The 72,089-nt window shown below is 34.8% G+C and overlaps 1 non-coding gene across 1 annotated transcript; it reads left to right on the top strand.

Moving 5' to 3' along the window:
- The first annotated feature begins 30,531 nt into the window (after nt 1–30,531).
- LOC128294509 (small nucleolar RNA R71) lies at nt 30,532–30,637 on the top strand. The gene has a single exon (XR_008284818.1). It is a non-coding gene; the product is annotated as a small nucleolar RNA R71 (small nucleolar RNA).
- Nucleotides 30,638–72,089: the final 41,452 nt, after the last annotated feature.

Below are 72,089 nucleotides of genomic sequence, written 5' to 3'. Positions count from 1 at the left end.
TCGTTACCAAGAATCGATGATCTGTTCGACCAATTAAAAGGAGCCTTGGTATTTTCTAAGATCGAGCTTCGGTTAGGATATCATCAATTAAGAGTTAAAGAAGTGGATATTTATAAGAAGGAGTTCAGGACTCAATACGGTCATTACGAGTTTCTGGTAATGCCTTTTGGTTTGACTAATGCACCGGCAGCATTCATGGATTTGATGAATCGGGTGTTCCAGCCATACTTGGATCGGTTCGTAGTTGTTTTTATTAACGACATCTTGGTGTATTCGGAAACGGAAGAGAAGCATGATGAGCATCTTCGTGTAGTGCTGCAAGTGTTAAGGGAAAAGCAACTTTATGCAAAATTTAGTAAGTGCGAGTTTTGGCTGAAAGAAGTTACCTTTTTGGGGCATGTTGTGTCTGCTGAGAGGATTAAGGTGGACCCTCGAAAGATTGAGTCAATTTTGGAATGGAAGCCACCGAAGTCGGTAACAGAGATTCGAAGTTTTCTGGGGTTGGCAGGTTATTATCGGAGATTCGTAGAAGGATTTTCTGTGTTGGCAGCGGTAATCTTTGCACTTAAGATATGGAGGCATTACCTGTATGGGGAGAAATGTATCATCTATATGGATCACAACAGTCTTAAGTACTTACTGACTCAAAAGGAGCTGAATCTTAGGCAACGAAAGTGGATAAAGTTGTTAAAGGACTATGACTGTTCGATTGAGTACCATCCAGGTAAGGCAAATGTCGTGGCTGATGCGCTAAGTCAAAGGGCTGTGGTGGAGTTGAAGGCGATGTTTGCTTGTCTAAGTTTGTATGACGATGGAAGTTTATTGGCTGAGTTACAAGTGAGACCGACTTAGGTAGAACAGATTAAGAAGCAACAGTTGGAAGACGAGTCGTTGCTTCCTCGATTTCAGCAAGTTGAGAAGGGGGAGAATCCAGACTTTGGGTTAAATAGTGAGGGAGTTCTTTATTTTCGAGGGAGAATTTGTATGCCGAAGAACTCCAATTTGAGATTGATGATTTTGAAAGAGGCACATAATGGACCTTGTGCTATGCATCCAGGAGGGAGTAAGTTGTATCGAGACTTGCGAGAGCTATATTGGTGACCTGGGCTTAAGCGAGAAGTGACCGAATTTCTAGGGAGATGTTTGACATGTCAACAAGTGAAGGCCGAGCATCAACTACCTTCGGGATTGTTACAGCCGGTAAAAATACCACTTTGGAAGTGGGAAAGGGTAACTATGGACTTTGTGAGTGGGTTACCGTTGACACCTTCTAAGAAGGATTCGGTTTGGGTGATTGTGGATAGGCTCACGAAATCTGCTCATTTCATACCTGTTCGAACCGATTACTCACATCGGTTGGCCAAGTTGTATGTGGCGTAGATAGTGCAGTTGCATGGTGTGCCAAGATCGATAATTTCGCATCGAGACCCAAAGTTTACATCTCGCCAAGCGAAGTTGCATGAGGCATTGGGAACGCGATTGATTTCAAGACGACTTTTCACCCTCGATCGGATGGGCGATCGAGAGAGGGTTATTTAGATTTTAGAGGATATGTTGAGGGGTTGTGCTATTGAGTTTAGGGGCAGCTGGGAGGACTATTTGCCATTGGCGGTGTTCGCGTATAACAAGAGTTACCAAGCAAGTATCCAGATAGCTCCTTATGAGGCACTGTATGGGTGAAGGTGCCGTTCACCTACTTGTTGGGCAGAAGTGGGGGAAAGGCAAATACTTGGGCCAGAATTGGTAGCAGATACTGAAGACAAGATTAAGGTGATCTGGAATCGGTTAAAGGAGCCAGCGGATCAACAAAAGTCTTATGCCGATCTGAAACGTAAGGATATTGAATATGCTGTAGGGACATGGTCTTTTTGAAAGTTTTGCCTTGGAAGAAGATATTGAGATTTGGTAAGAAGGGTAAGTTGAGCCCACGGTTTATTGGGCCTTACTGAGTTATTAAGAAGATAGGGCCGGTGGCTTATCAGTTAGAGTTACCTCCAGAGCTGGATCGTATTCACGATGTTTTCCATGTTTCCATGCTAAGGCGATATCATTCTGACCCAACTCATATCGTGCCAGTTGCAGAAATCGAAGTACGGTCGGATTTGACTTTTGAAGAGGAACCTGTACAAATACTTGATCGTGATGTCAAGGTGTTGAGAAGGAGGTCAGTCCCATTAGTGAAGGTACTTTGGAGGAACCATGGAAAGGAAGAATCTACTTGGGAGACCGAAAAGGCAATGCGTCAACAATACCCTCAACTGTTTGGATCAGGTAAATTTCAAGGCTAAAATTTCTTTAAGGAGGGTAGAGTTGTAACATCCTGATTTTCGGGTTTTTCGCGATTCTTGATATTTTAAGTATGTTTCTAAAATTTGGTATGTGATTATGGAATTCATAATTTGAGTATGTAATGGGCTTATGGAAGGCCCATGTGTTGGCCAAAACCCGGTAGAATTTTCAAAATTTGGACTTAAGAGTTAGGGGTTCTGGCTAGGTGACCTTATGTAAAGTTGTGGGAGAAATGTATCACAAAAAGAGCTGTAGTAAAGTGGCAAGGGTGACGCCACTAAGCTCCTAAAAAGGTGGCGAGTGGAGCATAGGGAAAGACATGGGGGTCGATTCCCTGTGTTGGCAAATAAGGTTATTTATTTTTATGAGTAGGAAGGGTAAGTGATGGAACCCAGGTGGATTCTGTTGGAGGAGTTTGAATTAGTCAAGTGCATGGATTAAGGAGTGATAAGGGGAGAGATTTTAGGGATGATGGAGAGATAAGGGGGAGCGTATCTAGGAGAGATTTTAGGAGATTTGAAATGGGGGAAGTGATGGCCGGCCAAGGGGAAAGGTTAGTGTAAATTTGGCTATTGGGTTTTAGGGTGGCATTTTCCTCTTTTGTTTTCTTTCTTTCTTCCCACTTATGCTGATTTTTCTTAAGCAATTCCTCTCTTTTCTCTTCCATTATTTCATCCATAAACTCTTTACCCCTATTCTTCCTCTCTTTCATTTATAGTAAAAGTCGAACTCATCCTTCTTTTCATTGCTAACCGAATAGCAACAAGCCAAATCCCGAAGGAGGCAAAGGAAGTTGATTTCTCCATAAAGGTATACACTTGTTCTTTTTTTCTTTTAGCCAATTCATGTTATGTCAGAAGCCTTTCAACTCTTTTGTCAACACCTTTTTGGTCCATAACCACTTCTTCTTCAGTGATCCAACAGCCGAAAGCATAGCATCCTTGGGTGACTTGGTGGCCGATTCTTAGGATCCTTGTGGTGCGATTTTTGCTAGTGTTTGAAGCTGAGACTGCGTTGAATCAGAGTTGACACAGGATTGGAACCGTTTGGGTAGGTGAACTTTGGTAAGTGCTCATAGCTTTAATCAATTCGGTATTATGGAGGTTAAGAAAAGCCGAAACCCCTCTAGTTTAGGGAGGTGGCCGAATATAGGTATAGGCTTTATGGGCCTATGGGCCATACCGTTTACAGTAAAAGGCTTCAACCTAGTTATATGATTTATGAAAAGGCTACGGCCCAGTATATACATATTGAGATTGGACTTGGGCTAAGGCCCAAAGAGTGATATTGTTTTGGGCTCAAAGGGGCTTGTTGCACATCTGAGTTTCCAAACTCACCCCTTTCCTTAACCTTGCAGTGAGCCTTGATGTGGGGACTTGGAGCCGAGGGATTCATAGTGGCTACGGTGATCGCTTTTAGGCTTTTAAATAAGCATTGGTTTTCTTTAAATTTCCTTTAATTATTATTTATTCTTGGGTTGTAATAAGGCCATTTTAACTTTTCTTTTACTTCTTTTCGGGATTATTTTATTTTTGATAATTTTAAAACTGGTTTATAATTATACAAATGGGCTAGACTTAGGACGTGTTTTCCAAACGATACTTGATTTCAAAATATCACAACACCACGATTATTCGATTTATCAAAGACGTCCACTTAAACAAATTTAAACTCGATAGAACAAAGTGTGGCAATGGTCGTGGGCATGTCTAGGATTGGATCCAATCGAAGAGCTTGGTACTTAAGTAGCCTTCATGGCTCACCTCCTCTATCTCGGATACCTACCTGGTGCCCAGCTTCCATTCACTTTGTTAACTCAACAATATATATGGTTTTTAAAACACTAACACGGAACATGGGTTTTCAACTCCAATGTGGCACGTCGATTTGGCCATAACGTCTGGGCCGGGTTTGGGGTGTTACGCACACTCCCATGTTCAAGGCCGTGTGCTAGGTCGTGCCAAACCTATAGGGTATACTGACTTATGCCACACGCCCGTGTGTGAGGCTGTGTACAGCATACTGACTTGATTTTAATTTCAACACTAGGGGACACGCGGCCGTGTACATGACCGTGTATCACACACAGCTGAGACATACGCCCGTGTCTCTGCCCGTGTGGACAAAAATAGGCTATTTACCAAACCATTTTGCCACCCAAACTTATGCTCACCTACATCAAACTTAAAGCCAACAAATCTTAGCATTATTAGGCATTCTTCTAAACTCATCCAAATATAAATCATACCATTTTATTACCAATCAAAACAAAGTACACATAATTTACATTATGCCAAACAATTTCATACCAACACTCAAAATCTCAAATCATCAATATGGATACATTCAAACATGCATTATTTCACCTAATATCACAAACATGTCCTTACTCAAACATGGACTATTTCATACTTCAAATACTAATTCAAAGACTACCCATCACAACTAGCATTTATAGGACAATTGTCAGGCTCAAAATAAAGGCAATTTGTACACTTATATACATCATCAAAATCACCAATATAAGCCAACTCACATGGCTATATATATACAATCCAAACCATAAACATTTACAAGCCAATTCAAATGGCCAAAATCATTACCAAAAACATAACCAAAATGACCAAAGTCCCTATACATGCCATATACTTAAAAATAAGCTCAAATGTATCAAATTGATAGATGGATAGTGTGATGATGCCTCCGATGATAGTCGAGTCTGAGTTAGCTTTAAAGTCACTATAAAACATGAAAAGTTAAACAAAGTAAGCTATATAGCTTAGTAAGCTCGTATGAAAATAATAAGCAAGCTTCACCACTCAATTACCAATCAAATTAAATGACATAACATAAAACAATGCATTAATCCCAAGCTTACATGAACTTAACCACATACTTGATCATCAACTCATAACTTCTATTGATTCAATGCTCGTATAGTTTTCAGTACATACATGTACAGTTACTTATCTATTCTCACCAATTCACATCTTCAATATACCCGTTGAACCATTTGGAATAGAAATTGGATACTCAGGAGTCTCATACACTAAATGCCAATATCATGGCCCAAAGCCAACTCAAACTAACTCGTACCCGAAGTGCTAATATCATGGCCTGAAACCAATCAAAGTAACTCGCACCCGAAGTGCCGGTATCATGGCTCAAAGCGAAATCAATGTATATCGTACCCGAAGTGCTAATATCATGGCCCAAAGCCAAATCTGTAAAGCTCACACCTGAAGTGTCGATATCATGACCCGAAGCCAAATCAATGTATCCCCTAATGACATGTCACTAGTATCCTAATCTATTCCTAAGGTTCAATTGAAATTTTCAATGTCGAATCATTGTCGAACGTATCCGTAGAGTCGAATTCACAATTCATACAATATCAAATCATTTTAAAACATAATTATATCAATGCTTAATACATACGAACTTACTTCGGATGCTAAAATGGTGAAACAAGTCAACTATTCTGTAACCTTGTTCTTTCCATGATCTAAGTCTGTATTTAATGGTATCAGAGCTATGATTTAGTCTGTTCTTGGATTGAACGTAGCATGTGTGAGTCTAGAAATACATGCCATTATATAGCCTGCGATATTGTGATAACTCCTAACTCAAATTGAACTATGTTTTCTTATAAAAAAAATGTCATCCTGATGAAGTAGAAAGTAATGTGCAAGCCTCTGTTCACAGGGAAACTTCTAGTAGTAGTAAGATCGTATCTAAAGGTCAGGGAGGAGAGGCTAAAGAAGCCTTCTTCCAGATGATGTCTGAATGGTTTACTGAGTTTGTGAGAACAAACCCTATGGCTCAACGTCTTTCACCCTTACCTGCACTCCAACCGGTCCCCGTAGTTCCTTCGAGTTTGGAACTAGTGTGAGTGAGTAAGCCTCCAGTTGATAAAATCTAAAAGTATGGGGCTGAAGAGTTTCATAGTACAGCTAAAGATGATCCAGATAGAGATGAGTTCTGGTAAGAAAACACAATTAGGGTTTTCGATAATTTATCTTGTACACTGATTGAATGCTTGAAATGTTCTGTTTCTTTGTTGAAAGACACGGCTTATAAGTGGTGGAATACCTTGATTGCGGTAGTATCTAGGGATCGAGTAAACTGGGAATTCTTCCAGACTGAGTTTAGAAAAAAATATGTGAATCAGAGATTCTTAGATAAGAAACGCAAAGAGTTTCTTGAATTGAAGCAAAAGTTTCTTGAATTTGTGTGACTCAGTAAGTATGACCGGGAATGTGTACCACCAGAGGTTGCTATGTGCACTCGGTTTGAAGATGGCCTAAATGAGGATATCAAGCTGTTAGTCAAGATTCTTGAGTTAAAAGAATTTGTGGTTTTAGTTGATAGAGCACACAAGGTTGAGGAACTTAGAAAAATCAAGAGAAAAGCTAATTTTGAGGCTCGTAATTCGGGAAAAAGACCTATGGAAAAATCATTCTCTTCTCTATCGAAGAAATCAAAAGAATTTCATAGCCGTTCATCATATTCGGTGGGTTATTCTGGAAGATATAGAGGAAAAATACATTGGAGCTCGAAACCTTAGGCTACATCTGTAGCGAGCATAGACAGTGTCAGAAATAACAAGCTTGAAAGTCAACAATGTAATAGACGATACTTTGGTGAATGTAAACTAAAAGACGAGTCGTGTTTTAAATGTGGTTCTTATGATCATTATCTTAGAGGCTACCTTAAAAGGTCCAATAAAGAAAAGGCTTAGAATACTCGTTCGAGTAACACGACTGCGAGAGGGAGACCACCCCAGAACACTAAAAATGCGGGTAACCGTCGAGTGGGACAAAAGATTCTGCTATAAGATCTGAATCACGGGCACCAACTAGGGCTTATGCAATTTGTGCTCAAAAGGAAGCTTCAGTGCCTGATGTGATCTCCAGTACATTTTCTAACTTTGATACTAATGTTAAAGCTTTGACTGACCTGGGGTTAATGCATTTATATGTATGCACAACTTTAGTGTCTGATAAGAAAATACATTTTGAGCCTATTGAGTTTGTGGTTAAAGTAACGAACCCTTTAGGTCAGTATGTGTTATTCGATAAAGTCTGTAAAAACTGTCCTTTGATGATTCGAGGTTGCAACTTTCCTGCTGATTTGATGTTATTACCCTTTGATGAGTTTGATGTGATTTTGGGTATGGACTGGTTAACTATGCATGATGCTGTTGTGAATTGTAGACAAAATCATATCATGTTAAAATGTCAGACCAGTGAAAGGATTTGAATTGAATCAGATAGACTGGATGGTACATCTAATGTTATTTTAGTTATGATTGTAACAATCGATTTTGGGCCTAGTCGGAACAGTGGTTTTGAGACCACAAATCCGACATAAGAAAAATTCATTTTTATTATATTTTTATGGTCTAAAATTTCACAGAATGATTTCATGAAAATTTTGTTCGAAAATTTCGACGTTTGGGCACTCAATTTAGTCAAAAGGACTAAATTGTAAAAAGTGCAAAACTTGAGTTCTAGAAGCGAGAGGTGTCTAATTGCTATGAAATTTTAAATTAGAGGTCCTAAAATGGTAATTAGACCATTGGTTAATTTTTTGGACAAAAATGGAAATGAAATAGGTGAAATAGAATATTTTTAAGTTAGGGGCATTTTGGTCATTTAGTAATTAAAATGAATTAAAAACAAAATAAAAGCCAAAATTTCTTGTCCATCTTCTTCCTTGGCCAAATTTTACATGAAGAAACCATGGCGAGGGTTTTCCAAGCTTCCAAGCTCGATTGTAAGTCCGTTCTTGCCCAGTTTTTAATGATTTTTACGTTTTTGAAATCCTCGTAACAAGCTCTACATATTTCTACCATTTATTTGAGTTATGATGAAGGTTTGGGGTTTGAAACATGTTATAAATTTGTTCATTTTGATGTGTAATGGTAGATTATGCATGTTTATGGTTGGAGAAACAACTTTTGCTAAGTGATTTTCAGTGAAAATGCTTAAAAGGACTAAATTGTAAAAGTTATAAAATATGTAGTAAAAGTGTGTTCTAGTGGAAATTGTGGGCCATTATAGTTATGAAAATGGTTTGTCTAGGCTTAAAGTACAAAGAAATTGAATAAATTTCATTTTACGAGCCTAGGGGCAAAAGTGTAAATATGATAAAGTTTAGGGGAAAAACATAATTTTACCAAAATATGATTTTTGGGTCACAATGAATAATGTGACTAATAAATAAGCTAAATGTGATATTTTAGATCAAGAAAAATGAGGTTTGGACCTAGAACAGGGAAAAACGGTGTATTTGACGGTTAGATCTTTTTCACCATTTTTGGTATCGAGGTAAGTTCGTATGTTTAATAAGAATTTAATTGTACATGTATAAATGTTTAATTGATATAATTGCGATAAATTCCTTATTATTAAAATGAAATGCGAATGTTATGGAGTATGATATTACGGAAATGACCATGAGATTTTGTGACAGTCCTAATTTGGCCCTAGTCAAAAAGTGGTTTCGGGACCACAAAACCGAGTCACAAAAATAATTAGATGTTATATTATGTGTTTATTATATGTGAAAGTGCATGTGTGAAAATTTCATGCTTTGATCTTGTCAATTGTATGTGAAATTATTAAATAGGACTTATGTGAAAATTTTTGAAAATGCTATAGGCTAATTTGTAGTGGCAAAATAACTTATAGTATGAAATAGGTGGATTTGCATGTCAAAATTGCCACCTTAAGGTGTAGTGGCCGGCCATCATGATGGGAATAAATGGAATATGCATTTTAAATTAGCACTATGAGATTTAATGGCTTTATTATCATAAAATAAAGAGAAATAAAATAACAAAATGATGAAAAGGACAAAACTTGTCCATCTTTGTTCTTCATAACCAAACTTAAGAAAAAAAATAGGGGAAGGGAAGCTCTTGAATGTTCGGTCACTTGGGGAAGAAAAATCCAAGGTAAGCTCATGGTAGTTTGCTTCTATCTTGATGTTTATGAGTTCCTTTCTTGATTCTACCTTAACCTATGAAGTATATTTTGGTTTTTGGTTGTGTTGTGAGCATTCGTTCATGAATTGAAATGAAGGAAATGGTTGTTGTTTCATGTTCTTTTAATGAATAATGGTAGATAGGTGAAGTTGAGCCAAACAAATGAGCATATATGTGCATTAGATGCTAAGTGAGAAAATCGGCTAACATGTTGTGTGTACTATGGCTGAATGTGAACTTGGATAATATTGAGTAATGTTTGTGCTTTAAAATGATGAAATGGAGTGGATGCTTTGGATGAGTTATACATTGTTATAAGTTGAATTTAAGGTTTGTTACATTGTCTTTGTCATTGTCGAATGTGTGGATAGTTGAAGAAAAATTTGTTAAAATGCTTAGTAAATTGATATTAGGTTAATGTTGTGTATATAAATTATGTAAAATATAAACTTTGAATGAGTATTCAAGGCTGTATATGAATTCGGCCTTGGGAGAAATGTTAGTATAAAATGCTTGAATGTTAAATAGGTTATTGCTTTAATGACCAAATGTGCCAAAGTATAATGCATGAACTAGTTGACCAATATGTGTTAAGGGAACATGAATAAATATCCTTTTGATGAGCTATACATTTGACTATAGTATGAAATGCAAAGAAATTTTGATGTTGAATGTTTTAAATGATTTAGATAGTTATAAATTAAGTTGAAGCTTGGTAAAATTGAATAATTATGGTTTAATTGTTTAATGGCAATTGGCTATTATGGTGAAATGCAATGTTAATATTTAGTTGCTAGTATTTATATGTGTGTTAGCCGAATTTGAACTTGAATAATGATTTGAACACGATGTATTGTATTGAGATTTTGCTTAAGTGAAATTATAGATATGTGATGAAATTGATTGGTGATATACATGTTTAAATAATATGAATGCAAAGAGTTGAGAAAGAGTAAATTGGTAATAAATCTGCTTGGGACAGCAGCAGTAATGTGATTTTTGGAAAATCACCATAAATTGTGGGAGTTGAGTTAGAAGCTGAATAAATTATGTGATTAAATCTTAATGAGTCTAGTTTCTTATAAAAGAAACTGTTAAAGCAAGAGAATTGCCGATAATGAGATATTTGAAGTGATGTGAGACAGAGTCAAAATGACTTCTAGATCCCCTGTTCTATTTTTATAAAATCATTATAAATTGTACAAAAATGTTCATAAGATAAAATTTATATGCTTAGACTCATTAATGAGTGTAGTTTCAGATGAAATAAACGAGAACATATTTTGAATTCTGTACAATGAGAAATTTGATTCGTAGTGAAAAGTGGTCAGATTAGTCAAATAGTGAAACAGGGGAAACTTTAAGAAAAATCTGGTATTGATTGGCCAAACCAAAAATTCTGAAAATTTTCTGGATAAAATATATATGAGTCTATTTTCAGGGAAAATTTACGGAAATTGATTTGGAGTTTCGTATCTCTAGTTATAAATAATTTAGTGACTGTTGCTTAGGAAGACAGCTTATAGTGAATTTGTGATTATGTGGTAAACATTGATAAAAATTTGTTAATGAGTTGCTTATTGATTCCTTATAAGCTTACTATGATCTGTATGTGTGAAATTCGAATATATATATTATATTTTGAAAGTAATGCTTGAATAGTCGAATAATGACTAGTTTAAAATTGTTGAATTTAAGCTCAAGAGCATAGAGGGGCAAATTCGGATAAGGGAAAAGAGAAAGTAGTTGAATTGACTAGCCGATCCGAGACTATTCGAAAATATTCAAGGTAAGTTTTAAGTAATCCAACGTAAATAAAAATAGATTATAATCTGATATATTATGTGAATTAGGCATTCCTTGTAAGGTAGGGATTTAGCTGAATGTTAAAGATGAAATGATGGTGTGTTGTATCATGCTTATATGGCCTAACGGCAAGTATAACATGTTGGTAAATATGCAATGTGCTTTTATAATCGAATGATAAGTTTGAAATGAATGTGAGTGAAATGTTATGCATAATCTATCAAATGCTAAGTATGAAAATGAGATGAAAGAAAAGTGTTTGAGATGGACAATTATATATGCTCGAATGATGCTAGTGCCTAATTGATATGATTATGTTGTAAGGAACTTATTGATTTGATTATCGTACGACACTATTCGGGCCTTTGAGCCTACCAGGCTATAATGCCGATGAGATACTATTCGGGCCTTTAAGCCTAGCAGGCTATAATGCCGGTGAGATACTATTCAGGCCTTTGAGCCTAGCAGGCTACAATGCCTGTGAGATACTATTCGGGTTTTCAAGCCTAGTAGGCTATAATGCCGGTGAAATGATATCGGGCCTCGAGCCTAGCAGGCGAAATGCCGGTGAATGAATTCAGGTTTTTAAAACCTAGCAGGCTAAATGCCGGTGATTTGATGAAAGTCTAAGACTAAGTTACCTCGTGTTAGTTTGTCAAATGAATACATTCAATATGTTAAGTGGGCCAGGTACGCATTATGTATTCATATGTGAGTTTGATTTGAATTGAATCATAAGTGTATAATGTGATACATATGTGAATAAATGTTATAACTATACCTACGATCATGATACATTCAATCAAGGTGTGAAAGTATGTGAAAGTATTTGATTTATTTATGTTATATGAATTCAGATTAAGTGTTATAAGAATGCTGAATGTGCATTATGTGCTTGTGTATGTTCAGCCAAATGGAAATATACCTAGAAAATGGCCTGTTGAGAAATTGAATAATCGAAGTATAATTGCGTTTATTTGTTTGCATTGCTTAAAACTTACTAAGCTTATGAAAGCTTACTCCTTTTGTTACGTTTCTCTGTTTTATAGATTGTTGACTCCAGTCACCTACTCGGAAAGGGATCGTAAGCAACTCGTCACACTATCTATCATTTTGGTACCACTATGTGTTGGAGCTAGTATGGCATGTATAGAATAGACTAAGTGAATGATATTTTGAAATGTTGTTTTATATAAGCCATGTGAATATGGCAATTTTTGAATGTCGGTATAAGTCTGAATTTTGATCTTTGATTATGTTTGGCTATGCATATAATTGCTAATGAACTTATATAAATGTGAAGGTACGAATGTAGTGTTTTGGATTGGTAACTTTTCATAACCAACTCCGGTGACGGATATGGGTTATAGGGGTGTTACAGATTTTATGATACACTATGCAATGATATGATCTAAAATATGTTTATGATACTTGATGACATTGTGATGAGCTATAATTTCATTTTTAAATGTGATTATCTTTATTATTATCATTATGAAGAATTATGTGATTAATTATTATCATGAGTTATATGATTGGTCCTCTGGACAAGTTCAACGAAGACGTGTAATTAAGGAAATCCTGTTTGAACCTTTGGAATAGTTTAGGATACAAGTGACATGTCACTACGAATTATGTGATCTGAGCTCATGAGTTGTGGTCTGAGTTTATGATATAGTGACACATGTTATGGCGGTCCGGGTGCTGGTCTTGTATGTTTTACCAGTGGCTGGGTAGTCCAGCATGTGTTGCGGATACCTGACAGCTTGTGTGAGCAGCCCGTGTAGCTACATCCTGATCAAAAGCTTGTGTGAGCAGACCCGTGACTAGCTCAAAAATGAGCAACATGTGATATGTGATATGAGGTAGTGTTGGCTACATATGGGGCACTTAGATGCAAGATTTCGATGTATCCGATAGTATTCCAACTGTTCAACGGGTAAATTGTCGAGTAACTTGATGGAAAACCTGAGGGGTAAGTCAGTGAGAAGAATAAGTATATGGTTATGTTATGAGATAGTACAGGTACGTACTCAAAACTCATGAGCATTAAGCTTGGTATGTGGTAAAATGCAAATGAATGGGTTATGTTTATGAGAATGATTTTCTATTATGATCTTGTGATTATAGGTTTATATTATGACGTAAAAATATATGGTGAATTCGATTGAGAATCATGCGTAAGGCTTTTAGGCCAAATTGAATTGAGAAATGATGTGCTTATTCTTTTAATGTTGTGATTCAATGAATAATGAAAAGAGAGAAAGATTGGCATAAAAGCCTAATAAAAATGGATATGAAAGTATAGATAATTAAGAGTTTTGGACCATTGAAGGATGTTAAGCTATATGTGTAACAGCCCGTTTTTAGGATTAACTGGAACAGTGGTTTCGGGGTCACCAAATCCGACGAGTAGGTTTGTAAATATTATATTTAATATTTACGGGTTAATTGTGATTTTTAAAAATATTTTTGATATTGTGATATTTGTTTTATAAGTGATTTATTAAGTTCAAGTGGTATGACCCTAAGGTCAAGTGGGTTTAGGAAATGAGGTATCGGGACCTCATTTCTATAAATCGAGTCGTAAATATTTTTATAAATATTTACAAAGTGGCAAAAAGATGGTATTAAAGTTTCGTTGAAAAATTTTATCGTTTCGATAGTTAATTAAGCAAAAAGGACTAAATCGCGTAAAATGCAAAAAGTTACATTCTAATTGTTTAAGTGTTTATTTTCCATGTTTTACTAAAGTAGAAGTCCCTATTTATCAATTAAACCATTACTTTATGATAGTGGAGATTGGTGGTTTGGCATATATGAAATTATGTATTATTATAAAGGACAAAAAGGTAAATGGAATATTAAAATGTATTAAATAAAAATAAATAAAGTAATGTTTCAATTTGGACCCTAATTGGAACGGTGGTTTCGGGACCACGAATCCGAGTTAGAATAATATTTAAATATTATTTTCTATGTTTAAAATGTGTGAAGTTGCTTTTGTGAAAGCTTCGTTTAAAAATTTTAGTGTTTGGAGGTCGATTGATGAAAAAATGGTTTAATCGCATAAAATGGAAAATTTAAGGGTTAATGTATAAGGGCCAAATTATGATTGTTTTTATATTATGGAATATTAAGGTTGCAATTTGGCCATAAATAGGAATTGGTGGCCGACCAATATGCATGGATTAATGACTTGAATTGTTTGTTATATTTTATGGCATTATGGTATACTTTAATATATGTTAATATATTATATTTAATAAAAGATGAAAGTGTTCATCTTTCTTTTATTTTATTTGGCCGAAACTAAGAGAAAGAAAAGAAAGTTTCAGCTTTGATATTTTCGGTCCTTGCATGTTCAATTAGGTAAGTGATTTGAGTTTGGTTTTGTTAATTTTACACTTTTGAGATAGTTGCTTTGAATACTATAAAGCCCATGCTTGAAATTTTGAAATTGATGATATATTCATGAAGTGTCATTGTTAATAGTTTGATAAAATTTACGTTTGATGTGAAAATAAAATAAATGTGTTAGATTAACATTTTGGTATTGGGATTTTGGTAATTTTGAGCATTTAGGGTTAAATTGAAAAAAATACTAAATTGAAGGACTAGATTGTGAAATTAGTGAAATAGGAGGATTTATATAAGCTTAGTGAACATTCGCCCTAGCATTGTATATGCAAATTCTTCATATTTTGTGTTTTGAGAAAATTGGATTAAATTGTAAAAGTGCATAATATTAGGGTAAATTGGTAAATTGCTCAATTATGTGTATTTGGACCTAAATGAAGGAAATTCTATTTGAATGAGATTAATTTCGAAATTTTTAGATCAAGAACCAAAAGAGATCGGACGTGTATCGGGGAAAAAAAAAATCGTTGAGTAGTCGAATTCAACTGTCCGTCGAAATCCGAGGTAAGTCGTTAAGCAAATATTTATTGTTGGTTTAAATAAATATAATTTATATATTTGTGTGAGCCGAGTTGAAATATATAAAATCTTGGTGTTGTCGAATGCAAATAGAAATAATAAATATGAAAATTTCACTAAGCATGCGAGTTTGGTTAATGAGCACTAAGTGTGCGAGTTTGATTATCGAGCACTAAGTATGCGAAAGAAAATATTAAGCACTAAGTGTGCGATTTCATGGCTTTTCTAGTTAAACAATAGCACTAAGTGTGCGAATACAACGGGTGAAGGAAAATGATCAGACGATCTAATTATCAAATGCTATGTTCGTAATAATGCAGGTACGTAATCAAACCTTTGTGGTTGATATTATTGAACTTGAAATTATATGGTGGGTAGTTATAAATATAATATGTATGATAGATTTGGAAAAATGAGAGATGGATGAGTTGAAAAGTATAAAATAAAATAAATAATAATAATAATAATAAAATGATATGATATATATATAATAATGTTTGATTATTTATTTTATATATGAGTGAACATTCGACTAGGTATTAAATGGTAAGATGGGAAGTGTTAAGTAATTATTATTATTATTTTTAGAGTTTATGTATATTCGAACATGTTAGGGATTAAAGTTGACTGATTGATATATATTGGTAGTCAAGTTTGGTTGAATATGTGATTTTAGTAGCGAGGACTTGGTTACTCAAATTGAGTTTTTAATGTCTTTTAAATTGTTTAAATTGCTTATAACTTACTAAGCTAAAATAGCTTACTTTGAGAATGTGTTTATTTGTCTTAATTTTATAGATTTTGGACATTGTTACGTGCTCGGGATCATCAGTGAAGCTCATCACACTATCGTCTATATTTTGGTACTCTTGAAAGCTTAAGTTTAAACTTATGGCATGTATAAGCTATTCTATCTTTTGAATCCAATATGAATGAGAAGCTATTTAAGCCATGCGAAAATGGCTTAGTTATTATATGTTATGCTTGGTTTAAAATCTTCTTAGTTAGATGTTTTGATATGTTTGGTTTGATGGTTTAGTTGCGATTTTAATCCATTTGATAAATATAGATTATAATTTGCATAATTGATATATATATATATATATATGTTCGGCTATAGGGTGTTAATTAATAGAACATATATACTTTTAAATTTATGCATATGTCATTGTTGATATATGAATCGATTGAGTTATATCAAGTTATTATGATATTTGGATATATTAATATGCTATTATAGGATGTGAATTATTCTTAAGATATAATTGGTGTTTTAATTATGCGATTATACTCTACAAATGATAGATGATATGGAAATTAATACATTAGTGGTTGGTATGTGTTCCTAAAATTAGTTATATTAAAATGGTCAAATGCTTATGGCTTTGTAATTAGCAAATAGACATGTTTGGTTTTTAAATGAACTGCCAAGTATGTTTTATTTTATTTTTCTTTATAATATCAAATTTTAATGCTGTACATGATTTGAATAGTAAGCTCGTGAAATGTTTTATTTGGTTAAGTAGTACTTGTAAATAATTATGAAGTCAAAGGTTTAATATTTGATTTGAATTCGCTTTGAACTTGGGGATTATAATTGTGCATACAGTGTGATTAATAATTTATTATATCTTATTTTACGAATAAGATCTATAGAATTATGTGAATGTACGAATACTATGTTTTTCTTCGGTAATACCTCGTAACCCCGCCGGCGACGGACGTGAGTTAGGGGTGTTACAATATGAATTGGGAAATATGAATATACATAATTAATACACACCTTTATTATGAATGCTGAAATGATTTGTCAAATGTTGAAGTGTTTTATTATGAAAGTTTATGTTTTCTTGACTTATGTCAAGACAGGATAATTTTATGTTTATAGATTAAAAGATGGGTATTGCATTTGATTAATGTGTAACCACGAGAACATAGTGATGAAATTGGTAAATGCATGTAAATGATTTGCTTATTATTTTCATACGGACTTACTAAGCTATATAGCTTACCCCCTTTTCTTTCCCACCTCTCATAGGTTTATTCAGCTAGCTCGGTTGGAGATCGTCGGAGATTCTATCACACTATCAAGCTATCATGTGTAATTGAACGCAAACCTTTGAGTCTATGGCATGTATAGGGACTTAGTCATTTTGTGTATGTGTCATTATGATATGGCCAAATATATTGGCTTGTAATGAATAAGGATTTCATTTGGTATGTAGCCATATAAATTGGCTTATATTGGCTAATGGGTTGCAAGCATATTAATTACTCATATGCCTATGCCAATGTCATTGTGTGATGTGGTTTATATTGGTATGTTAATGAAAGTTAGTACAAGGGAATCATGAAAGAGTAAAATTAGCATTAAAACAGCTTTGGACAGTAGCAGTAGTACAACTTTGAAAATCACCAAAAATTGTGGAAATCAAATTTGAGATTGAATAAAATATTAAATTAAATCTTATTGAGTCTAGTATTACATAAAAGAAACGATGTGAGCAAAATAATTTCTTTTTATAAGATATTTGAATTTTTGTGAGACAAGGTCAGAATGATTTTGGGTTCCCCTGTTCTGACTTTGGAAAATCATTAAAAATTTTATAAAAATACTTGGGGGTTTAAATTTATATTTTTAATTTCTTAATGAGTCTAATTTCAAGAGAAAACAAATGGGAACATCATCCGAATCCCGTTCTAAGAGATAATTAATTTTTAGTGAAGAAAGGCCGAAACTGTCAAACAGCAGAACAAGGACGAATTTGAAGAATTAACTGTACTTATTGGCTAAACCATAAATTCTGAAAATTTTATAGTAGGAAGATATTTGAATATAGTTTCGGAAAAATCAAGCAGATTTTAATTTAGAGTTCTGTAGCTCAAGATATAAATAATTTAGGGACTATGACTCAAGTGGACAGTTTTGTACAGTAAATAATTGTTTTGATCTGTTTAAGCCTTGATTATGGTTGTGTTGGTAGCTTAATTGTGCCATGTTAAGTTCCATTGAAAGTGTGTATGTGAGTGTGCAAATGAGGGTGGAAAATGGCTTGGTAAATAGTCATTTCCTTGGTCACATGGGCAGAGACACGACAGTGTGTCTCAGCCGTGTGAAGGACACGGCCCTAAGACACAGGCGTGTGACTTGGCTGTGTGACCCCAAATTGTGCATGACGTCATAAACAAAGAGTTACACAGGCTGAGGACACGAGCGTGTCCCAAGCCACACGGGCTTGTGTATAACCACACTGTCGTGTGACTCTCCAAAGTATGAAAATTTTCTAAGTGTAGTAAAAGTTCCAAATGTTCTCGGTTTAGTCTTGAACCGCTCCCAACATATGTTTTGGGCCTCGTGGGCCCGTATAAGGAATGATATGAATGTGATTAGATGAATTTGATTTGGATGAAATTTTATTGCCCGATTTTGTATGATTGGTTATGTTTAAGTCCGGTAATGCCTCAAACCTTGTTCCGGTGTCGAATACGGGTAAGGGGTGTTACAATGATAACACATAAAGATGTTAGAAAAGGTTGTGATGCGTATCTTACTTATATATTTGATTCCAAGGTTTCAGAATTGAAGTTAGAATCGATTTCAATTTTGTATGAGTTCACAGATATATTTCCAGAAGAATTACTAGGGTTATCACCGATAAGAGAGGTTGAGTTTACTATTGCATTGATGTCAAGAACATCTCTAATATCAATAGCTCTGTATAGAATGACACCTATAGAATTAAAAGAGTTGAAACCACATTTACAAGAGTGGACAGACTAGGCTTTGCTCAGCCCACCTTTTCTCCTTAGGGTGATCCTCTGTTGTTTGTCAAGAAAAAGGACGAGTCAATGCAATTATGTATAGATGATTACCGACAGCTCAACAAAGTAACAATCAAGAAAAAGTATCCATTGCCATGTATCGATGATTTGTTTGATCAGTTGAAAGGTGCGTTAGCATTTTCAAAGACTGATCTCCGTTCTAGTTATTATCAGTTACGAGTTAAAGACTCTGATGTGCCAAAAAATTGTGTTCAGAACCAGGTACGGACATTATGAGTTTCTTGTTATGCAATTTGGTTTGACTAATGCACCTACTATGTTTATAGACTTGATGAATAGAATATTCAGACCGTACTTAAACGTATTTGTTGTTGTGTTCATTGATGACATTCTGATCTATTCACAAGATGTGAACAAGCATGCCCGACATTTGAGAATTATTTTGCAGACGTTACACGAAAAATAATTGTTTGCTAAGTTTAGCAAATGTGAGTTTTAGCTTCGAGAAGTTGGATTTTTGGGACATGTGGTATCAGTAGACAGTATTAAAGTTGATTTGAGTAAAATTTCAGCTGTGGTGGACTAGAAACCTCTGAGAAATGTTTCAGAAGTGAGAAGTTTTCTTGGTTGAGATGGATAGTATAGAAGATTTGTCAAGGGATTTCCAATGATTGCTATGCCATTAACAAAACTGCTTCAAAAAGATGTCAAGTTCGAATGGTCTAAGAAGTGTCAGCAAAGTTTTAATCTATAACAGCCCAGTTTTAGCTAAATCAGAACAGTGGTTTTGGAACCACAAGTTCAAGGTCAAAAAATTATTTTAATATTATTTTTGGCGTTTATAGCATGTGAATATGTATGTGTGAAAATTTCGTGAAATAATTTTAGCATTTGAATACTTAATTTGAGAAAATGACTAAATCTCGTAAAATGCAAAAGTTGCATTTTATAAGTTAAAAGTGTCTAATTGCTATGGCTTATTAAATGTGAGGTCCTTATGTAATTAGACCATGATTAGTGGAATTTGACATAAATGACCAACCATTAAATGTTTTGTTAATGTTCTAATTAAGGTTAAAATGGTTATTTATCATCTTTCTCTTGGCCAAATATCAAAGAATGAAGGATCCATTTTCATGTTTTTAGGGTTCGGTCATTGTTAAGCTTGATTAAGGTACGGTTTTGATTCGTTTTTAATGATTTTTATGTTTTTATGATCGTTGCTCCGTGTTCTAACTAGCCCATGCTTCAATTTTTGAAAGTGTTGATAATTTTGAAAGTTCAAATTGATGAATTCATGTGTTTTTGGATGTTTGATGATGAAATATGAAAGCTTGGTGTTTGATATACTTGTTTTGTAAAGTGATTTTGAGCGAAAATGCTTAAATAGGATTAAATTGTGAAAAGTGTAAAATGTGGGGTTAAAAGTGTGAATAAATGGAATTAAAGGGTTGCTAAGGACCTAAGGAAGATTCGACCATGCTTGGGTTTGATGAAATTTTGTATATTTTGTGTTGTTTTGAAATAAGGACTAAATTGTGAAAATATGAAATTTAAGGGCTAAAGTGTAAAATGTCCAGTTATGTGTTTTTGGGTGAAATTGATTAAATATGTGATTAAATAAGTTAAATTTGAATTTATTTGGATCAAGAAAGAAAGAAAATGGATTTAGATCGGGGAAAATCAAAAGTTGACGAATAGTCGATCCGGTTCCTCTATTCCGACCACGAGGTAAGTTCGTATGTAAATAAATGTCTCTAAATTGAATTATATGTGTTTACTTGTCATTGAAATATATAAATGTTGAACAAACCATTACAAGCAAGAAGCTATAGAGTTACGACATCCAAAAGTCTCATACGAACCTTAAGAATAGTATAGGATACGATGTCATGACATTAGGTTATCGAGATGTGATTACATGTAATACCATGTTTGGGACATTGGCATTGTATTGAGATTACATATAAGACCATATTTGGGACATTGGCATCATTAATCGATTACATGTAAGACCCTGTCTAGGACAGTGGCATCGATATGTGATAACATGTAAGACCATATCTGGGATATGGCATTGTACGAGCTATATGTGATTGCTGAGTATCCTTAAAGATTTTGAATGGTTCAACAGACAAAGTCAAGTTGAGAAAGAATATTTGAATGAGCTAAGTGATTCAAGTATGTACGAGTTTCATATGAGTATTGAGAAGTGAAGTAAATGATGAATTTGATTATGATATTGAATGTGTTCAATGAGAAAGGTTTGTGAACTTGTGTGTGATTAGTTATGTTTAGCATATTTGAATTGATATGAAAAGGTTCATATGATAGCTTTATTTGTATATGGCTTACTAAGTTTTTAAAGCTTACTTTGTGTGTTCTTTCCATGTTTTATAGATTATCGAAGCTAGTTTAGACTCAGGGATCATCGGGAAACGTCATCACACTATTGATCATCTCGTTGGTACTTTTGGAGCTTTGTATATATGGTATACAACATGTATAGGCTAGTGTCATTTTGGTATGTTTTGAGTCATGATATTAGCCATGAGATTTGGCTTGTAATGGTGATGTATATGACCATTTGAGTTGTCTTGATTTATATGTTGACAAGTGATATATGTGATGTTTATAAGTTATCATGTGTTTGGGCATGTTTATCATGGTTGTTGGTATGGCTAAGTTGTTGCTCTTTTGGTTAGTTATTAGTTGATATATTAATATTTGAGAAATGGTATATTTTGGTATAATTTATAGATGATGATTTGGTATGTTTGAGAAGCTTGATTTGGTTGATAGAAAGGTGAGTAAATTCATTTAGAAGTTATGTAAGTTTTTGATGATTTTGGTACAATGATTTTGTATGTTTTGAATATGAAATTGAGTAGTTGAAATGGTTGTGGATAGTTGGCATGATTTATGTTTGAATCAGCATGTTTTGGCTGCCTAAATATGTGTTGTGATGGTACCAATTTGGTTACTTTGTGTCTATAAGAAAAGGGTGGCAAATTGGCTTTGCAAATGGCCTATTTTTGTCCACACGGGTAGAGACACGGGCGCGTGTCTTAGCCGTGTGTGATACACGGTCATATTATACGGCCTAGACATACGGCCTAGATACACGGGCGTGTCTGGTGGCTGTGTACAGTACACAGCCTTGACACATGGGCATGTGTGGTCATTTCGAAGGGTACACGGGTTAGATACACGGGGGTGTCTTCGGCCGTGTGGTGCAACTCAGTATATTTGTCCTATTTTTACACGGCTTATGACACGGGCGTGTCTAGTAACCGTGTGAGACACACGGCTTGCTCACACGAGCGTGTGATCTATGAATGCAAAATTTTTCTTAGTGTTCAAAAATTTTCATATGTTATCGGTTTAGTCCCGAACCACTCTTAAGCATGTTTTAAGGTCTCGTAGAACCTTATAAGGGACAATGTGAATGTTTTCTAATGGTTTATGATAATGAATGCATAAATGTATGTGAATGAGGTATATTATCTGGTAATGTCCGTAACCCTAATCTAGTGACAGATACGGATTAGGGGTCTCACATAATCGGTTGAAAGTTTTGTTAACCAAGGCATCTGTCTTAGTTCAGCTAGAGTTCAGTAAGGAGTTCGTGATTTATAGTGATGCTTCATTAAATGGTTTAAGCTATGTTTTGATGCAAGAAGGCAAAGTGATAGCGTATGCTTCTCGATAGTTTAAATCACATGAAAAGAATTATCCAACTCACGATTTAGAGCTTGTAGCTATTGTATTTAGTTTAAATATTTGGTGACACCATTTGTACAGAGAAAAATGTCATATCTTCATAGTTCACAAAACCTTGGAGTATTTGATGTCATAAAAAGATTTGAAATTGAGACAGGATAGATGGCTTGAGTTATTAAAAAATTATGATTTGATCATCGATTATCATTCGGGAAAGGCTAATGTTGTTGCTGATGCTTTGAGTAGAAAATCTTTGTTTGCTTTTCGAGCATTGAACACATGGTTGATGTTGATTGATGGCGGTTCATTTTTAGCTAAATTAAAAGCTAGACCGACGTTTTTGCAATAGATTTCTAAAGCTCAGAAAAGTGATGCTGAATTGATCGATAAACGAAAATAAATTGAGTCGACATCTGGTTTAGATTTTCATGTTGGTTTAGACGACAGTTTATACTTCAAAATAGAATTTGTGTTCCGAGAAATTCTTATCTCATTTAGAAGATTTTTCCAAACTAGAACATAAGCATGATATAAATCATACAAGCACATGTATATCGTCCCTTATTCGAGCCTTCAAGGCCTTAGAAACACCTTAGAAACGATTTGGGACTAAATCAGAAACATTTGGAACATTTAAGAAAAGGTTGAAAAAAATTGAACTGCAGGGGTCACACAATTGAGACACATGCCCGTGTCTCAGGCCATGTAACAATCGAAACAGAGACACACGGTTGTGTCCCAGCCCTTTCCCGTGCCCGTGTAACACTCTGAGTTGGGTCATGTGGCCAAGCCATATGCCCGTGTGCCAAGCCATGTGGGAGGTCGTGTAACTACCCGAATTGTAACCTTTGAAACCTATAAGGGACATGTGACATCCCTAATTTGACCCTAGTCGAGATGTGGTTTTGGGACCACAAAATCGAGTTATAAAATTTATTAAATATTAAAATTCATATCTACTATGTGTGATAGTGCATGTGTGAAATTTTGATGCTTAAATTCTGTTAGTTGAATGTGAATTTTAGTCAAAGGGCTTATGTGAGAAACAAAAAAAAAAAAGTGATGAATTAATTTGAAGACTAATTAGTGCATGATTCTCAAAATGGGGACTTGCATGTCAAATACCCCATTTTGAGAAGTAGTGGCCGGCCATAATGATTAGGGTGCATAGAAAATGAATTTAAGTAAGTATATTAATATTATATGGCCTTAATTTATAAAGAAAAGATAAATAAAATATTTTGGGGTGAAAAAAAAAACAAAGTTTGGTTCATTCTTCTTCTTCATTGCCGTGGTAAAGAAAGAATAAGGGAGTGAAGCTCAAATAATCGGCCATATGCATAGATCTAATTCTAAAGGTATGTAATGTGATTTTTGTCAAATTCATTATGAAATTTGGTTGTTAATGACATTTGGTAGATAACCCATGATTTTAATTCTAGATTAGGTGATCATAAGGCATTCGACCATTTAAGAGAAATGTGGAAATTTTGTTTTAAAGCTCGTAATTCATGTTTAATTGCTGAATGGAGTTTTGAATTGGTAGAATTGAGTTTTAATTTTAAGAAATAAGTGATGTTTGTAAGGATTTTCAAAGTTCATGTAAAGCTTACCTTTGGTCATATTAAGGAATGGTAAATTGGTTGTAATATTATATATATTTTGATAGTATATTAGATGGTTTGAGATTTGAGCTAGTTACATGTGCTATTATGAAGATTTATGGATGTTTTAGAATCGGCCTAAGTGTTTTAGTCATAAATATATATATATTGCCGAATGTATGCTTAAGGAATTGGTTAAGTACATTGTTGTTAAATGCTTGTTGTTTTTGTATAATTGTTGCCTAGCTACTAAATGAACTTAGGGTATTATGGATAAGTTTAAGAGTGGCATAATTGAAATGAAGTTTGCTTGTGCCGAATGTGATTTGAGTGCATGAATTAGGAGTTAATTTCATTCGGTAACTCATACTAAATTGGGAGATAGTATTAAACATTAGTATTATTTGTTAAATAATTGAAGTGAGTTTTGAATGGTTGTTTTGCTTATAATGGCCGAATGTGAACTTAAGTTTTGAATTACAATTGAAGCTTGTTAGTTAGTTGGTGATGTCCTTTGATAGCCCTTTTGATATTCGGCCATTGTTAAGGAATTTTGAATTGGTTATAAATTTCTATGTTTTAATTAGCAAATTGAATTATTGAAGGTTGAGCTAATTATATATGTATACGTTTTATATGTACATTAATTTCTTAGTCTATGTTATTCGGCTATAATTGTCATGGTAGAATTTTTTAATTTGTAAATTTGTTAATCATTAGCTCAAGAGCATCAAGGACAAAAGTCAGAAAAAGGAACATAAAACTAAGTGAATAGCAGAGAATTATAGTCGTCGACAACTCTTAAGGTAAGTTTCTAGCATATAAGTTTAGTTATAATGAAGAATGATATGGAATACGGGTAAAGATGGGACTATGAATTGGTGTAATTACCTATAGTAAAATGATAAGGAATAAGTTACTTCTATGAGCCTTAGCCGATTGGTTATTAGAAAAGTGATATTTAAATTATGATTTGTATGTGATAATAAGAAGTACTTTTATATGATGATATGTTTTAAACTCAAATGGTAAGTTCTTAAGTGTTTGGACTTGGAAATTTAAGAGCAAATTGTAATAATCTGCTTAGGACAGCAGCAGTAGCGTGATTTTTGAAAATCACCATAAATTGTTGGAGTGGAATTAGAGACTGAATAAAAAATGTAATCAAAGCTCAATGAGTCTAGTTTCTTACAAAATAAACAGTGCAAGCAAAGGAATTTCCTATAGAGAGATATTTAAAGTTGTGTGTGACAGTGTCGGAATGAATCTGAAATCCCCTGTTCTGTATTTAGAAAATCATTATAAATAGTACAAAAATTTTTATAAGATAAAATTTATATTCTTAAACTCCTTAATGAGTCTAGTTTCAAATGAAATAAACAAGAACATATTTTGCAATCTGTACAATGAGAAATTTGATTCGTAGTGAAGAGTGTTCAGTATAGTCAAACAGTGAAATAGGGGAAACTTTAAGAAAATTCTGGTTTTGATTGACCGAACCAAAAATCTTGAAAATTTTATGGATAGAAGATATATGAGTCTATTTTCGGGGAAAATTTACGGTACTTCATTTGGAGTTTCGTAGCTCTAGTTACAAATAATTTAATGATTGTTGCTCAAGAAAACAGCTTGTAGTGAATCTGTGATTTTGTTGTAAACATTAATGAAACTAATTGAGTTGCTTATAAGCTATTGCTGAATTGATGTACAAGATAAATATATAGGTGGTGAGGCCAAAATGGCTAAAATTTAAATGTGTGCAAGTTATCCGAATGGCTATTTTATAAACGTAAGCAATGTATATGTAATATGTGTTGATAGTTTTATAAATTGAAGGTGTAGTGACTTATATGTTGTTTAGCCGAATGGTTGTCATGAGAAGAATGTAAGTCATGTGTGTATTTTCTTATTTAGTTGGAAGTTTATTGAAAGGGATATATATATATATATAAATATGTATTAAAATCGAATGATATTATGACATGAAGTTAAGGTACATGTTATATGCTTATATTTGAATTAGGTTAATGAATTACAATGGTGATAGTTTGTGTGAAATGTGGTAACATTTGATTAAATATACATGGAATTTGGAAAGTATCCGGGTTAAGACTCGCTGACTACGTGATGTGGCCTAATGGCTCTTGTGAAATGAGGCTAGCTATATTGAGATACGAATAAGTTCGAATGAAGTGATACCTTATTAATGTGTTTCCGTGTTGGAAAGATCGAAGGTATGTGAATTGATGTGTATACAACTTTGTGAATTAACTATGATGATATATCCGGACTTAAAGTCCCGCAGGCTTGGTACTGGTAACTGGATTCGAATTTTTTTTTTAAACCTAGCAGACTATGGCTAAGTGCCTTGAATTATTTCAAACCGAAGACCATTTGTATATCTTTAAGATAAGGATTTAATTAGTTTCATAAAAATTTACTAATTTGAGTTGTATTCGGCAGGATGTGCAAATACAAGGTATGGATTGCGTTTGGTCATTTATGTATATATGATAAGGAATATGTTTGGTCCTTTATATACGTTTACGAAACTTTAATACTTGTCATGATTTGATTATTTGAAATATTAATGTGAATATGAACTAAAGAACTAAGCTCCTAAATACATATATACATTTATGTATGTGCACGAAATGAGTGCATATGATTAAGTGGTTAGATGTATTGAAAGATTGAATTGGTAATTGGTAACTATGGAAACGGTAAGTGTACAAAGGTTAAGTATATGGTAAGTGATACTTACTTGCTATGTGAACTCGATTTCATTTGTATTACAAATGTACTTGGGGAATCACTTATAAGATGGTTATAAGTTATATTCAATGAGTATTGACTCTATCAAATTTTTTATGTAAGATGAAAACATGAATATGTGCTTCCAAATATGGAAATCGAATGTGATTATAGTGTTATGTTTTAGTTCGACTGATTAAACTAAAAGTAGCATTGATGTTTTTAAATGCGAAGGGGTATATACTCTTAAATTGGGATGAAATAGATGAATTACATGTGCATACATAGGGTTTAATCTATTTGACCGAATGGTGATATATCTTGACATTTCAAAACGTGATTTGTGTAAGGCCTAATCTTAAGCGACTTAGTAATAAATCAACAATTATGGATGTTCAGCACATTAAGTTGGCCAGGTATGTATTATATACTTGTGTAGGCTTATTAAGCCCACCGAGACTTCACTTGGATTTTGTGTAAGTTATAAATGTATTTAATCCAGCAAAGTTAATTGTTTTACTTAAGGCTTACTAAGCCTTGAAAGCTTACTCTGTTGTTACGTTTCTCTGTTTTATATATTATCAAATTTGGCCTTTGCTCGGGGATCGTCAACAACTCGTCACACTATCACTATCCACTGTTTGGTACTGCTATGTTTTGGATTATTTTATGGCATGTATAGAATAGACTAGTAGCGGAATAATATTCGGTTAATGTATATAAGCCATGCGAAAATGGCATCTTTTGAATGTGTACTTATAGAAGTTTAATTTTATCCCTGGCTGTATTTAGCATTTATCTAAATGAATGATCTTTATTTCAAAAAAAAGTTTAAAATTTTACTGTTCTGACATGAGTTACAAGTCTGGTAATACCCCTTTCCTATTCCGACAACGGTTACGGGATAGGGGTGTTACAGGACATGCGACTGTGTTGCATGGCCGTGTGTTACACACGACTGAGACACACTCGTGTATTAGGCCGTGTGGACATGAAATTGGCCAAATTCAAGCCATTTCCATCACCAACCCAAATATGTACCTACAAGCATTTTGTACCCAAATTCAAGACATCAGAAACATACCAATTCATGCATGAAACAACCAATTCAATAGTCCATAAATTCATCCAACCAATATGCCAACAAGGCACCTCAAATGCATTCAACCATATCTTACCTAAACATGGAAACATTACCACATTTCATACATACACATCCAGATCAATACCATTTCAATGCTTACCCTATTTTGACCATATCAAAACTATTCCAACACATACCATATTGGCCATTTAATTATACATTAAAACTTAGCCATATTAACGTCTACCATCAAGGCATCAAAAGTACCATAAGTACATCAACCATAATAACATATACATGCCAAACATGTCAACTAGATCATTAAACACAAATCCACCTATACATGCCATTATAACCTTGGCCAAAACATCAAAAACTACCAATATATTCGCTGGATAGTGTGATAGATCTCCGACGAGCTTCCAAACCGTTCGACCTTCCCTTATTTATAAAACATGGGAAAGAAAACTACGTAAGCATAAAATGCTTAGTAAGTTTGTAAAACATGAACATAACTTACCATTTCAATACATAACTTTAAATTTAAACATGATACAATCCAACCATAAACTTTGCATAAGCCTAAGCATCATCAACAACACATGTTAGTGCATCAACTCATAATTCACTTGAATTAACATAAGATAGGTAATTATACATGAACAACATCACTTGAAAACATCAATTTCATGTACATAAACATGCTTTCATTAAACATTTCCTTTACACTCTTTTTCATAGATTCATGACATAAGTCATTTAAATACTTACTGTTCTTTTCCTTTTCATGTCCGTTGAACCATTTAGAATAACATCGTATACGCAGGAAAGCTCACACAAAGTGTGTTAAACATATAACCTTTCATTTTCCTTTACATCGTTGCTCATACGAGCTGTGAAATAGGTCTGCTCACACAAGTTGATGGTCAGAATGTAAGCTATGCTATGCTTCTCACACAAGCCATTCAGTATCTGTAACAAATGTTAGACCTCAGCTATCAGTAGAACATTTAGGACCAGCACCCGAAACGTGGTAACCCTAATGACATGTCATTTGTATCCTAAAAATTCCTAAGGTTCAAATGGGGCTCAATAATCATCATAACATCATTGGATTTCCACCATTTTTTTACATGATAAATAGCACGATGAAATATGGATCAAAATAACATTAAAATGTTATTTAAACAAATGAACTTACCTCGATGACAAAAACGTCGAAGTAAGACCAATTAATCTGAGTCTTTAGCTTTTTTCTCGATTTAGATCCGTACGAGGTTTATCTTGATCTAAGCAAACTCAATCCATTTAATACTCATAATATTATATTCAATCCAAAATTCATACTTTCGCAAAATTACACTTTTACCCCTAATATTTTAACTTCTTTACAATTTAGGCCTTAAGCTCGCAATTTGAAATTTAAGCAATGTCATCCACATTTCATGCTAGTTGAATGCACTAAGGACCTTTATCAATCCATACAAATAAACATTTCACAAATTTACCATGTATTTTTCTATTTTTATAAATAAGTCCCTAAATGACATTTTCATAAAAAATCCCTTTACAAAACTTGTTTATTTAACAACAAGAACTCATAATCTTTCATTAAAATTCAAGAATCATGCAAACTCATTCATGGAAAAACCCTAAACCTTTAACATTTTTTCAAATTAGTCCCTGGGCTAGCTAGATTATGCTACAACGATCCCGAAAACATAAAAATCATTAAAATGAGCTCAAAATTCACTTACATGATAGCACTAAAAGTAGCTGAATGAAGGAACCCTAATATGGCTTGCTAACCTTTAATTTTCAGTGAAGGCAACATTTGGGGAAGATGAATGAATTTTGTTTTAATTATTTTAACCTTTATTTACCTATTTACATTTTTAACCTTTAAAAATATTCATAATTTCAATAAAACCAATCCATGAATATTCGCTAACTATATAAATGTCTATTTACCATCTAAGTCCTCTTATATTAAAGTTTCATAGCTATTTGATACCTTTAGCTACTAGAACTCTACTTTTTCACCTTTTACGATTTAGTCCTTTTCACTTAATTAAGCATGCAAATGTTAAAATTTATTAACGAATTTTTTATGACTCTGATAACATACCATAGACAATAAATAATAATAAAATAATAATTTACTCATTAGATTTGTGGTCCCTAAACCACTATCACTATTTCACTAAAAACAGGTTGTTATAGTTCATATCCTTGGTGGGATTGTTAATATAGTGGAAAAGTGTTTGTCTCCTCCATATATAGATGATACACTATTTTTGGATTCGATTCGATTGATTTTTTCCATTAGCTATTAATATTTGTCATCCTCATAGACAACTTTGACCGTAGATGGTCTCTAGCCATATGTGTGTCTTTCAGTTTGCTACTAGCACGAGTTCATTGCCATATTTTTTATTAGTTCGTACGCATCATCATATGTTCTTTTCATTAAGGCACCTCCTGCTGCTTCATCTAATCCTGGCCTTGAATGCGCATACAACCCATTATAGAAAATTTGCAGTCATAACCACTAAGGTAATTCGTGGTGTGGACATTTCTAAATCAACATCTTAAAACACTCCCATGCTTTATGAAAGCTTTTCCCCTCAAATTGTTTAAACATAGAAATTTTCCTTCTGAGCTGGTCCGTCTAGCTAATGGGGAAGAACTTTTTGTTGGAATTTCCCTGCGAGTTCGTCCCATGTTATGATTGATCTTGGTGCTGGCAAATCGAACCAAGAAAAGCTGTTATCAATTAATGGAAAGGGGAACAACTGAAGACGTTAACTTGGAGGAACCATTTTAGATGTTAACTTGGATCTTCTGTCATTGTTCCTTGAAACTGCAAATTATTCTAGATAGTCTAGATCGTAGTTAGCTTGATCTCAAAATTATTGGCCCTGATGACTGGCCTCGTTATACTCCCTTAAACAATATCAAGATTCGGTAGCGCATATTCCCTCAGAGTCCTTTCGTTATGTGCCATGAGATTATTTTCGGGTAGTTGTGGTGGTGGTGGATCTTCTAAATTGTTATTGTTAGCCTTGTTGAATAATGGATTCTCATGTAAGGGTAAATTACCTCCACCAAGTAACGAATTACGCATTGGTTGTTGCTATTGTTGCTATTGTTGCTATTGTTCTCGATGATTCCTTTGGATTATTCTTTCTAGATCTGTGACTGGCTCAATAGGTGTTCCCCTACTACTAGTCATACACTAAACCCAAAGAGAAAAGATTAATAGAAAAAAATAAAATAAAATGATATTTATAACCTAAAAATTTCCTAATTATTCTATTAATATGTAAAAATTAAAATTAATATAGTGACGCTACTTCCCCAACAATGGTGCCAACAACTTGACCACCTCCGGATATACCAACGTCTAGAGTAGAAATCCTGTACAAAATATATGAAAGGTGGTATACACAAGTTGATGCGAGCGCGCCCAATGGTTCAGCTAGTTCGAGTAAAGATCATCTGACACTACCACAAGGCCCTATCACCCGAGCTCGAGCTAAGGCTTTCAAAGATTCTATTTCAGCTCTTGTAGCTCGAATTTGGGATGAAACTCACCCACCATGATGAGGAAGCTTATATTAACTCTTCTAGTTCACCTTGCAACTTGCTACTAGTTCAGATTCAGCTCATGTCCAGCTCCCCAGCTCGAGTCTAGCTTACGAGTCCTAGCCTAGCTTGAATTTAGCTCACGAGCTTACCCCCAGCTCATCACTAGCTCATGCACCTATATCTCGTTTCAGCTCAATTGAGCTCCTTTTTATTTTTCCAGCTTTGCATTTTTAATTAATTAAATAAATTGCACGTTACTTTTAGCTCAACAAATATTAAAGTATTTAATTTGTCCAAAAATCAGAACATGAAATTAATGTGTTATGCTACAACAATTTAAAGTGTCTAAATTAGGACGAATTTATTTCTTGTTATTTAGTGCAGCCGAATTTAATGTGTCTTAGTTCCAACATGTTTTTAATTTGTCCTAGCTTATTACATGATTTAAATGTGTCTTTGAGCTACTGGAATTAATGTGTCTAAGTTGAATTAATGAGCTGAATTAATTTAGGTGCAGGTACATTGCAGGGATGTCATTAAAGCTAGATAGCTACTGTTTTCTCTTCTCCAAGAGGCATGATGGTTCGGTTATTGCAACAGCCACCTCAACCTGCTGTTTGTTCTTTTCAAAGTGTCCGGTCAGCTCTCCAAAGCAATTTGAATGTTTTCACATTTGCTGAACATTCCTTTCACACCTATAGGCTGTTCGGCTTAGTGTGTTCATACAAGGGAGGCTGCTCACATTCGGTTTCACACTTAAAGGTCTATTGAGGTGCTTCAAGTTGCCTTTAATTAGCTCAACACTTTTCAGCTAACCAAGGCTGTCCAATTAATGAAGTACACCCCCTTGGCCGAATTCAAGCTTGCCCATTCAGCTCATTTCAGCTCCTCCATAATTATTCAGCTACTAGAAGCTTCAAGAGGCTATCCATTGACGTTTTCCATGGCTGAGAAGTTTCAAGGAATTTTCCTAAATATATTCTGGAATTTTCTAACTTAATTAGGCTGAAAACAAAGGCTGTTCAGTTAGCTTAAGTTGGCTATTTAGCTAGCCTTCTAAATGCTATAAATAGCTAGTTCATTTCTTTGTTTAAAAACTTTTGACTCTTTGTTAATGTTATGCTGCCAAAATTGTGAGGCAACTTTTTCTCCATTTCATTCAAAGATTCGATTGGCTTTCCTAGCGATCTAGCTGCATCAACCGTTTCCTTTGTTGAACCCGAACTTATTACTACCCGTAGTGTGGCGTTCGAACAATATCGAGGTTCCTATCTTGTTAGATAGTGGGTCGAGGTTTCCTTCACCAAACCTAAATTGAATTCAAAGGGCCTATAAATAACGGGTCGATACCATATCGGTATTGGTTCTTGTTTGCACTTTTTATTCAATCCATATTTCTTTTAAACCCATTTCTTCTTTACCAAATCGAACCTAAACCGACCAATTCGTTCATATCCCTTCGTTCATACCATTTCATTCCTACCATTTCGTTCGTACCCCTCTTTCTTCTTTGGCCATTCCTTCAACTCAACTAAACTAATGTAACTTCTTGTCGACGATCGGGCAATCACTAATACGACTTGACTCACCCGAGGCGGATCGTATCACAAGTATACAGGTCAAGTTGTAATATAGTTACAATGGACTAGGTGAGTACTTTGAGGATCGTACCTAAGGGAGGCAAGCACTAAATTAATTCTAACCTAAACATAAAAAGATCTAATTAGTACTTTAAATTGATCATATTACAATGAATAAAAAGAAAGGTTTTAGTAATCTAAACAAACAATAACAATGAAGGAAATAATAGAAATAAATAAATCATGAGAAATCAAATAGTAAAATATATATCAAACCTGGGCATGGGTGATTAGCTCGCTTCAGTAATCATAACCAACTGTTGCTTCTAGCATTCTTGTTCAATCAACTAGTCAATGCCCTAGCAGGATATTCCGATCTTTCACTAAAATACTGAGTGGATAAGAACTACTTATCTCTCAACCTCACAGTCTAGACTGGTTCAGGGATAAAGTGTTCACAGATAGACCATACCATTTTTGGGTTAATTCTCACCTTGATGACTTCCTAGGGTTGTCAGGCCTAGGGTTTTAAAATCTTCCTTTCCTGAACAACTGATCTATTAAGAAAACCCTGCAAAATAGTTAATTAATCAAACCTCCACTCACTAATCCCCCACAAGAGGATTAGTTCCTCATGGATCTAATAAACAATATAAACTTGATAGAAAGAGTAAACATGAATAATAATTCAAGAGCATAAAGTTTAGAAGAAGCTTGATTTGTATTAGAATTTATCACAGAATCCTCACAGGGTTTGATTATGTTTCACATGTAACGCCCCAATTTTCAGGAATTCTGTGAATGTTGGCATAGGTTTAATTATGTTAGTGGGCCTCTAGAAAGCCCAAACTTAAGATAGAACCCAACAATTTTAGTTAATTTTTGTTCCATAAGAAAAAGGGGGTGAAATTATGAAATAGGACCTATGTGAAAATGTTTGAAAATGCTATAGGCTAAATTGAAGTGGCCAAATAAATAGGAGTGCAAAATAGGAGGATTTACATGACAAACCTCCCATTTTACATGAAGTGGCCAGCCATCATGTTGTTGTAGACAAAATGTACACTTGATATCCATAATTTATGGTACAAATTGATACAAATTGATAAGGTTAGGTAAATGTTCAATGATAATAGGTTAGGTAAATGTTCCATGATAATGGGTTAGGTAAATGTTTCATGATAATGGGTTAGGTAAATGTTTCATGATAAGAATTTCATGTCTTTTGTATTAAAGAATTAAATGGATGAAATATGAAGTTTTATTAAAAGAAAAAGGGGTGAAAAGAACAAAGTTTTGTCCATCTTTGTTCATCATAGCTGAAAGTTAGAGAAGAGAAAGGAGAGGAGAAAGCTCTTGAGTATTTGGTCATTAGGAGGAGGAAAATTGAAGGTAAGTTCTTGGTACCTTGCTTCTATTTTGAGGTTCATGAGTTCTTCTTGATTCTACCTTAACTCTTGAAGTATATTTTGATTTTTAGTTGTGTTGTGAGCATTTAGTCATAACTAAAATGAAGGAAATGGTTGTTGTTTCATGTTCTTTTGATGAAAAATGGAAGATAGGTGAAGTTAAGCCAAACAAATGAGCATGCATGTGCCTTAGATGTTAAAGGGAAAAATCAGCTAACATGTTGTGCTTTAAAATGATGAAATGGAGATTATACTTAAGTAAAATCATAGATATGTGATGATTGATTGGTGATATACATGTTTAAATAACATGCATGCAAGGTATGTGTGAAAGAGTGATTTGGTAATAAATCTGCTTGGGACAGCAGCAGTAACGTGACTTTGGAAAATCACCATAAATTGTGGGAGATGAGTTAGAAGCTGCATAAATTATGTAATTAAAGCTTAATGAGTCTAGTTTCAAATGGAATAAACGAGAATATATTTTGAATTCTGTACAATGAGACATTTGATTCGTAATAAAGAGTGGTTAGATTAGTCAAACAGTGAAACATGGGAAACTTTAAGAAAAATCTGGTATTGATTGGCCAAACCAAAAATTCTGAAAATTTTATGGATAGAAGATATATGAGTCTATTTTCAGGGAAAATTAACGGCACTTGATTTGGAGTTTCGTAGCTCCAGTTATAAATAATTTAGTGACTGTTGCTCAGGAAGACAGCTTGCAGTGAAATTATGATTATGTGGTAAACATTGACAAAAATTTGTTAATGAGTTGCTTATTGTTTTCTTATAAGCTTACTATGATCTGTAGGTGTGGTTGGCCGAATATTGTAAGGGGTTAATACGTAGTTTGTATTTGAATAGTTAGATTAACGTGTTAGTAATCCAATTGTAGGCGGTTCGTGTGTGGATCTCGTCAGCATATCGTCGCAAATAGGTGTGTAATTGACACCCTCTCATAGACTAGATTGGCAAAAGCGAAAAGCCGAAATGCCGAAAAGTCGGTATTTTGGGAATTTTGATGTCGAATGCTCGTAAAATAGTTGGGTTTGTATATTTGGTAATCTAAAGTAATAAACTGCAGACGCTGCGATTTCATACATTTTGATAATTTGGGCTTAATGGGCCAAAGATCGGGTTCATGGGCCAACGGGCCCAATTCGGTAAGTATGCGCGGTAAGTGTTTTGATAGTACGTAAATAGTTAGGATATGCATGAAAACCCCGAAAGTAGCTAAATTACTATAATACCCCTATGTATGGAAAATTATCATTATACCCCTAGGTGCAAAATTACGTTATACCCGTAGGGTTAATTTTGACCGAAAAGCATAGCGATCGATTACGTATGATGTATGCCATGATTATATATCTGCTGCATGGGGACATGGGTTATATTATGGAGGAAGCGTTCGGTGGCTATGCCACAAATATCGATCTGGTGGCTCGCCACATATATTCGATACGGTGGCTCGCCACGATTATCTGTATCTGGTGACTCTGTCACATTATTCATTCGCGACCATGCTGCAAATTACGTGGTGTGTAGCGGTTGGGTGGGTTGAGTTGTCTCCCCACACGTGTAAGGTTGGTATGGGGTGTATACGGTTGGATATGTTTGGGTTTCGCATAAACATGTAATATCTGCTCGCTACGTTACATTATGGGCCTATGGGCTTTATTTTGAATTCATTCGGGCTAAGGCCAACTTATTCTATTTCGTGGTTTAGCCGATATAGGCTATGGTTGGGTTAATTTACACATCGAGTTTCCCCAAACTCACCCCTTTTATTTTCATCCACGCAGAAATCCCCAACCATAGTGGGCTTGGAGTCGTGAGGGAATTCGGAGTGGCCACCCATTCGAAAGTTTGATTTTCTTCCGTGAACTGGACATCCTTTTAATTACGTTTGAGGTTTTGGGCTTTTAAATGTAATAAGGTCGCTTATTTATTTTGATGGTTTTAATATGTATTACTAAGATAGGTAATACTTATTTTAACTGTTGAAATTGGATAGCTTTAGGGCGAGTTTTCAAAAACAACAGTTGATTTCAAAATAACACGACAACAAGCAAAGCTTCCGCAATGAAAGTATTTTCCAAAATTAATCACTTTTCCCAAAAAATGACTTAATCGAATCGGTTTCCTAGAAATATCCATGACGTTAAGGTGTGGCAATGGCGGTATGCATGTCTAGGATTGGATCCGAAGGGAGCTTGGTACTTAAGCAGTCCGATGGTGTAACACCCCAAACCCGTGACCGTCACCGGATTTGACCACAAGGTGTTACTGGGCTTACTTCCCTTATTTCTCTCTTGGAAATAATTAATTTACATTCGGCGAGTTGGCTAATCTGCGTCATTGTTACCTTAAAAATCATATCTCGAGTTCCAGAACACGAAAATCAGTTCCGTAAATTTTCCTGAAACTAGACTCATAATTCCATCTACACATTTTTCTAGAATTTTGGTTGAGCAAATTAGTACAGTTTATTAGTTAAAGTCTCCCTGTTTCAGGGTTCGACTACACTGACCTTTGCGCACTACGACTTGGATATCTTCCTGTACAGGGCTCCAAAACTTATGCCGTTTGTTTCTAAAGAAACTAGACTCACAAAGAAATCTGTACATATAGAGTATGACTTCTAATTCTCTCTGGTTAATTTATAGTGAATTTTCAAAGTCGGAGCAGGGGATCCAGAAACCGTTCTGGCCCTATTTCACGAAAACCTGATTATCTCTTAAAATCCGACTCATATGACCGTTTCGTTTCTTCCATATGAAAGTAGATTCATCAGGGTTAAATTTCATAATTTATTCACTATTTAATTCTACTTCTACTATTTTTAGTGATTTTTCAATCTCACATCACTGCTGCTGTCAGCATCTGTTACTAAGGCAAACAATGCCTATTTCATAATTCCTCCATGACCCAACTAATCATCCATCATTCATATCACAAATTATGACCACCTTATCAAAATTGAGATTTTTAAGACTCATGAATAAGTGTTTTGGAACCAAATCCATCCAACCATATGGGCCATTTTCGCATGGCTAAAGTTTACAACCCAAATTTCAACAAAACAAAATAGCCTATACATGCCAAATGTTCTCCTAGATCGACTAAGAAGACAATACCAAAGATTGCTTGCGGTGTGATGACTTCGTTGACAGTTCCGAGCACACAAAAGAGACGAGTCCACGAGACCTAAAATGGGTGACAAGAAAACACCGAGTGAGTTTATAACTCATGAAGTCATAAGCACTTTACAATTATCCATTAGCTAAATTCATCACAAAGTGAAACAATGAAACAAGGCTAATTGTTCCATCCATATCGAACTATACCATAGTTCCTTAGACCTTCGGTTCAATCTCGTACCAAGTCATACATTCACATTTCATATTCTATTCAATAAGATATTTGAGTCATTTTTATACACCAACTCATTTTCACCACAATCATACAATTGTAATCATCACATAGATTTAGAGCTTACCAAGCTCAACCCGAAACATGACCATAGTGCCTATTCGCCATGAGCTCAAGGTACTTACCCGATCCGCTGTCCGGATTAACTCGATAATGTCGCACACTCGAGTGCCAATTGTAACGCAAGAGCATATAGTGAATCCGCACACTTAGTGCTATATATTTTCAGCTCGCACACTTAGTGCTATATAATTTTAGCTCACACACTTAGTGCTATATATTTTCAGCTCGCACACTTAGTGCTATATATTTTCAGTTCGCACACTTAGTGCTGTACAATTTTAAACCCGCACACTTAGTGCCAATCTTGTCACCGTGTCCATTTATACCCGCACACTTAGTGCCGAGACCAATACCTTATGCATGTTGCTGCCTTTATACATTCAACAATGGCATCATTCCATACACATACATTTTCATTTACACATCAACTCATTTAAACACAATTGCGATATATTATGGTCATTTACATCAACACCAAATATATGCTTAATGACTTACCTTGTGTTGGGCAAATAATCCCAAGTCGGCTACTCGATGACCTTCGATTTCCCTTGTTGGACGCCTCTCCTTTAGGATCTTGAGCTTAAACAATTAAATCAACCCATTCAACCACTTTGTAAAATATTTGTATCACACATTAAAATTTCATTTCATAGGATACACATGACAAATTCTTATCCTTCTACCCCATGCTTTTGAACTATTTGGTTCACAACCTTAGGCTATCACCCTATTGCCAACTATCCTAATCAAGGATAGTATCACAAGTGTGTACACCCATATGGCGAATGTGCAAGATTAAATTCAACACCACCTATGTGCTTAATTAGGTGGCGAATATACATAAGCACATTTAGCATTTGATACATTCGCCTTAGCATAGATTTCATTAAAAGTCCCTATTAGCCACTTCACCATCAATTATCTCATCTACTTAATATTTCATACTTATCATGCTAGCGAATATTACTTATTTAAGTTCAACACCCTTATATACCACACTAGCACCAAATATGATATCTAATTCTTCTCTTTCTCTTTTCATCAAGACAACCTATATGAACATTTAACTAATTCAAACTTCACCCTCTTAATGCCCATTATAGCCGAATGTACCAAGCATTTATCATTTTGCAACATGAATTCTATAGCATGGCGAATACTCATGCACATACACACACAACAACAAGAACTCAATGACCTAAAAATCTCTTTTATTAAACATTTGAACTCACTCCTCTTCATGCTTCATTACAACAACATCAAAACACCAACCAAGAAAGACAACATCCATGGCGAATTTCATCTCCATCAAATAGCAAAAGAAATCTAAACCATGGGCTAGGTAGAACTTAAACTAACAACTAAAGCATGCATGCATCTCATGGAATATCATCAAACATACCTTAGTCTAGCAACCACCATAGCCGATTTTTCTCAAGCTCTTCCCCCTTCTTCCCTTGCTTCTATTCGCCAAGACTACCAAAGGATGAACAACTATTTTCTTTTCTTTCTTTCTTTGTTTTGTCACGCAAAGGGGCATCTACACATTATTATTTTTTTGTTATCATCATTTTCTTTTCCATTTCTTTAATACTAACTTTCTTATTTTATTGTTTCCTACATGCATCACTAGTCTAACATGTTGGAGACATGTTTCCACCCATAGCATGGCCGGCCATCATGCTCCAATTTGGCTAATTTGACATGCAAGGACAAACACTTTTCCACATGTATTAATAGGCCATTTAAAATTAGCCTATCATATTTCACCACGTCTCGCATTGATCCCTATTTTATAATTTCTCATACAATTGGTAAAATTAGAGAATGAAACTTCCACATGTGCATGTACACCCACAATAAGCATAGAATATAGCAATTAATTATTTTTATGACTCGGTTTTGTGGTCCCGAAACCACTTTCCGACTAGGGTCAATTTGGGGCTGTCACAGATGGACTCACCACATCTTTTCCGGTTTCCTACCTGGCGCACAGCTTCCATTCACTTTAACCCTTAATGAATTAATCTTTTGAACATCAAGTACGATTTTCTGGACTTAGAATGGAAAATTTTTTTTTAACGTTTTTGATGTGGCATGCCGGATCCGGCCATAACTTCTGGGCCGAGTTTGGGGTGCTACATCACAAATTTGATTTCTCCTATAAAAACAAATAACAAGAACTGAAATAAAACCTAAGCATAAGAAAAGAAAAAAACTAAAGACTAAATCTAGGAAGAAAATTATACAATATAAAAGTTGTCCATAACATGTGCTAAATGAGCTTATTTATAGACTTTAGAGTGGCCGTCGTCCTTAACCCTAGGTCAGTTGCCGTCCTCATGCTTAACATTTGATGTGCGGACCAAAATTCCCCTAGCTTGTATTTATTTCTTGTACAGAGGTGACGTCACGACACACCAAGTCCCATGTGGCGACATCAAGGGTAGTATGCTTATCCTTAGGGTAACGTCAGGGGTGTGTCGTGACACAAAAGGCAGTCTTGGAATTCTTCTATTTTGCTCCCTATGTTGCGACATCCAATATTCCATGTTGCGACACAACAACCAGTATTGAGTTAGCACATCTTCTAGTGGTCTCATACATGCTTATAAAGAATATTAGCTTAACTTTAGGCCTCATTTGGCCTCTAAGGTTAATAAAAGACTCAACTTACACACTTTATTGAATTGAACTAAACTTATGAAAACATAATTAAAACTTAACTAAAATACTTATGTTCAAGCTCCTAAAGTACAAAAACTAGTTTAATTTACTACATCGAATTATGGGAGATAAGAACACTCAATTCATCAAGTCCATGAATGCAATAGGTGGATTAGTTAAACCAAAGGGCATGCAAAAAAATTCATAATGCCCATACCTTGTTCTAAAGCTTGTCTTCAAAACATCTGACTCATTCACCTGAAGTTGATAATACCTTGAGTCTATTTTCAAGAACATTATGGCCTTCATAGTTGGTCGAACATGTCATCAATCTATGGTAGTGGGTACTTGTTTTTTATGGTCAATTTGTCCAAGTGTCTATATGTAACAACCTATTTTTTAGTGGTGTCAGAAATAATAGTTTCGGGGCCACAAATCTGATGAATGGGTTTCCAAATATTATTATTTAATAATTACAAACCAAATATGGTATTATAATAAATTTTTATTTGATAATTTATATTATTTGAACAAAAAATTAGGTTCAAGTGGTAAATCCTAAAGTCAAGTGGTTTTAGAAAAGGCGATATGGGGACTTCGTTTCTATAAACGAAGCCCATAAATTTATTATTAAATATTTACGAGTGTTATTAAGGTCATATTACAGTTTGGTTAAGAAATTTTATCATTTAAACAGTTAACTAAATCATAAAGGTTGTAAAAGTGAGTTTTATTAATTAAAAAGGTGTAATTGGTAAATTATTAAAGTTATAAGAGTTTATGTTGCAATTAGACCATAATAATGAATTGTGATCGGGTAGTGGATGTAGGAATTGAAAAGAAAAAATAACTTATAATTTAATATATGTTTATTAATTAAATAAAAGTTAAAGTAATAAAAAAAATAACCAAAAACATCCATCACCTTCCTTCTTTTATTTCTTTAGTCGAACACCATTATAGGAAGGAGGGAACTTTTTTTTTCCTATTTTTCTTTGCATGTAAGTATTTCTTGATTTGTTTCTCAAGAATTTTGTGTATTTGTGATGGTTATTTTGATATCTAGCTAAATTGAGGATTAATTTGTGAAATCGTCAAACATTTATAAATTTACCATTGATGATTTTGAATGTATTTGATGCTAATTGGTTTTGTTAGAAGCTTGATTGTTAGATATGCTTATTTTGTTAAGTGAATTTTAATGATTTTAATGTTTAGGGATTAATTTGTTAAAATAGTAAAATTTTATGTAAATATTGGGAATTGATAATGGATAATGGCTGATTATAAATCACATGAAATTGGGCTAGCTGGTATTTTGATTAAATGTGGATAATTCATGAATTTCAGGATTTAGGACTAAATTGCAAAAAGGCTAAAACATTGGGGGTAATTTAGTAAATTCATAAAGATAAGGGTTATAGGCTTGAATTAATTATTTTAAATGTTGGAATGATATTGATTGAATAAAAAGATTTACCTAGATCAAGAAAGAACTCGAACAAACACAAATCGGGGAAAAGCCAAAGTAGCGGAATAATAGTCGATTCATGTTAAAAGTCATTTTTGAGTTTAGGTAAGTTCGTAGTCCTTAAACTCTAACATTATTTATTTATTTAGTTTGATTACTAGTTAATTTGATAGTCAATTATATGTATTCAAATGATTAGTATTTTAAATGTAATGTTATGGAAATATATATATGAAAATGGTTATACAGTGGATTATAGAAATTTAATATAGAAGATTAATGTAAAGGATTTAAATTATGAATTGAATAATTGTGGAAGGATGTAATTACGTATTTATTTGTCAGTTTATCTGACTAGCGCTGGACACAACTCATTGTTGGTTTATTTGACTAGTGCAGGGCACACATTTGATATCATCTATTTATCTAACTAGTGTTGGGCAAACTCATTGTCGGTTTATCCGACTAGTGCAGGGCACACATTTGATATTGTCAATTTATCTAACTAGTGTTGGGCAAACTCATTGTCAGTTTATCCGACTAGTGGTGGGCACACATTTGATATCGTCAGTTTATCTGACTAGCACTTGGTGAAAATATTGTCGGTTTATTCGACTAGTGGTGGGCACACATTTGATATCATTGGTTTATCCAACTAGCGCTGGGCACAAAACATTGTCGGTTTATCTGACTAGTGCAGAGCACACCTATTATCGGTTTATCCGACTAGCGCTGGGCAAAAAACTTTGTTATGGTTTATCCATCAAGCACCGGGTGCCAATAACAGACTGATCCATGTTAATGTTGTATAAATGATCCATTGAAAAAGGTTGAAAATGATATAAATGAAAAGGTTAAAAAGGATATAAACAAAAATGTTAGTATCTCATCCTTCAATTGTTCGCTATTCAGGTAAGATGTATCGGGTGAGATATGTATCACAATTAGGAATATGATATGAATGTTTGACTAGTATAGTTTGGTGATGAATATAAATGCATTGTTGTAATTATATGTTTCATGAGTCTATAAATATGTTAATTAGTTATGTTTGTGGTGGGTTTAGAGAGTAAAATGTGTATATGAGTATTTTCTAAGTATTCGATGTTATTTCATTAGGTACATTGGGTAATCAAGGATTAATGGAATGAATATGAATATATGTATGGAAGGTTACATAGTTATAATTTGTAAATTGAAAACTAATGTTGTGAAGAATTGGTATAGGATTTGATGATGGTCTGTAACATCCCAAAATTTGGGCCTAGTCAGAATAGTGGTTTCGGGACCACAAATCTGACGTAAAAATATTTATTTTATGCTTATTATGAGGCCTATGGTATGAAAATAAGCATATGTTAAAGTTTCATGAAGAAATTCTAGGTATAGGGTGTCCAATTGAAAATTAGGGACCAAATTGAATAAATTACAAAACTTGGGTTCTAGAAGCAGTTTGTATGAAATTACTTTGGATTGTTAATTAGCGGTCCTTAAAGAGTAATTTACCCAATTTCTAAGTTTTTGGACAAAAATGGGCATGTATGGAAAAGTTTGGAAGTTTAGTAAGAAAGGGCATTTTGGTCATTTGGTAATAAAAGAAATAAAAAGGGAAAATGAAAGCAAAAATCAGCCATTCTCATTCTTCATGCTACCAAAATTTGCATGTTCTCCATAGTTAGGGTTTTCAACATTTTCAAGCTCAATAGTAAGTGTTCCCTAGCTCTGTTTTTAATGTTCTTCATATTTTTGAAATCCTCGTAACATGCTCTATCCATTTCTACCCCTATTTCAAGCTAAGGTTCATGTTAGAAAGTTGACCCATGCATGAGATGGTTGTTCTTTGATGATTTATGGAGGGTTATGAAAGTTAGATGTTAGATAAACATATTTTGCGAAGTGATTTTTCATGAAAACACCAAAAAAGACCTAATTGAAAAAGGCATAAAATGTGGCAGAAATGTGAAATAGAAGAAAATATAGGCTGGAATAAGCATGAAAAATATTCGGCTAGGCTTGGGTATTCAAGAAATTTCATGCATTTCATTATACGAGCCTGGGGACTAATTTGTAAAACTGTGAAAGGTTAGGGGCAAAATGGTCAATTTGCCCTAAGATGAGTTTTAGGCCAGAAATGAATAAGCTGAGGTATTAATAATTTATTTTTACTGATATAGACCCCAAGGAACCAATTCCAGAGGTTGACCCTGGAAAACTAAAGGTTTCAGAATAACTGAAATATGAACCCGAAGCAATTACCAAGTAAGTTCGTGTAACTCGAAGGTAAACTATTTAAATTACATTAAAAATGTATATTCCTATATGCATTATAGTATTGATAATTTTTGTGAAACAGTGCATAATAAATATTGCGTTGATAAATGTCCCGGCTGAATAAAAGGATATCCGATGGATTCTCTAAATGAATTGACGGTAAAAAGGATCTAGCACAGACGGGTGTTCCTTTAGTGATCGAGCCTCTCAAAGAATAAGTGTACCGAAATGGATTTAACCCGGACGGGTAATCCAATTAGGATATGAATTTAGCCTGGACTGGTAATTCATATCCGAGCTCATTGAGCACATGCCGATATAAGGCATTTAGACTGGACTGGTAATGCTGACATTGCTCTATGAGTCTACATTACGGGGGATTCAGCCAGGACTGGTAATCCCACTGTAAGAGTGAGGTTCACAGGAGTGCATACTTAAAATAGTCACTTCCACAATTTGAATACTTCAACAAATGTAAATTCAAAGAACACATGTAAATTCAACAAATACTTCTCTTTTCAATACTCATATGAATCTCGTACATACCTGTATCACTTAATTTAATCACATATTATTTCTCGTCTTGACAATGCCCGTTGAACCTTTTGGAATAGTTAAGGATACTCAAAAAATCACATATAGCTCATATAATGCCATATCCGAGATATGGTCTTACACATTATCACATATCGATGCCAATAGCCCAGCTATGGTCTTACACAAAATCAAATAACAATGCCAATGTCCCAGACATGGTTTACACGTAATCACATAACGATAATCCTAATGTCATGACATTTGTATCTGATACTATTCCTAAGGTTTGTACGAGACTTTCAGATATTGTAACCCTATCCATTCTTGCTCATATTTGATCATTTTATATTCAATGACAAATAAAGATATATAATTCAATTTAAAGACATTTATTTGCATATAAACTTACCTTGTATTCGGGATAAACAGACCGGATCTACTATTCAATAACCTTTGATTTTCCCCAATCTAAATCCAATTTCTTTCTTTCTTGTTCTATATACATTCAAAATTAACTCATTTATTCATCAATTCATTCAATTCAGTCCACAAACACATATTTAGGCATTTTTACACTTTAGCCCCTAAAGTTCCACATTTTTACAATTTAGTCCCTAATTCAAAAATAGACAAATTCATAAAATTTCATTAAACCCAAGCCTAGTCGAATTCTCTATAGACCCTTAACAGACCATTGTTTTCATTTATTTCACATTTCAACCCTTTAATTTATACATTTCATAATATAATCCCTATTTGACATTTTTGTCAAAAATCACTTTACAAAACATTAAAATCTATCATCAAGCTTTCATATTTCATCTTCAAACACCTAATAACACATAAAATTATTAATGGAAACTCTTAAAATCTTTAACAATTTCAAAATCTAAGGTACAGGCTAGCTAGAATACAAAGCAACAATCTCAAAAACGTAGAAATCTTTAAAAAAGAGCAAAAATCGTACCTTGATTGAACAAATTAACTTAGCCGAATACTCAAACCTCCATGGCTATTTTTCTCATGTATGTTTTGTAATGGAAGAAGAAACTAAGATGATAAAATGTTTAGTTTTATTTATTATAACTTAATTTACTAATTTACCTTTTTAACCTTAGTAATAAACATATAAAATCATATAATGGATGCCCATTAATGTCCATTAACATTTAAAATGGTTTAATTACCATTTAAGGCCATCATATTTAAAAGCCAAGGTCAATTGACACATTTAACTAATTGCATGCAATTTTTTCATTTTACGCATTTAGTCCTTTTTCTCAAATTGACTAATTAAACGATAAAATTAATTCATGAAATTTTCACACATATTAAATATCATGCTGTAAACACTAAAAATAATATTAAAATAATTTTCTAACCTTAGATTTTTTGTTCTAAAATAATTATTCTAATTTAGCTAAAACCGGGCTGTTACATTTAGTATTCCAAGTGGTTCAACGAGTAATTTAATGAGTATGTCAAAGATAAATTGTGTGTAAATCCAATTCAAGATGACTTAGGTATGTAAAAAACTCATACGTGATGAGCTCGTTATGTGATGAACCCTCGGTAAGGTTATGATTGAGTAAGTTATGATTATAAGATCTTAATAATATTTTTGCCAATTATCATCATGTTAATTGTATGTTAAATGTTGGTTTATGATGCTTATTATTTGCATGGGAACTTACTAAGCCATATAGCTTACTCCCTTTTCTTTCCCTTGTCTTATAGTGTCACCAAGCTAGCTCGGGGATCGAAGACTGTCGGAGATCCACTCACACTATAAACTGATTATTTTAGGTACCAATGAATTTGACATTTTTGAGTTTGGCATGTATAGGGACTTGGTTATTTTGTATGTGTCATAATTGAATTGGCCTAATGTGTTGGCCTATATTGGTTGATAATTCATTTTGTAAATGGCCATTGAAATTGGATAATATTGGTTTAAGTATATATACATATGATGATACTTTCATGGATGTGGAAATTTTCATGGTTTAAGTTGATGAGTATGTGATGTTTGTATGTGGTAAATGGTAGCATGTGAATGATGTGTGGATGTCTTGATTGTGACTGAATTGGTTGAATGTAATTGCTTGGATTGGTGTTATGTTTTTTTGTGCAAGTGGGTGCATAAAAGGGTGACAAAATAGCTTGGTAAATAGCCTTGTTTTTGTCCATATAGGTAGACACACGAGCATGTGTCTAGGCCGTGTGTGACACACGACTTGCCCCATAGGCGTGTCCCCCGGCAGTGTGTCACCTGTACGTTAATTGTTGCAAAATAGAGTGCTCAGAATTGAGCACATAAGCAGAGACACGGGCATGTGTCTCAGCCGTGTGGACGACACAACCTCAGGCACGGGCGTGTGCCTTGAGCGTGTGAAGTCTACAAATCATAATTTTTAAATCGACCACATGGCCTAGCATACAGGCGTGTGACTTGACCGTGTGTTATTGGGTGACAAACAGAGAGGTACATGGGTTAGGGACACGGGCGTGTATGACCACACGGTCTGCCTACGCGGACGTGTCCCAAGCCATACGAGCATGTGGCTCTTAAAACCTGAAAATTTTTCTAAGTGTTGTGAAATTTTCTAAGGTTCTCGGTTTAGTCTCGAATCATTTCCAATGTATGTTTTGGTCATTTAGGCTCGTTTTAGGAACGAAATGAATGTATATGAAAAGTTTAAAATTTGGATGGAAATTTACGTCTCGGTTTTGTATGTTTGCTTGTGGATAAGTCCGGTAATGCCTCATACCCTATGCTGATGTTGGATAAGGGTAAGGGGTGTTACATTTAGTGGTATCAGAGCTACAGTTTAGTTGATTCTCGAACTAACGTAGGGTGTGTAAAAGTCTAGCTATACGTGCCATAAATGAATTGTCATAGTGTGATGACTCTTGACAATTTTAAATTGTATTTTCGTATAGTAAATGGATCCCAATCGAGCTAAGGCTGATGACGTTGAAAGTAATGCGCCGGCTTCAACTCAAGAGGCAACGCCATCTAATAATAGACCTCAAATGGTTGGTCAGGGAGAAAGGGCTTGGGAAGCCTTTCTACATATGATGAACGAGTGGTATACGGAGTTAGCTCCACAAGGTGTGGATTTGCAAGAATGAATAAGTCCCCGGTTGATAAGATCCTAAAGCACGGGGCTAAAGATTTTAAAACTAATGTGGATGATGATCCTGAAAGAGCCGGGTTTTGGCTCAAAAACTCCATCAGGGTATTTGATGAGTTGTCTTGCAAACCGGATGAGTGTTTAAAGTGTGCTGTCTCACTACTAAGAGATTTTGCATATCACTGGTGGAATACACTGGTATCGGTGGTACCAAGAGAGAGGATTACATGGGAATTCTTTCAAGAGGATTTCTGAAAGAAATATATTAGTCAGCGATTCATCGATTAGAAACGTAAGAAATTTCTTGAGCTGAAATAGGGTCGGATGTCCGTGACAGAATATGAGCGAGAATTTATTAGACTTAGTAAATATGCTTGAGAGTGTGTTTCCACTGAGGCTATCATGTGCAAGAGATTTGAAGATGGATTGAATGAGGATATTCGTGTGTTAATTAGGGTCTTAGAGCTGAAATAATTTATGGTATTGGTTGAGCGAGCCTGTAAGGACAAAGAGTTTAATAAAGAATTAAGGAAAGCTAATCTTGAAATTAGAGATTTGAGAAAAAGACCTATGAGTAAGTCATTTCCATCTCAGTCAAAGAAATATAAAGAAATGTATTCTCGTTTGAATGTATCAGTTGGGTATTTCCACAGAGATCGCGGGAAGCAATACTCAAGTGTTAAATCTCAAGCCACTTCAATGGCAAGTATAGGTAATGTAAGGCCTAACAGACCCGAATGTCAGCATTGTGGAAGAAGACATCCCAATGAGTGTAGGATGAATGATCGGGCTTGTTTCAAGTGTGGCTTTCAAGAGCATTTTATCCAAGATTTCCCTGAAATAGCTGAGAAAGAAAAATTTCAGAGTGCAAGGCCAAGTAATACTACTAATATGGGTAGGCCACCGAGGAGTACCGGAATTGGGCTAGTAGTAAAGGTATGATGAAATATAAAACTATGAGATCCGAAGCTCGAACACTTGCTAGAGCCTAAGCCATATGTACTCGCGAAGAAGTGACATCTCCTGATATTATCACTGGTACTTTTTCTCTCTATAATACTAATGTAGTTGCATTGATTGACCCTAGATTGACTCATTCTTATGTTGAATGAAATTGGTAGCTAGTAAGAGCTTGCCTGTTAAGTTTACTGAATTTGTGATTAGAGTGTCAAACCATTTAGGCAAACATGTATTAGTTGATAGAGTTTGCAAGAATTGTCCCTTGATAATTCGGTTGATTTAATGTTGTTGCCATTTGATGAATTCGATGTTATTTTGGTATGGATTGGTTGAAACTGCATGATGTCGTAGTGAACGATAAAAGAAAGATTATTGAACTAAAATATGAAAATGGTGAAACTTTTTGGATTAATTCAAATGAGTCAGATGAGTTACTTGTTGTGATTTCTTCGATGTTTGCCCAAAGGTATGTAAGGAAAGGTTGTGAGGCTTATATTGCTTCTGTGTTGAATACAAAGATGTCTGAATTAAAAATTGAATTAGTGCCGATAGTTTGTGAATATTCGATGTGTTCCCGGAAGGGTTGCCCGGGTTACCACCAGTTAGAGAAGTCGAGTTTGGTATTGATTTAATACTAATGACCTCGCCGATGTCTATTGCTCTGTATAAGATGGCCCTAACTGAATTGAAAGAATTAAAAGCTTAGTTATAAGATTTGATAGATAAGGGTTTTGCGAGACCGAGTTTTTCTCCCTCGGGTGCTCTCCTATTATTTATAAAGAAGAAAGACGGATCCATGAGGCTTTGTATCAACTACCGTCAGCTCAACAAGGTGACTATAAAGAACAAGTATCCTTTACTGAGGATTGATGACTTATTTAATTAGTTGATAGGCGCAACGGTATTCTCAAAGATTGATTTAAGATCTGGCTACTATCAGTTGAGAGTCAAAGAGTCGGATGTGCCGAAAACCGCTTTCAGAACAAGGTATGGGCACTATGAATTTCTTGTTATGCCTTTCGGACTAACTAATGCACCTGCTGTTTTTATGGACTTGATAAATAGAATCTTCTGACCATATTTAGATAAGTTTGTGGTTGTGCTCATCGATGATATTCTAATTTATTCTCGAGACGAGGCCGAGCATGTCGAGCACTTAAGAACTGTATTGCAGACTTTGAGAGATAAGACGTTGTTTGCTAAATTTAGTAAAAGTGAGTTTTGGCTTCGAGAAGTCAGATTTTTGGGACATATCATTTCAGGTGATGGTATTCGAGTTGATCCAAGTAGGATTTAGGTTATTGTTGATTGGAAATCGTCGAGGAATGTATCTGAAGTTAGAAGCTTTTTGGGTTTACTTCAACCAGTGATGGTGCCCGAGTGGAAATGGGATAGGATTACAATGGACTTTGTAACTGGGTTGCCTTTGACTCTGAAAAACAAAGATGTCGTTTGGGTTATTATTGATAGATTGATGAAATCGACTCATTTTATTCCGGTACGTAATGACTACTCACTTGATAAGTTAGCCGAATTGTACATTTCGGAGTTTGTGAGGTTGCATGGAGTGCCTATGTCTATTATTTCGGATAGAGATTCGAGGTTCACTTCGAGATTTTGGAAGAAATTACAAGAAGCTTTAGGTACAAAGTTGAACTTTAGTACTGCATTTCATCCGCAAACTAACGGTTAGTCTGAAAGAACGATTCAGGTACTCGAAGATATGCTCCGATGTTGTGTTTTAGAATTCAAAGGTAGTTGGGAAAAATATATGCCATTGGTTGAATTTTCCTATAACAATAGTTTTTACTCAAGTATAAAGATAGCACCTTATGAGGCATTGTATGGCCGCAAGTGCCAAACGCCTTTGTATCGGACCGAACTTAGTGAGAAATAGATTCACGGGGTTGACTTGGTTAGAGAAATCGAAGAAAAGGTGATCTGAAAGCAGCTTTAGATCGATAGAATTCGTACACAAATTTGAAAAGAAGAGAGATTGAATTTTAGATCAGTGATAAAGTATTTCTGAAAGTATCTCTGTGGAAGAAGATTCTGATATTTGGTCATAAAGGCCAGGCAACACAAAATTTGTACAAAGCATCTACCAAAGGAATGTTGATCTGTAGTTGCTTCAGTGTGTCCAGGAACTGCTGATACTACTTGTCATGCTCATTCTTCCTGAATCTTTTTGGGAAGGATAAAGGTAGAGATATATTTGCTTGTCCCGATATCTTTGATTGCGTCGATAGTTTTGAAGGTCGGACATTAGGCAAATGACAGTTTGTGGAACTTTTTTGTTTAATGTATTGGCAAATTCTTTATATTCAACCTTCTCAGTAGTGATCACTCCATCCATATCTTGAGGTGCTACAGTAGAGTCTAGACCTGTTGATTTGGTATTGAAGAGTGTTGTGGCTACATCAGATTTTGGTGTGGATGTGTCTGGCCTTGTTGCGAATGCATTTAAGTATGTTGATTGTAGTTCTACTGTTGGTGATTGTAATTCCCCTATCTGGGATTATAATTTCCCTGAGTAGATGTATTCCCATATCTGAATGTCGCAGTATTTTGTCAAGTATTCTAAGTTCCCCAAAACTGTTGGTTGCGTACAAGTTTGTTGTAAGAGTTTCCATAAGGATTGTTGCAGATGTTACTAGTATAACATGCATTCTCTGCATGTTGTGGACAATCTTCATAGCTATGGTTGTCACTACAAATATCACAATAAAAAGTAGGAAGATCAACTTGTTGAGCGACTTGTATAGGTGCAACGCCACTTGTCATTTGCGTACTTTTAATCATGTTTGTGAGAGAAGAAACTTAGCACTTAGTGCGATTGTTGCATCCAATTCAATAACTCCTGGAGTATTTTTTGCTTGTACAGCTCTGGAGATAGGGTATTGATAATCATTCTGAGCAATTCTCTCAAGAATTCTTACAACATCATTATAAGTACAATCCAAAAAAAGTCCATTGGCTAATGCGTTGATGTAACAGCCCAATTTAGACCCTAATCAGAACGGTGGTTTTGAGACTACGAATCCAAGTCAGAAAAATACTTACATTTTATTTACTGAGTTTATTATATGTGAATTTATGTGTGAAATTTTCATGATTTAATTTTGTCGTTTGAGTGTCCGATTTAATAAAACGGCTTAATCGAATAAAACAAAAATTTGATAGTTGTCATAACCATTTTTTTTGAAAAAAAACGGGGATCGACTTGGAGAAAAACGAAAACGGGAGTCGCCACCAATCTTTTTAGGTGTGATTGGATCACCTTGTAAAAGTGGTTGTTTTTAATAAATGGTTTGATTTATTTAAACAACGATTTTGGTCCACGTAAACCAAGAAAACAGGTTCGAGTTTACACACATACGAGGAAGGATTAGCACCTCGTAACGCCCAAAATTTGGTACCTAGTTGATTAATTAATATCTTAGTGTCGAAAATTGAAAGCTTGAAAGACATTGAAATACGATCCCTCTTCGTAAAAACGCTAATTTGAAAATGACCGAATAGATTAAAACAAACGTTAAAGACTTTCTCATCTCGAAGTAATAAAACGTCACGCCCAGTAAGTTAGGACACGACATCTCAAACTTTGAGAATAAGCTTGCCTTTATTTAAAATTCATATATTCTAAATTTTTTTTTAAAAAAGGTTGTTCGGTTATTTATGATAAACAAGAAAAGTCAAAACCCAGTAAGTTAGGGCACATTTTCTCGAATTTCCTAATACCGAATACTACCTTTATTTTAAAACAAATTCTTACTTCGAGGTGACAAAGTGTTATACCCAATAAGTTAGGGCACAACACCTTGTACTTCCGAAAATAAGTATTATTCAAAACTCGTATTGTGATTTAAAAGAGTATTCCGTATTTAGATTAAATGAGAAGAGTCAAAACCCAGTAAGTTAGGGCATGATTGTCTCGAATTATCAAATACGGAATATTTACTTTTATGAAAGAATTATTATTGGGTTAGATAAAACCTAAATTTGTGATGGAACGAGATAATAAAGAATGCATAACAAATAAAAATCAATAACTATAACAAGATAAACATAAACACAAATATGAATAGTAATGATAAATACGAAGGTAAGATAAATGAGTCGAACAAATAATAAGAAAGGAAATAATGAATAAGCTAAACGTTTGAAATTATTTAAAAAAACTATAAGTAGAATAGATGATGAAATAATAATAATAAAAGTAATGATATGTAAATAAAATAAATATGCTAAAATATATATTTATTAAATTAGTTAATATAAAAATAATAACGTATAAGTAAATACAAAACAAGGGAAATATAATAATAATAATAGTAAAAACACAATAGTAATAATAATGAAAAGGTATTATAATATAATAGTAATAATGATGATAATAGTGGTATTAGTAATAATAATAATAATAGAAAATAATAACAATATTAAAATAACACTCTCTCCTCCTTTCTAAATCCGCCATTGGTCCGACTTTGCTTGATCACGGACCCCACAGACGTCATCATTTATCCACCACCGTACACGCAATGGGACCTCAAAAAACCTTTTCCGGTAATGAAAATATGGGTAAGCTTCTTACTTTTATTTTTACTTTCTTATAAAAAAAACAAAATAAAATTGAAAAGAAAACAATAAACAAACAAAGAACTTAAGATGAGAATAGACAAAAGAAACCTCTTTTGCTTTGATCTTTGATTAATCTCCAAAAACTAGCCTTTCGAAAAAAAAAAAAACCCCCTTTCTAACATAGTCTTGAATGGCTTTTATAGCCAAATTTTACAAATAAATTTTTTGTAGGCAAGTGAAGTGGTTGGGGTGGTTTAGTGGAGTGGTTTAGTGTAGTGGTTTAGTGGAGTGGTTGGAGTGGTTTAGTGGAGTAAAGATATTTGTATTTTATTTCTTTTATTTTTTTATTTTGGGTATTGGGTGTGACACCCCTAAAGTGACCCTAGTCGGAAAGTGGTTTCGGGACCGCTAAACCGAGTCACCAAATTATTTGAATATGATAGTTATTGTCTAAAATATGTGAATATGAATGTGTGAAAGTTTTAAGCTCCGATTTAGTCGATTGCATGTGAATTTAGTTAATAGGACTTATGTGAGAATTTTAGAAATGTGCTACGCAAATGTAAGTGGCCTATTAATGCATGTTATAAGAATGAAGGGTTTGCATGTCAAATAACCATTTAATTTGAGTAATGGCCGACCATGTATGGGTCTTAGATGATAATATGAATTTCCTATTAGCATTATGGGTTTAGAAAATAAAATAGTGAATTAAGAATGATAAAAAAATGAGGTGAGTGGGAGGAGAAACCCAAGTTGTCCCCCCTTACTCCCCATTGCCGTGACTAGACAAAGAAAAAGAAAAAAAAATGTTCATCCTTGGCCGAAAATTCTAAGGAGGAAGGAAGAAGAAAGGTTGAAGAGGTTCGGCCATGCATGTAACTAGGCTAAGGTATGTTTGATGATGTTCCATGAGATGCATGCATGTTTTAGTTGTTAGCTTGAGTTCTACCTAGCCCATGGTCTAAATCTTGCTATGTGATGGAGATGACACTCGGCCATGGATGTATCATTCTTGCTTGGTGTTGATGTTGTGTTGGTGAGATATCAAGTTATTTTTGTGACCCAAGTTGAGATTTGGATTTTGGAATGAGTAAGGTTTTCGGCTATGGTAATTATAAGGGTGATGGATGTTGTTTCATGCTAAATCTAGATGAACAATGTTAGTGCTTATACCTCGATATTTATGAGTTTCTTTCTTGGTTTTACCTCAAACCCATGAAGTATTTTTAATTGGTGTTGTTAGAGGTTTCGGTCATGGGATTATAAGCTTGTTAGTTTTGATGGTGAAATTTATGCCTTGTAAGGGTAAATGGTGTCTTGATGCATTCGGCCATGGTAGGAAGTAGAAGAGAAATATGGTTGTGTTCATGTTATTTGGATGAAAAATGGTAGCAAGGTGAAGTGCAAATGTTAATATTTGATTACTAGTGTATATATGTGTATTAGCCGAGTTTTGAACTTGAAACAAAATGGTATGTAGTCAATACAAGTAACCATATTTGTAGGAAGTGTTAAGCATATAATTGGCCTCAACATAGACATGCATATTCGGCCACATGAGATAGATTGATGTTGCATGTATTCGGTCATAAAGGTGCACATGAGGAAATGTTAGATTAATTGTATTAAATTGCTCAATGTGATTAAAAATGCGTATGACCATTTTGTATTTGAGCTAAAGGTGGCCATATGACCTATCAAACTCCTTGTCATATTCGGCCATAAGCTAGCATAATGAGACTTTAATAAGTTAAATTTGTTTGAATTAGCTCAAGAGCTTAGAGGACCAAAGTTGGATAAAGGAAAGGAAAAAGTGATTGAATAGCCGCCGAAATCGTTCGACAACATCCGAGGTAAGTTTTAAGTGATTAAACATTGAGTAAATTCAATCATAATAGGACATAATGAGTTGATTTAATAAGATATGATGTGGCCATGATATGTTTTAAACTCAAATGGTAAGTTCATAAGTGCTTGGACTTGGAAATTTAAGAGCAAATTGTATTAATTTGCTTAGGACAGCAGCAGTAACGTGATTCTAGAAAATCACCATAAATTGTTGGTGTGGAATTGTAGACTGAATAAAATATGTAATCAAAGCTTAATTAGTCTAGTTTCTTATAAAAGAGACCTTGTGAGCAAAGAAATTTCCTATAAAGAGATATTTAAAGTTGCGTGAGACGGTGTCAGAATGACTCCGAAATCCCCTGTTCTGTCTTTAGAAAATCATTATAAATTGTACAAAAATGGTTATAAGATAAAATTTATATGCTTAGACTCCTTAATGAGTCTAGTTTCAAATGAAATCAAATACAACACATTTTGAATTCTTTAAAATGATAAATTTGATTCGTAGTGAAGAGTGGTCAGATTAGTCAAACAGTGAAAAAGGGGATACTTTAAGAAAAATCTGGTATTGATTTTCCAAACCAAAAATTCTGAAAATTTTATGGATGGAAGATATATGAGTATATATTCAGGGAAAATTAACGGAAATTGATTTGGAGTTTTGTAGCTCCAGTTATAAATAATTTAGTGACTATTGCTCAGGAAAAACAGCTTGTGCTGAATTTGAGATTATGTTGTAAACCTTGATAAAACTTGTTTTAGTTGCTCATAAGCTAATGATTAAACCCATACGTGAAATCATAAATTGTGATATTGGAAAATGATAGATGTAGATTCAGCCAAGACAAAGTGTATACGTGAAAGTATATGTGGTATATGAAGTATATTTGGATAATTGTGATGTGAATACATGAAAATTTATATTTTGATTTAGGATTTTATGTGATGAATGTGAACATGCGTATGTGTGATAAGGCCGAATGGCCAATGTGATGAATGTGAACCTGTATATATATATGCGTGATAAGGCCAAATGGCCAATGTGATGAATGTGAACATGCGTATGTGTGATAAGGCCGAATGGCCAATGTGATGAATGTGAACATGCATATATGAGATAAGGCCGAATGGCCAATGTGATGAATGTGAACATGTATATATGTGGTAAGGCCGAATGGCTAATGCGAAATGTGTATGAGATAGATATGAGGTAAAGCCGAATGGCTAATGCGAAACGTGTATGAGATGGATATGTGGTAAAGCCAAATGGCTAATGTGAGATATGTATGAGATGTGTATATATATATATTGTGGCCAAATGACAAACGGTGAAAGGTGTGTATTATTATTAGATTTTTGATGAGGCAAATGAATTACAAATATGACAGTCGATGTGAATGTTGTAACATGTGATTAAATGTACATGAAACTTGGAAATATATTCCGGGTAAGACCCGATGACTACGTGTGGAGATTATGTCCGGGTAAGACCCGATGACTACGTGTGGAGATTTTGTCCGGTAAGACCCGATAACTCGTGTGGAGATTTAAATCGAGCTAAAGGTCTCGCCGATAATCCGAGTAGAGGTTAAAGCTATAAGACTTCGTAATAAGAATTGCTTATAAATATATTCAATGCGAAAGGTTAAACAGGTATGTACTCCAAGTTTATATGTGAGCTTGATTTGAACTAAATCATAAGGTAGTTATGTGATGCATACGAGAGCAATCTATGAGACTATTCCTATGATTATGTGACATCGGATCAGTGTGAGAGGTTATGTGAAATCATACAATATATTTATGTCACATGAGCTCACTTTTATGTGAAAGTTTATCTGCCTATTGTATATGATGAGATGTGCATATTCGGTAAAGGGATGGTATGCCCGAAGGAAGAGTGAAATAAAATATACGAACCACTATGTTATAATTTGATTGTTATCTGTTGACACTGCTTAAAACTTACTAAGCATTGTAATGCTTACTCCATTTACTTTGTTTCCTCTGTTTTATAGATCTCATTGCGAAGCTACAGGCTCGGGGATCGTCAGCAACTAGTCACACTATCACTATCCACCGCTTGTTACTGTTATGTTTAGAATTATTTTATGGCATGTATAGAATAGACTAGTGGCGGAAGAATATTTTTGGTTAATGTATATAAGCCATGCGAAAATGGCATCTTTTGAATGTTTACTTAGTGAAGTTTAAATTTTACCTCTGGTTGTGCTTAGTACTTATTTAAACGAACGATCTTTATTTCAAGAAAAAGTTTAAAATTTTTCTATTCTGACATGAGTCACAAGTCCGGTAATGCCTCTTACCTATTCCGACGACGGTTACGGGATAGGGGTGTTACATTTTATTGGTATCAGAGCTACAGTTTAGTCGATTCTAGGACTAACGTAGCACGCGTGAGTCTATTTATACATGCCATAAAGTGATAAAATGATAGTGTGATGATTTTTTACTATTAAAATGTATTTGATGTATTGTAATGAATCTTGATCCCGATCGAGCTGTAGCAAGCTTCTGACTATGAGAATTTGCAATATAACTTCACTTAGATATGAGTAAATTATTAAGTTGATCAGGTACATATCATGTACTCGTATTTGAATTTCGATTTGGATTGAATTATAAGGGTATAAGTGATGCAATTTTGAAAAAGTGTTATGACTATAAATGTGATTTTTGTATGTGGCTTATATATATACTTTGAGCATAGCATTATAATCGTTTTGTATGTTGTTCATTGAGAGTGATATACCCGGGCTAAGTCCCAAAGAGCATTCGTGCTAGTGATGTACCCGGGCTAAGTCCCGAAGAGCATTCGTGCTAGTGATGTACCCGGGCTAAGTCCCGAAGAGCATTCATGCTAGTGATGTATCCGGGATAAGTCCCGAAGATCATTCGTGCTAGTGATGTACCCGGGCTAAGTCCCGAAGAGCATTCATGCTAGTGATGTATCCGGGCTAAGTCCCAAAGAGCATTCGTGCTAGTGATGTATCCGGACTAAGTCCCGAAGAGCATTCGTGCTAGTGATATATCCGTGCTAAACCCCGAAGAGCATTCGTCTTTGGTGTTATATCCGAGCTAGGTCCCGAAGAGCAATCATCTTTGGTGGCGTGTATTCGACTTCGTGCCTAGTAGGCTTCGTCTTTGTAATTTGAGCGAGTTTAAGTGTTCATTACTATACAATTCAAATTTAAATGAGATGATATGTTTAAAAGTGTACATACATGATGTTTATAGACTTGGTTAAGTCATTTCATTGTGTAATAACGAATGAATAAGAGCATTATATGTGTGAATGATTAGAGGCATCAGGTGTGTGTGAATTCCTTTAACCGAGCACTATGAGTGCGAGATCGGTCGATGGGCACTCGGTGTGTGAAGTGGAATTCATGTAAGACCTAAATGCAGGGACGAAGGCATTGATTTGAGATAGTGTGTAAGACCATGTCCGGGACATGGCATCGGCTCGATATGTGAGAATATGTAAGACCATGTCTAGGATATGGCATTGTAAGAGCTATATGTGCTTAATGAGTATCCGTAATGATTTCGAATGATTCAACGGGTATATTTAAGATGATAAATAAAGTAAGATCAGAATAAGTGATACAGGTATGTACGGAAGGTATGTACGGAAGGTATGTGAAAATCAAATGAAAGTAAAAATTTGTGAGTTCATATTATATTATGTTATGTATACTAAATAAGTGAATACGTAAAAAGATGGTGGATATGTTGTTAAGAAATGAATTCATGTTATAAATGTGTTACGGATTTAGTCTATGGAATGCTTGGTATATGAAGTCATATGTGCTATTGGTAAATGACCCCTATTTTTTTTTTTTGTTAATCATATTCAAGAAATTATTTCGATTAAGTTCGACATTTGAAAGTCTATAAGAATTTTTGATGAATGCTGATAATTTTGGATATATGGGTTATGTGCTAAAATAAATCCCATGCCGGTATACCATATGAGGCTTTATGCCAAATCGATTGTATACTGGGTATCATTAACTGTGATTGAATGTGCTAAATGAATTCAATGTTCGGTATGTGGAAGTTGATTTTCATTGGAAATAGGTTAAGTTGAATAGTGAGATATGATGGAGTTATAAAGGATATTTATTGGGATTTTTGAGTATATGTGTACTTTCGGTTAAGTTCTGACTTATACATGAATGAAAATGTGGGTTACAAATATGTGGGTTGATGATGTGAATTATACATGTTAATATGTGCTTAATATGTGTTTGAAATGCATTTGTGAATTAAATTAAGTGATTATTGCTTATGAAATCAAGAAAATGAGATATATGTGCATACTTGTAGAAATGTTTATGTATTTGTTTTAAGATAAGAAAATGATTTTATAGATCGATGAGAAATCAATAATGAATTACAATTGCTATCGATGAGCTAATGTTTATATGAATATAATTCAATAAGAGGACGTTATCCTAAACTATGCATCGGTAGAAATTTTCGGGGACGAAAATCCCTAAAGGGGGGGAGAGTTGTGACACCCCTAAAGTGACCCTAGTCGGAAAGCGGTTTTGGGACCGCTAAACCGAGTCACCAAATTATTTGAATATGATATTTATTGTCTAAAATATGTGAATATGAATGTGTGAAAGTTTTAAGCTCTGATTTAGTCGATTGCATGTGAATTTAGTTAATAGGACTTATGTGAGAATTTTAGAAATGTGCTAGGCAAATGTAAGTGGCCTATTAATGCATGTTATAAGAATGAAGGGTTTGCATGTCAAATAACCATTTAATTTGAGTAGTGGCCGGCCATGTATGGGTCTTAGATGATAATATGAATTTCCTATTAGCATTAAGGGTTTAGAAAATAAAATAGTGAATTAAGAATGATAAAAAAATGAGGTGAGTGGGAGGAGAAACCCAAGTTGTCCCCCCTTACTCCCCATTACCGTGACTAGACAAAGAAAAAGAAAAAAAAATGTTCATCCTTGGCCGAAAATTCTAAGGAGGAAGGAAGAAGAAAGGTTGAAGAGGTTCGGCCATGCATGTAACTAGGCTAAGGTATGTTTGATGATGTTCCATGAGATGCATGCATGTTTTAGTTGTTAGCTTGAGTTCTACCTAGCCCATGGTCTAAATCTTGCTATGTGATGGAGATGACACTCGGCCATGGATGCATCATTCTTGCTTGGTGTTGATGTTGTGTTGGTGAGATATCAAGTTATTTTTGTGACCCAAGTTGAGATTTGGATTTTGGAATGAGTAAGGTTTTCGGTTATGGTAATTATAAGGGTGATGGATGTTGTTTCATGCTAAATCTAGATGAACAATGTTAGTGCTTATACCTCGATATTTATGAGTTTCTTTCTTGGTTTTACCTCAAACCCATGAAGTATTTTTAATTGGTGTTGTTAGAGGTTTCGGTCATGGGATTATAAGCTTGTTAGTTTTGATGGTGAAATTTATGCCTTGTAAGGGTAAATGGTGTCTTGATGCATTCGGCCATGGTAGGAAGTAGAAGAGAAATATGGTTGTGTTCATGTTATTTGGATGAAAAATGGTAGCAAGGTGAAGTGCAAATGTTAATATTTGATTACTAGTGTATATATGTGTATTAGCCGAGTTTTGAACTTGAAACAAAAAGGTATGTAGTCAATACAAGTAAACATATTTGTAGGAAGTGTTAAGCATATAATTGGCCTCAACATAGACATGCATATTCGGCCACATGAGATAGATTGATGTTGCATGTATTCGGTCATAAAGGTGCACATGAGGAAATGTTAGATTAATTGTATTAAATTGCTCAATGTGATTAAAAATGCGTATGACCATTTTGTATTTGAGCTAAAGGTGGCCATATGACCTATCAAACTCCTTGTCATATTCGGCCATAAGCTAGCATAATGAGACTTTAATAAGTTAAATTTGTTTGAATTAGCTCAAGAGCTTAGAGGACCAAAGTTGGATAAAGGAAAGGAAAAAGTGATCGAATAGCCGCCGAAATCGTTCGACAACATCCGAGGTAAGTTTTAAGTGATTAAACGTTGAGTAAATTCAATCATAATAGGACATAATGAGTTGATTTAATAAGATATGATGTGGCCATGATATGTTTTAAACTCAAATGGTAAGTTCATAAGTGCTTGGACTTGGAAATTTAAGAGCAAATTGTAATAATTTGCTTAGGACAGCAGCAGTAACGTGATTCTAGAAAATCACCATAAATTGTTGGTGTGGAATTATAGACTGAATAAAATATGTAATCAAAGCTTAATTAGTCTAGTTTCTTATAAAAGAGACCTTGTGAGCAAAGAAATTTCCTATAAAGAGATATTTAAAGTTGCGTGAGACGGTGTCAGAATGACTCCGAAATCCCCTGTTCTGTTTTTAGAAAATCATTATAAATTGTACAAAAATGGTTATAAGATAAAATTTATATTCTTAGACTCCTTAATGAGTCTAGTTTCAAATGAAATCAAATACAACACATTTTGAATTCTGTAAAATGAGAAATTTCATTCGTAGTGAAGAGTGGTCAGATTAGTCAAACAGTGAAAAAGGGGATACTTTAAGAAAAATCTGGTATTGATTTGCCAAACCAAAAATTCTGAAAATTTTATGGATGGAATATATATGAGTATATATTTAGGGAAAATTAACGGAAATTGATTTGGAGTTTTGTAGCTCCAGTTATAAATAATTTAGTGACTATTGCTCAGGAAAAACAGCTTGTGCTGAATTTGAGATTATGTTGTAAACCTTGATAAAACTTGTTTTAGTTGCTCATAAGCTAATGATTAAACCCATACGTGAAATCATAAATTGTGATATTGGAAAATGATAGATGTAGATTCAGCCAAGACAAAGTGTATACGTGAAAGTATATGTGGTATGTGAAGTATATTTGGATAATTGTGATGTGAATACATGAAAATTTATATTTTGATTTAGGATTTTATGTGATGAATGTGAACATGCGTATGTGTGATAAGGCCGAATGGCCAATGTGATGAATGTGAACATGCGTATGTGTGATAAGGCCGAATAGCCAATGTGATGAATGTGAACCTGTATATATATATGCGTGATAAGGCCAAATGGCCAATGTGATGAATGTGAACATGCGTATGTGTGATAAGGCCGAATGGCCAATGTGATGAATGTGAACATGCATATATGAGATAAGGCCGAATGGCCAATGTGATGAATGTGAACATGTATATATGTGGTAAGGCCGAATGGCTAATGCGAAATGTGTATGAGATAGATATGAGGTAAAGCCGAATGGCTAATGCTAAACGATGTATGAGATGGATATGTGGTAAAGCCAAATGGCTAATGTGAGATATGTATGAGATGTGTATATATATATATTGTGGCCAAATGACAAACGGTGAAAGGTGTGTATTATTATTAGATTTTTGATGAGGCAAATGAATTACAAATATGACAGTCGATGTGAATGTTGTAACATGTGATTAAATGTACATGAAACTTGGAAATATATTCCGGGTAAGACCCGATGACTACGTGTGGAGATTATGTCCGGGTAAGACCCGATGACTACGTGTGGAGATTTTGTCCGGGTAAGACCTGATAACTTTGTGTGGAGATTTCGTCTGAGCTAAAGGTCTCGCCGATAATCCGCGTAGAGGTTAAAGCTATAAGACTTCGTAATAAGAATTGCTTATAAATATATTCAATGCGAAAGGTTAAACAAGTATGTACTCCAAGTTTATATGTGAGCTTGATTTGAACTAAATCATAAGGTAGTTATGTGATGTATACGAGAGCAATCTATAAGACTATTCCTATGATTATGTGACATCGGATCAGTGTGAGAGGTTATGTGAAATCATACAATATATTTATGTCACATGAGCTCACTTTTATGTGAAAGTTTATCTGCCTATTGTATATGATGAGATGTGCATATTCGGTAAAGGGATGGTATGCCCGAAGGAATAGTGAAATAAAATATACGAACCACTATATTATAATTTGATTGTTATCTGTTGACACTGCTTAAAACTTACTAAGCATTGTAATGCTTACTCCGTTTACTCTGTTTCTCTCTGTTTTATAGATCTCATTCTTGAAGTTACTGTGCTCGGGGATCGTCGACAACTAGTCACACTATCACTATCCACCGCTTATTATTGTTATGTTTAGAATTATTTTATGGCATGTATAGAATAGACTAGTGGCAGAAGAATATTTTTGGTTAATGTATATAAGCCATGTGAAAATGGCATCTTTTGAATGTTTACTTAGTGAAGTTTAAATTTTACCTCTGGTTGTGCTTAGTACTTATTTAAACGAACGATCTTTATTTCAAGAAAAAGTTCAAAATTTTTCTGTTCTGACATGAGTCACAAGTCCGGTAATGCCCCTTACCTATTCCGACGACGATTACGGGATAGGGGTGTTACATTGGGCTTGGGTTTGGGTAGGTGCATTTAGGTTTGGGCTTTGGAGGTTGTTGGGTTTTGGGCTAGGTTTAATTTGGGTTTGGTTTTATTGGGCCCCGGGCAAAATTTGGGCCATACAATAGTTATTTTTAAAAGGGTCAAATTGATGATGTCTTTCTTATATGAGGTATTTGTGTTGCAATTTGATCATATGGAATACTGATGGACAGTTGTGACCTTAGAATATTTGTTTTAGTTATTAATTTTTAAAGGTTAAATATGTAAAATAATAAATAACATATATATGATATAATATACCATAATTAAAAGCCATGTTCTTCATATTTTCTCATGACCGAAACTAAAGAAAAGAAAAAGAAATAAAGAAAGCTTAGGTTCGGCCATTGTCCAAGCTTGATTCAAGGTAAGTTCTAGCTCGATTTTTGATAATTTTTATGTTTTTGAGATCGTTGCTATGTTATCTACAAAGCCCATGCTCGAATTTCGGATTTTGGTGAATATTTTGAGTTATGCCATTGATGAATATTTGAGTTTTGTGATGTTAGTTGGTGAAATATGAAATATATGATTTGGATTGATATGTTTTGTATTAGAATTTTTGATGACTTTGAGTAATTAGGACTAAATTGCAAAAATAATAGATTGAAGGACTAAAATGTAAAATAAATGAAATGTATAGACTTGTATGAACACTAGGAACATTCGGCCTAAGCATGATGTGTAACGCCCCAAATTTAGGCCTAAAAGTATTAGGTTTTGAGCAGGGGTGCAGTTAGGAGACTACACATAAATATTTAATTGTGCAAGAAAGTGGCACAATAGAGTGTTTAGCTTAGAGGTTGTGTGCTCTAGAAGTGTTTGGAAAGTCATGGGTTCAAGTCTTGGCTTCTACAAAATTTTGGTTTTTAAGGATAAAACCCCTATCTTTGGTCAGTAGGGTTATAAATAAAATTTGGTAAAGTATGATACAAAAAGCCTATTGATCTATTGGTAAGTAGTGTGTTGTATATGCTATGGTCTAAAGTTTGAATCCCTGCTTGTGTAAATGGGGATTATTTTTTTGGTGGCTTTAGAAGGAAGCTGTGTTTGACCGAAACACCAAGGGTTTGAATAGATTTGGTTGGGGTTGTTGTTAGTCAAATTTGAAGAGATGGATGGGAGAAATTTAAGGAGAAAATCGAGGAAGATTCAAATTTAGAGGAGAGTCTTGCCGAGTTTGAACTCTGGCACTTAGTATTTTGATTGTGTAGGTTTTGGGGTGGTGTTTAATGTGTTTAAGGCTAAATGAATTTGTGAAGTGTTTTGGTCATGAAAATTCAGCTATAATCTTTTAGGGTGTCGTTTTGGTGTTAGCTAACCATAGGTCATTTTCGTTTCAATACCTCAGGTTGGCAATTTTACTTCTTTTGTTTTGTTTTGGCTCTCATCGAAGACTCCTGAAAACCTCTCAGCCTCTTGTTCATTTTTTTTGGCCGAATACCTAGGTGACATTTTACTCTTCATCTTTGCTTCTTCTTTGTCCCCTCTTCTTAAAAGCCAAATACTCTTTTTATTTTGATTTCATTCCTTATTTCACTGTTCTTTGTCAAGCCGAATCGTTCCCCCTTTTTCTTTGTTGGCCGAATACCCTAAGTATTGTTCACTTCTTCTTCTCTGTTCTCCAAACCAAATACCCTCTATCTTTGTGTAGCCAAAATTGTAAAAGCAAAACTATTTTCTCCCTTCTCTTCCTATCTTTCTTTTGGCCGAATCTTGCTGAAGTGTTGCCGAAATTCCTTGACTTTTGGGTAAGTGTTCTGCGGTGTGTTTCCCCTAGCCGAATCTCATTTGGTTTCTTCTCAAAGGTTCGACATTTGGTATCTCTTAGGCTGAATGATTGTTTTCTCTCTTTCATGCCTTCAGGTGGTAATCATCTAACACCTTTTTAATTCCTTTTTCGTGCGATTGTTGCTAGAGACTCGACTTCTGTAATAAAGGTGCTAAGCGGATTACTCTGTCCCCAAGGGCAAAGCTAGAAAATTTTTTTAGGGGAGGCCGGATGAAATTTTAATTTTTTATAGTTTATATTTTTATAATTTGTAAAGGATTAAATTGAATTTTTATAATTTTAGGGGGGGCAAAGTGTAATTTTACCTTTACTAATTTAAAATTTTTAAAAATTTCAAGGGCCTAAAATGAAATTTTCTATTTTGGGGGGACCGGGGCCCATGCCAGCCCCTCTGGCTACGCCCCTGTCTGTCCCTACAAGTAGTACCTTCTTTATTGGTAAGTACTTTAAATCCTAGACACTGTTATGTAGGATTATGGAGTTTGATGAATTGGTTGACTGTTTCATGTGAAGATTGAAGCTTTGGGAAGATACGTGGATTTTAGGAGCAAGAGGGGCTCTACAATAGTCCGTTTGGTAAGTAGCGATGATTCGGTTAAAGTTTCTGCGATGCTTTGGTTTTTGGTTTAATCATAAATATAACTGACGGTGAGGGGTTGTGTTTGATCATAGTTCTCGATTCAGAAGTGTTTGGTTGCAACTCTATAACATGTGTGTACATACACCACCTTAACTCTAGATCAGCAAATCCCGAAGTGTCGAAAAGCTGAAAAGCTGAAAGAACGGCAACGGTTACTACACAAGTGAGCAAACGCACGTGTGGAAAATCTGATGCCGTAATAGGCCACATTGGGCCGAGTTGGGCCGTACGGGCCCATTGGGCCCGTAGGCCCTAGATGTGTAAAACTCACCAATAGGTGGGAAAACATTAGATCGGTCGTACCACTCACATGGCTTGGATTGAAATCAAGCTGGGTGGGCCAATGGGTCGTGTGGGCATATGGGCCTGCTTAAATGGGCTTTGGGCCCAATCGCTCTGTTTGTTTGCTAAAGATTGCACGGGTCGCGCGAGGCGACTGTGAACCTATTGATGGGTCAGTAAGTGTACTTAGATCCCGATTTACGAAATAACCATTATGCCCCAAAGGGAAAAATGGCTAAAATGCCCCTACATGTTATACGGTTGTTATTGTATGCCATTTATGATATTTTTGCATTCATGTGATACTATGCTGCATAGGGGACGTGATCATTGATTTGGAGGAAGTATATGATTTGTTAGGGTCACTTGGTCTCTTGACGACTGTGGATCCATCGGCCACTTAAAGCCATTATATGATTGGCAGCTCTGCTACGAAATTGGTTAGTGCTGCAACCGGTGCTACATCAGGAGTGTAGGGATGGGTGGGACGGTTAAATCCCCACAAGAGTGTAGGGTTGGACGGGATACGGAGTGCAGGGTTGGTTGGGTATTTGTGCATTGCATAATCTAATTCTGATTGTGACATGGGCTCAAGCCCAACTGAGGCTACTATGGACTAAGGCCCAAGTGCCACCGTTATTGTAATGGGCTTAGGCCCAAACTGATGTGAAGCATGCTATATGATCGATTAGGGTTGTACACGCTGAGTTTTCGTATACTCACCCCCTCTTTTAAATTTTTCAGGTAATCCTCAGTAGGCGGTTCAATGTATGGGAGGACTCGGAGGTGGCCACACTACGAACAGCTTTAAATATTCGTATTTTCTTTTCCTACTTAAATTAATTTCTCTTTGGGTTTTTGATGTAATAAGGCCTTTTCTCTAATTTTCTAGCTTTTTAATTTGAGGGTTTTTAACTATTATGATTTATTTCTGTTAAAAGTAGAGTGCGGTTTTCCAAAATGATATCTGTTTTCATCACATCACGTTTTCACGACATTGTTGAAATGCTTCCGCAACAAACATGTTTTTAAAAGTAATGTAACACCCCAAACTCGGCCTGAAAGTTTGGCTCGAATATGGCATGTCACATTGAAGTATTTTTCGAAAACCATGTTTCCATTAAAAACCCTTCTTAATAATTAAAAACTTATACCCTTTTTAAACCTTGTTAGAAACCTCAAATGAATAACATTCTTAACAACTTTGTAAAAATCTTGGCGATTCTGAACTTTGATTTAAAAACAATTGCGGTTACGTGATGTTTTGAACAACGATTGCTTTGGAAAACCGTGTTCTAATACTAGCAATTATAAGAACAATAAATAAAATTCCAAATTTGAAATCCGAAAATTGCAACGGCTTTACTACAACCCACATAAAACATTTAAAAGTAATAATAAAACTATAAAATAAACGAGTGTGTGGCTTCCTCCGAGCCCTCGCACCTGATCCGTCTAAGGTTGGAAATTACCGAAAGGTTAATAAGCGGGGTGAGTTTACGAAAACTCGATGTGAAATCCCTACTATAAAAGGAACAATCAGGTCATATAAAAGAATTAAAAGTCCGCCCCACCTTACTTACGATTTCAATACCAATTGGGCCTTAGCCCATTATAACAGACAGTACCAAATGGGCTTTAACCCATTACAGAATAAGAAACATTATCAGAACTAGAATCAGAATTAGAATCAGAATTAGGTGACGTAATCGAATCGAATCGGATTAGGTAATGTAATCAAAATCGTAATCGGTATCAAAATGTAAATCAAAAATTAGAATGTGAATGCAATCCCAACCCAATCCAACCTATAACCAACCGCTACACTTCACCCGTACTAGCCCTACACTCCAAGTGGGGAATAGCTCAACCCACCTAGCCCTACACTCCACAGTTGCGCAAAGATTGTCGCTTAGTTATTAGATCTTGTGTGAGTCACCAGATCTGAATATTGTGGCGAGCCACCGAGCAGATATTTGTGGCATAGCCACCGAAATGAATAATGTGGCAAAGCCACTTAACAGAATACGTGGCACAAAGCCATCGATAACTACATTATGTTAGGCAAATAGCCATCAACTAGAGTAACATAACCGGCACACAGCCTTAGGTAAATGTGATCGACACAGAGTCATCAATAACCATATATTGGCACATAGCCTTAGGCAAATACGTTCGGCACACAACCATAATCAGGTTGGCACAGAGCCATATGTAGGTTGACACAAAGCCATAATCAGAAGGCTTTAAGTCATCGGTAGCTGTATCATGTTAGGCACATAGCCATTAGCGACGGTAATATAGTCGGCACACAGCCTCGGGTAAATATGATCGGCACTCAGCCATTGATCGGTCCACAGTCGTCTTGGGCGACCCGTGCGACCTTATCAAATCAGTACGAATATACGGCTCTTAAGCCTTCGGTGGATCCACAGTCGTCAAGCAACCATACAATCCTAACAGATCATATCTTCCTCCGTACAAAATCCCAACCCATGCAACATGTCATGTATGCAGAATGTCATGCCCATATTTGAATTAAACAATCACAGTCAAGTCATTCATATACCAACATATATTCACAATCAAATTTGTCAACCACACAGTCTAAGTTAGTCACTTGGCCACAAGGGCAAAACAGTCATTTAACACCTTAGGGGCAAAATGGTAATTTTACCCCATAAGGTATCTCGGTAATTCCATCCTACAGGGGTATTTTAGTGTTTTAGTAATTCTACCCTACAGAGGTCTTTCAATAATTCTATCCTACAGGGGTATTGCGATAATTCTACCCTACAGGGGTATTTCGATAATTCTACCCTACAGGGGTATTTCGGTAATTCTACCCTACAGGGTTATTGCGATAATTCTACCCTACAGGGGTATTTCGGTAATTCTACCCTACAGGGGTATTTCGGTAATTCTACCCTATAGGGGTATTGCGATAATTCTACCCTATAGGGGTATTTCAGTAATTCTACCGTACAGGGGTATTTCGGTAATTCTACCCTACAGGGGTATTTCGATAATTCTACCCTACAGGGGTATTTCGGTAATTTTACAAACTAGAGGTATTTTGGTAATTTTACAAACTAGGGGTATTTTAGTAATTCTATCCTACAAGGGTATTTTAGTAATTTCACAATCGAGGATAAAACGGTAATTTTGTAAATTGAGGGTAAAATGGTAATTTTGTAAATCAAGGGTAAAACGGTAACTCTGTAAATCGAGGGTAAAATGTAATTCTATAATTCTACCCTATAGGGATATTCTGGTAATTCTACCCTACAGGGGTATTTCGGTAATTTTACAAACTAGGGGTATTTTGGTAATTTTATAAACCAGGGGTATTTTGGTAATTTTATAAACAAAGGGTATTTTAGTAATTTTACAAACCAAGGGTATTTTGGTAATTTGGTAAACTAAAGTATTCTAAACAGGGATAACAATACGAATGGCCCTAAAGCCTATTCTCGGCCCAAATGGGCCCACATACTCGTGTGGCCCTTTTAGCCCAAATCTAGCCACAGATATGAGATTCACCTAGCCTAGTCCAATATTTACTACACAATCAAACAACTTATCCAATTGGGCCCATAGGCCCATTGGGCCCACATGGCCCCTTTCGCCCATTCATGCCCAAGTAGCCATCCTACGACTAGAGTAGTGAGAAATACACACCGATTGGAGATGGAGTTAATCCACGCTCCGAGCACTCTTAGCCGACGCCCAACCCAAACGAGCACGCCATAAAGCGAAAGGATCACCAAGAAAGGTACCTTACTCTCCTCATGGTTCTCTATTTAAAGCTAGCCGCATCCACTCTTATGTTAGCTTCCGATGTGGGATCCTCCATCATCGAGTTTAAATTTAACACCAACTCTTGCCACCGTTAGCAAAATAAATACTCTTCGCTTGCCATGGGATTCAACCCATGCCTCCCTTAAATGCTCCACACGCTACTTGCCACTAAGCCCAAGGTTTTTGTGTCACAATTTCACCAACAATATTCTTAAGGACTACACCTGTGGTTTGATTCACCTTAAACCAAAATTTTTGCTAGAGTCCGTGTTTGAACCGGGACTTCTCCAACACTTCTCGTGAGACTTAACCACTAAAACAAGCCTTCAACTACTGAAATTTTCACGCAATGAGAATATTATAAGTCGCCTTCAACCACTCCCATGCTCAAGGCCCAAAACTTCTAGGCCCAAATTGTGGTGTTACAACTCTACCTCCTTAAAGAAATTTCGTCCCGAAATTTCCATCTAACAGGGTGGTCGTGTAACATCTACCCCACTACGCTACTGCTGCGCACTTTGATCCTACTATCACTATCACACATCAACTAGAACTTGAAACATCTCATACATACAACACTTATTCACTGAAGTAGACATATATTTATCACACATATATACAATTTCTATATCCAAACATCACATCCACATAAAATAAATACCAAATTTAAATTCAAACCAATATCTAAAGAATCCACAGTATTTCAATTTCTAAACAGATAAAAGTATTCAGAAGACTTACGGATTCGGTGCCGGAGACTCGGTGTGCCATACTTTTTAGGAGAAATACATCAAACAGACCACGTGGTTGAAAATAATTTTTTGAAATTCAACCTTTGAAAACCCAATCCATAGCCGAGTTGTTGCAACCTGCTCTGATACCACTAAATGTAACACCCCATACCCGGCCTGGAAGTTTGGCTTGAATATGGCATGTCACATTGAAGTGTTTTTCGAAAACCATGTTTCCATTAAAAACCCTTCTTAATAATTAAAAACTTATACCCTTTTTAAACCTTGTTAGAAACCTCAGCTAAATAACATTCTTAACAACTTTGTAAAAATCTTGGCAGTTGCGGAAGCTTAATTTAAAAACAATTTCGGTTACGTGATGTTTTGAACAACAGTAGTTGCTTTGGAAAACCGTGTTCTAATACTAGCAATTATAAGAATAATAAATAAAATTCCAAATTTGAAATCCAGAAAATTGCAACGGCTTTACTACAACCCACATAAAACATTTAAAAGTAATAATCAAAACTATAAAATAAACAGTGTGTGTGGCTTCCTCCAAGCTCCTAGCAGCCCCGATCCGTCTAAGGCTGGAAATTACCTGAAAGGTTAATAAATGGGGTGAGTTTACGAAAACTCAGTGTGAAATCCCCTACTATAAAAGGACCAGTCAGTCATATAAAAGAATTAAAAGTCTGGCCCTAGCCTTACTTACAGTTTCAATACCAATTAGGCCTTAGCCCATTATAACAGACAGTACCAGATGGGCTTTAACCCATTACAGAATAAGAAACATTATCAGAACTAGAGTCGAAATCGAATCGAATT

This window comes from Gossypium arboreum, chromosome 6 (genome assembly GCF_025698485.1).
Source record: "Gossypium arboreum isolate Shixiya-1 chromosome 6, ASM2569848v2, whole genome shotgun sequence".
NCBI lineage: Eukaryota > Viridiplantae > Streptophyta > Magnoliopsida > Malvales > Malvaceae > Gossypium > Gossypium arboreum.
Note: the sequence above shows the minus strand (reverse complement) of the source record. Positions and strands in the feature narration are given on the sequence as shown.